Source organism: Lepidochelys olivacea (genome assembly GCF_965140295.1).
Source record: "Lepidochelys olivacea isolate rLepOli2 genome assembly, chromosome: 8".
NCBI classification, from domain to species: Eukaryota; Metazoa; Chordata; order Testudines; family Cheloniidae; genus Lepidochelys; species Lepidochelys olivacea.
Genome location: NC_140418.1, coordinates 23,036,245 through 23,108,333, shown reverse-complemented (window position 1 = coordinate 23,108,333; position 72,089 = coordinate 23,036,245).

The window sequence follows — 72,089 nt, the reverse complement described above, 5'->3', positions numbered from 1 at the left end:
TCATTTTCATGAAGTGTCTGCTTCCAATAGAAAAATTGGACTTTTTGCTGAAAAACAAAAAGCCTAAAAACTTCAGTTTTCAGCCAGAAGCCTTGTGGTTTGCTTTTTTTCCTTGTTTGCTTTTAGTATGTTTGACAAAATCAAAATTTCCCCATGGGAAATTTCTAAAAAACATTTTCCCCATTGTTTTGATCATTTTGCACTGAGTTAAACCTAGTATATTTATAGAATTTATTTTGTTCATTTACTGTAGATCAGAAGAGGAACACATTAATTTAGGAAGTTAACTAACTTTATTGTTCTGATTTCGCCTGGCTTATGACTCTAGGACTGTCTCAGAGACAACTTAGATATAAAGCACCCCATTTTTAGAGCACCAAGCCTAAAATTTGGTTCCTAAACCACACCTGGATAAGGATTTAGGTGCCTAACTTCATGTACTCTTTTTGAAAATGGTGACTTACATGGTATGTAACCATTAAAGTCAATGGATTTTGAATCACTTTGAAGAGTATACTGTACCTTCAGTGTACAGTATTGTTTTTCCTATTATGACAGAAAGATAGATACTGGGCCAAACCCTGTGGCCTCTACTTTGTCCAAGGGCTTTAAAGAGATTTGCCTGTGACTCTGGGGCTGTGGGACTGAGCCCAATATTTATGCATTTAGTAAGAAGAAAGGATACAGTCCCTCTCTCAACCCATCAAATATAAAGCAAAACATCTGACATGGCATGGCACAGCACATGTTTGCAAAGTGGCTCAGCAGTGCCAGGAACAGGCTTTAAATATGCTGACACAGACTGTTGGATTTGTGACTTGCTAAGCAGTTAGTTAACCCTGAGTTGATACAGGGAAGGAGTGCAGCTGAGCAGGAAAGCATGGACAAGGAGTGTTTGCATAGTGCACAGTCAATAATAAGAGCACAATGAGGGGAATCCATCCTGCATCCACTGAGTCAATGGCAAATGGACACAATTCTTTAGCGAGAGCCAATACTTCCTTCTCTTTCCCAGATTCTGAGTCACTGTGGATCTGCCTGGAATTGGGCAGGCACAAGTGAAACAATCTTCTGTAATGTCAAGCTGGTTCAAGCAACAGAAGCGCGGGCTGTCTCCTGCCTCCCCCACCTCCCCTTTTAAAAAAATGTTTGTAATACCACTGGGACACATTCTGCTTTTGATTATGCCCCTATCACACCACTCAATTGTAGGAAAAGACCCTACAAATGTTCAGTGTGCTGCTGTTTTCCTGCATCTTATGCTGCAGTGTACTAGGTTCAGATATTAACGCAGGGTAGATACGCAAGCATTAGTTCCAGAGCTTTGCCATGGCTTGTTTCTGTGTTGCAAACGCAGTAAATGGCTTTGGGTCTGATTCATAAGGGTGGATAAAGCTGTACACAATTTGGCAAATAGTTTTTCAGTTGTAATTATGTAACACAACTAGAGTGTTTTTTGTTGGACAGGACCCTGACGACATGGAGGCAGTGACAGCAGCAGGAGTAGGTGGTAGAATAGCATGGTTCTTGAAGTATTGATTGATGTAAAAAGAAACAGGATTAAAAATCCATAGAAATGGGCATAACACATTCCCTCTAGGGTAACAGACTTTTAGTCTTAAATCATCAGTCTTTCCTTCACAGCTCTCAAAAGTGGGCATAGGTGTGGGGACTGAAATACAAAGATGTTAGATGAATTGTCCATGGTCCAACATGAGTGAGTAAGGATCAAAGCTAAGAATGGGATCTTGGTCTCTTAACTTTCCATCATCAGACACTGTGGCTTCCCCTTCAGTCTTTGGGATGTTTATAACAAGTAGTTGATAAATCTTTCTTTGATCACCCCCATTCTCATTCCTGTTTCCAGTTCCTTGGATGCTTTTGAAAGACAAACTAGTGATGAGTGTAACCCAGAACATCCAGGAGTTCAATTTTAATATGTACCTCAAAACTCAATAACATGCACATTTCATGAACTCCCAAAATCAGGTAGAAATTTTTTCAAAACAAGCTCTACCAATGTATTTTGATATTTCAGGGTTTTGGTCACAAGAAAAAGCAGTTCAATACTTGGTCCTAGTGCCAGTCAACATTTTTCAAAATTTCAATAAAATTGTTGAAATGTTGTCAAAGTGTAATTTATAGAAGTGTTATGACTTTTTACCCAGCTCTACCTGGGTCTTATAAAGAGGCTGTTTTTCAGTGTCAAAGCACTTTACAAGCATTAATTAGTCCTCACATCTTCCTGTGAGATAGAGAGATACCATGTTTCCCATTTCGCAGATGGGGAAACCACGGCACAGAGGTTAAGTAATTTGTCCATAGTAAGGAGCCCAATGTCAAAGCCAGGAGTGGAACTCAAATTTCTGGCTCCTAGTCCTGCACTCAGAGCACTAAACCACATTAAAAAATGAAAAGTGGTGAAAAATATTAACCAAGCTTTATTCAACCTCAACAGTTTCTGTTCAGATTTGGTTTGAGTTTGGGGTCTTCATTTTACGTCCTTTTCTACTTGCACATCCTCTTTCTTTAGATGGAGGTGGGTGTCAGGAAACTACATTCCAACATGCTTTATCCTAAACAAAACATTTAGGAGTGCTGACTTGTAGTGCTCACTTCTAACTCTCAGTCTGACAATATCACTGAACTCTGGCTCACCTCTTGCACCTCAAAATAAAGCCCCCAGTCAACCACATCTCAGCATCGTGTTCTATCTCCTTTTGAAAGCTCATGCTCAGATAAATTGGTTAGTCTCTAAGGTGCCACAAGTACTCCTTTTCTTTTTACTAGGATCAAGAGATAGCTTGGCAGGGCTGACAAGAACTTGCTTTAGGATTTACAACATGATCTAAGGGCTTGATCCAAAACCCACTGAAGTCAGTAGTGTGATTCCTACTAATTCCAATGGGCTTTTGCATCAGGTCCTTATTGGAGAAGAGTATCACAGTTGGATTTCATCATCCCCATGTCTTACTACTATAATGGACCTTTTCCATTCCCAGAAAATGAAGCCATCATTTATATTATCTTGAATAATATAATTGGATAATGTGTTTTGGTCAAGGATCAAGCCATATTTTGATAAAGAATGCCATGTGTTTCCTCTTTCAAACACACTCTAAGGTCAGAGTTTATATTTGAAAACAAGCAAACTGTGTTACCCTGGACTAACACAAAGACATTTTAACTTTATTTTTGGGAGGATCACAAACCCACACTAAATGCTGCACAAAAACAAGGTCAGATTTTCCTAAAAGCTCAGAGAGAGAGAGAGCGAGCGCCTGAGAACTCATTGAACAGAAGTTACATCTGACCACTTTAACAAAGCAGTTCCATGCTGAGAGCCAGATTCACCATTGGCACAGGCCCTAGCAGTGGGCCCCCAGTAGCAGACAGTCTTGCTGGAAGAGGGATTGTGGCAGTTTCACTGCATTGGGGGTGGGGTGGGGTGGGGTGGGGGGGGTCCTAGTGCAGCCCCAACAGTGAGCAGCCTACTGCAGTGCAATTGGAGCAGTGCACTCCACGTGTAGCCTTTCCCAAAAGGGTATTATCCCTTATGGAAAAACCCTATACAATTATTTAACATGATTTAAAAAGCAGGCCCCATACCCCCTTTAAAAAGGAGCTTATTCTCTATTAAATTCTAGGGTATCCTAGAGTAATTTATCAGGAATGCTCTCAAAATTCCATAGAATTATATTCATTTAATCCCTATTAAACCATGTAAGACTTTGATAGGGGATGGCAGTCTCTGATGTAGATTGAGCTGCCCTCTCAGCAGACATTTCTCCCCACCAACTTCTGCACTGGGGGGTGTGGCAATGGACACCTCCTCTGGCGATTCCTCCCTAGGCAGCTGGTGCCGGGAGGTAGAATCTGAACCTCCATGGACTAGCAGGGGTATATAGAGTCCCAAGCCCATGAGAGATGCATACTATTGATTCTCTAGTGCACCATAAAGCAAAAACAGCACCAGAGGGAAGATAGGAATACTCACCATCTGTCTAGAGGGCTGTGCAGAAGGGACAAGCAAATGAGCACGTTTGCCACCTTCAGGTAATGAAAAGAGGGAGAGAAGGAGCCACTGTTCAGCAGCGGAACAGCAGCTAATTTAATCACTTCTGTTTTTGAAAGAAGCTGAGTTTTGCAGTGGATGCAATGATTATACTGGGTGTAAAAGGTTTTGATCATTATTTCTGGGGAGATAAGACAGAACTAATGCTCTTTATGCTGTGAGCACTGAGTAGGCGATCAAATAGAGGATTCAAAGAGGTGAGATCCCAAGGAAGATGGGTGAACATTAGATGCTTATAGATGAAATAGGATTCATTTTAAAGCCAGACAAAGTGACAGCAGAGAGGCAGAGGGGCGGACGTGAATGTTATAGGGGAAGTGGATTAGACACATTACACAGGAAAGCGTATTTAACATAAAAAGATGGTGAGTCAACTTCTGATCTTAGTTAAACTGGTGTAAACTAGGAGCACCTCTGATATCATTGGAGTGACTCCATATTTGCACTAGTGTAACTGAGATCAGAACATGGTCCAAAGAAAAGACTAACATATCAAGGGTGGGATCAAAATAAAGGGACAGATTTTTGACAGGTGTAAATCAACATAGCTCAACTGGTGATTTACACTGGTAAGAATTTGGCTCCAGGAGACTGATTCAGCTCCCACTGAAGTCATTTGGAGTCTTTCCATTGATTTCAGTGAGAGGTGGATTGGGCAAATAGAAACAATCCAGACCCACTAAGGCTTCACTTGAAGCTAAACTGTGATTGAGTTCAAAGGAGGTCTTACTGGGCCCCTAATGTAGTAGCTATCTGATAAGGAGTACACAATATCTAGGTTCATACTTAAACTCTTGTATATGTACAGTACGCACTATTATTTCCTTCAAATACATATGCGGGGAAATGGAAGCTGAATCACCCGTAGTTGTAGGAAGAGATTAGGATATGACAACTGACATTGGGGCTAAGTGAAGACATTATTTACACCTGACCAAAACTTGAATTGAGCTCAAAATAAACCTCAAGGTATCCAAACATTTTGAACCTTCACCGATTTCCCAATTTCACTTGACTCTATTTCCAAAGCAGCCTAAACCAGGCCACAGTCTAATCCTGTGGAGCTGGAGGAGATTATGAATAAAACAGTGGGAGGCCTTCTTTTACACATTCTTACACCTCCTGTTAGCTGCTCCAGGCTACACATCCCTGATTTCTCTGTGTGAATTACACAAATTTAGGTACTCTTAGATTCAGTGTGCCAAGTTCAGAAATAATGCTCAACATGCTGCCAGGGTAGACAGTTTTAATTTCTATCGGATGAAATCCTGACCCCACTGACTTCAGTGGGCTCAGGAATTCACCCATTCTTTATTGCTTACATTACAGCAGCTCTCACCATTTGCAATTTTCAGTCAGGGAAGACAGTCCATGCCCCTGTAGATATTAGGATCTAAAAAGATAAAACAGGCAAAGAAGGACGGGAAAGGGTACAACAAACGGAAAGGGCCTGACCCAAAGCTCGCTGAAGTCAATGGGAATCTTTCAGAGATCAGGGTGAAGATTGGTGCAAGTTGTGTTTGTTTGGAAAAAAACAAACACATGAAACTAACTATCCCCAGCTGCACGAGCTTCAAAGAATCTACCCCCAAATAACAGACTGTTAATTAAGTTATATTCTTTATTCTTCCTAACTGCAGTAAGTACTGAATTCACATGTATTTGGAAGATATTAAATATCCAGATTCCATAACTGACTCAGATACAATGTCCTTTTAGTTTGGAACAAGCTGATTAATTCATATTTGGCTTGAAAAGGAGCTTGGTTATAGAAATAACAGGGGTTAATTAATGTTTTGAGAAGGAGTTAACATATATGGTAAATAGCAAGATTTCATAGAAACAATTGGGCAAATGTTGCTCAGGCCAATTTCCTACTACCAAGAACTTGCTATATGTCAAAAATTGAGGCTGAGGTAACAAAAAAATATCAGGTGACCTAAAATAGGTTAGTGTCATCCAACTAGCTACCCAAAATTACACCTTTGTCTCTTTTCTGGTCTCTGACTTTACCCAGCTCAAGTATTGGGCCTCTTGCTCTTACCTGTCCAGAGTGGAATCATGCAATTCTTTCACTCTTAGACCAGGAGCTGGATACAGTTCCCTGCATCTACCAATGACTCGTCACCCTGCAGGTCTGACTGAATTTTGGGTTCCTGTGTTTCCTCTTTTCAAAAGCTTCTGACCAATGATAGTTTGTTTTAAGAAGGCTGCTTCTATTTTATTTAGCAGCAGTAGCAATGTTTGTTCCATGGAGATTCCCTGCAAACCTCAATTCCAGAGCCCCTACCCGACCTTGTATGTACAGTTTGTGTGAGGTCACATTGTACAGAGGATGCCATTGTGGGCCCTGGGAGGCACTGAAGAGGACAGAGCAGTTGATGCCTGGTGGGCCAAATTTGGCTTTCAGGGACCCCTTGCTGCCATAGGGCCCCTCTGTGATTCCATGGGTTGCAGGTGGCTAATGCCTCTACTGTTTAGCAGTCAGAACACAGAAGAATTTAAAAAACCAAAACAGCCTACATACCTGTCTTTCTTATCTCAAGCCATATCATAATGGCCACCTAGGGAAATCTAGCTTCTTCAGACACCCCCATAAGTTCCTGTATCTGGTTCCTCCAAGAGAGTGCTTTTAAACCCTGCCAGCCTTCTTCATCCCAGAGAAGGCTCATTCAAGTCTTCTTTGTGGGTTTTTCCCTTTCCTGGTTAGACCAGTAGAGTGGCAGAAAACTGAGTCAGAGTGAACAGTGCTGGCATTGTCTCCTAACAACTCCTCAGTAGCAATTGATAGGTGACCTTTCTTCTCATGTCCAGTAAATTCACCTGGTGAGATCAAGAAATAGACTAGGATGCTTCTTACTAGAGAATTCATTTCTGGGAGTATTTTCCCTTTAGTCCTATTATATCAGCAGCAAGCTACAAAGCTTCAGGCAAAGGTCTGTTTGCATAGCCATTATAACCTTATAACATTATAACCTTATGTTACTCAGACTTTGTGCACACAATAAAAAAAGTAGACGACTATATCCTATTAAGTTTTGTGAGCCTATTTGCATAACATTGCACACAGACAATTAGGAATTAGCAAGGAAGCACTTAGCTATCACAGTGCTGGGTGCTTTGAAAAAAACCTTAAGATTGTTGACTCACGTCAGAAATTATGAGTATGTGTTCTTTTTTTATGGAAACTATTAGCGCCAAGGAATCAATTCTTGAATAGCCATTGTACAGAATAGCAGCTCCGTTACATGAATGCACTATGAACAATGAGCTATTGTCACATTTACCATTCTCCTTTTCACATGCCCATCTGGCTCACTGGCAATACACCTGGTTACCAAAAGCCTTGGAAAATGCTTTGAGCAGACCCTGAGCTAAATGGGGTGTTTCATATGTATCCTAGTGTATCAGTTAGACAAGGAAACAGGTTTAGATAAAATAAAACAGGCCTGAACCTTTGTCTCATATTTGGCTCAGAATGGAACTGAATCTTTTCAGAAGCTAGTTTAGCCTTTTAAAAATCAGTCCTGGCCCTACTGAAGTTGAGGGGAGTTTTCCTATTGACTTCAGTGTGTGTGGGGGGGGGGAGGGGAGGGGTGTGTGTGTGTCAGGATTTCACCAATCTAGCTAGAACACAAGGAGATGTGACAGGACATGGAGAAAAACAATTCTTACGGTTGTTCCATCATGAGTGGGAGGAGGAACTACTAGAAGTCTCACCAAAAAGCTGATGTGCATGTAATTTTCAGCCTCAAGATTGGTTCAGGAAAGCACCCAAAACTATTTACCTTCCAAACCTGCAGGGCGAGATGGTGCTTCTTAGGCACAGCCGAGAGTAAGGGTTGGTACAAAGTTGTACCGCCTCATATGGAACACTTGGGAGTGTGCCACCTACTAAATCCTTTTATAGTAGTGGTTCTCCAACTTTGGTACCGGTGACCCCTCTCACACAGCAAGCCTCTGAATGAGACCCCCCCCTTATAAATTAAAAACACTTTTTTACATATTTAACACCACTATAAATGCTGGAGGCAAAGCGGGGTTTGGGGTGGAGGCTGACAGCTTGAGACCCCTCCCCCCCATGTCCTAACCTCGCGACCCCCTGAGGGGTCCTGACCCCCAGTTTGAGAACCTGCTTTATAGTGTGCAACCTGGCCCCCTCTCAGCTCTTCTCTGTTCCCTCTTTGGGGCATGCACCCTTGGGGAAACAAGGATGGAAGAGACCCTGTGCTATAATCCTTCCAGGCCTTTGTGGGCCAGAGCCTCACAGCCTTTACTAAGACACCAATTAACAGGCCAGGCTCAGGTGCTTACTCAGAGACTGCACAGCTCAGCTATGCAGCTCATGTACAGACAACCAACCAACAGATGGACCAAATGCACCACAGCCTACTACCTCCAAGCAAAGTCCATAACTATCCCTTCCTGGTTTCAGTATCCAAGTGCTGGATTTGGATATCTTTTAAGCCACCATCCTTTAAAAATTGGATCTGAACAGACACACTGTCTCCTTAGTAATTCTGTACTGAGCAATTGACAAAATATACAAGGCCCAGTTTACTATTGCTCTGCACCCTGGGTAGCCATTTATACCAGTGCAAAGTGGGTCTAAATTCCTACCAAGTAAGACTGGCAGTATTTTACACTTATTTGTAACTGACTATCAAAAGTACAAGAAATTAGGGAATCAGGCCCAGTGTTCAGAAGCCCTGTGCACTTCTCCTTTCCTCCATGTGTCAGCAAAGAGAACAACCACTTGCTTTACAGGGACATATCAAACACCCCAAACTGAAAAATGTGAATAATTTTCTAAAAAGGAGCAGATTGAAGACTTGTCAGAAATCCCTATTTTGTTGGAAGGTGTTTGTTAGAAAAAGTTGTCTATGGGATTTATCCTTTCCCTTTATACATATATATACACACACATACATATTTACAAAGGCATTTTGTAAATGGACACTGATATAAAATACTTTTAGTTCATCACACGTTCAGCTGTAGTCTCTTGACCAGCAAAGACTTTTTATTCTCCTTGCTGATCATTATTCATGGGCCTGTGCTGGAACCTTGTCTCAAAGCCCATTCAGGATTTCAGGGGATGGGAGAAGGTTGTAGATTCTGCATCTGAGCTGACATTTCCCCTCTCCTTTCTTCTCCCATGATCCAGTTTCTTAGTGGTTTCAAAACTGGAATGGGCCTATCTGCTGGTGTCAGTTCAGATGCAGCCAAAATCTGGCAAGAACATGTCAAGAAATGCAATTCTACTATTCAGCCTCAGTGGATCTAACGAGAAAGCAATGAAATCTCTTACAACTGTTTAAACCTCCTCCTCCCCCCGCCCCGCTCCAAATCTAGCCCTGATTATCCTAATGGTCAGGCTCAAGGCCTAAGCCTAATAGAAATCTAATTCTGGACTCTGTTTGCCTTTCCTTTGGGAAGGCCAGAGCCCCATAGGGTACTAGGAAGAGAGTGCTGGGATTGAAATTTTGACTGAATCCTGCATGTGTGTAAATGGAGGGACGGGAAGGAATGTCCTTTGTACCATTACCTACCCTTCTCGTGCACCTGCGCAGTGGCTGAGCTCTGTCTAGACCCAGTTGCACATACTTTGGTACTCTTAATCGAAAGAGCAAAGTAGTAAAGACAGAGGAAGGATCTCCTATACAGTATTATAGGCACTGAAGCTTTGTCAGTGTAGATGCATTTTATTTGAAGATGGCATCAGAGTGCAAGTTTCGTGTATGATATTCCATGTGTGTCCAGCTAGTAGCAGCCCACTTGTTTCTAAGTAGTTGATTTTTTGCATGTGTCATTTTTCTCTAGGGATAGGGAAAAGTGTCCATTTCCTCCGGCTATTTGTAGTCCAACCCATTCTGTTTTTATGGCCTGTCCTTAATTCCCACTATCACACAATGGTCCACTGTCAATTGTAGGCCAAAGAAGAAGAGATGAACACCAAATGCTACTCCGTTAATGATGAAAACAGGCCAAAGCAATTAGACAAGATAAATTGCACATGAATAAAACTTAATGAGTTGCAGTGAAAGATAAGCTTTTTCTTATCATCCAGTGGTATCACAGAAAATACTGATCCCTCCCCTACCCCCGAGTAATGAAAGATTGATCTGGTAACATTATCCTTAACATGCTACAGCAATACTGAGATTTGTCAGCTATGCATAGTCCTCAATAACTGAAAGAAACATTAACAATAAATTATAAAGATGTTGCAGTGATGTAGTACTGGGCACTCATTAAAATTATAATTGAAAGAGCACTTCATTGAGCAGGATTATGTTTCAAAAAGAGAAAGGGTGAGTGCTATTGCCTGAAGTCTAATCAAATGTGCCTAATTAAGATCCTTCAACTTAATAATGCCATTATGCATTACAAATTTTGATCAAATTGGTTTGATTTGTTCTGAGGACAGATGCTGTTTACAGATGAGGAAGCAGATTGTCGGAGCAGTGCTGTTGGAGCCAGCATGAGCTGTGGATGATCACAGTGCTAAGTTTCTAAATGAGTAAACTTTTGAATATAGGACAGCTGGGGTAGAAAAAGATTTTCCCCCCTAACATCCAGAGAAATTGAAGGATTATTTCTTGAAGCCTTCCCTGTGTTGATAGTCCTGTATATGAAGTGCCTTGGGTTCAGATTCATGGGTGCAGCTATTCTCTGCTTGATACAGCACTTGGATCAAGGAGCAGTAAATATGGCTTTAAGCCACCTTTGCACTCCCTTCATTCTTGGGCTGTCCAGGTGCCAGGGTAGTATAGAGCAACCTCAGGATTGCTCTAAGTTTTGCTCAGCTGAGAACCTCCAACAGGGCTTTCTGGCAACCAAGAATAGCCAGCGTACAGTAGCACTCAGACTCTCTGCAGCCATGTCCCCAGCACATTGAGGCTATAGACCAGTGTAAAACTTCTGTCCCATCCAGGGAAACCCTTATGCTGCTAGCGTTCCCTAGGGGCTGAGGCAAGGCTATGAATCGAGCCCCTTATCTCCAAAACCCGCACTAATCCATTAACATAAGAATACTCTTATATCTATTTCCTAAAAATGAGCCTCATGCTTCCTTCAGCATGTGTGGCATAGAAAGGATTGAAAGAGGGAGGAATGGTATGAAGGGTCAAGAAGAGCCTAGTCCACATGGCATGCTGCCTTCTCCCCTGATCACGAGAACACCCCTTCTACATGAGCACAAGTAGAGACCCTAATCATTTTGCTGCCCATTTCTGCCCCGTCTCCCCACTGAGCAGCCAAGCAAACAAAACAGAATACCCAGTCAGCTAATCAGTAGAGCAAAACCAGACAGCCAATCAGAGGGGAGGGAAAAAGCTGGGTGGCACAGCGGTACCATGTACCCAGGGCGACCACCTTGCTCACCTGCCCCTAGAACCAGCCGTGATGAGCACAGTGCAGATGTATGTGCTATTAGGGCTGCTGCAGCAGGACTTCCATCCACATCTGTCAGGGCAAACTAGACTAGCACCCCCTTTTTACTTTCAGCCTTGTTACAAAGGGAAAGGCTTATCCTAAGAGAAATGTCCTTTTCTGGTTCTTGGCTGCTTGTCCATATAAATGCACAGACTGGAGGGATTGCTGGCAATTTAATTTTCCTTCTTCCTTATTTATTTAAGAGCTTTTTCTCATTGATTTTCCAGACAAACAAAAGGCAAGCGCAGGCCAGCTGTCTTCATGCCATGCTCTGGCAACTTTAAGTTTATGTTTGTCAGCACCATTTTTAAATGACTGTCCACCCAGGTGACTGTTTGGTAGCCCGCAGCCTCCCCATTTAATTCCCCAACACCACAGCAAGCCATTTGTGTGCATGTGATACATACCACACTAAGGCTGTTCTTATGAACAGGCAATTTGGCAGTAAGGATTTAAGTCGTAGGGTAGGGTTTCTGGCTTTAGTTCTCTACAGAGGTTTTTACCTAAAATTCTCAGAGCTAGAAATGAATTTGAATGGCAAATATTAAACCCAGCTTAATTGACTATTATAGAATTTTTAACGATCCAGGCATGTTTTACAACCACAGCAGAAACATTTTGCTGACTAGCTCATCATTTTCGAGCACTTCATCTCAAACTCAGCACAGTTTGTCTCCATTTTGCTCAGACTGTGCTCGCCAGTTCCATCTGTGGGGATAACAAAATTAAAGTCAAATTATAAATATAGTGTTAGAGATGGAGAAACCAATGCAAGTTCATTTTACAAAAGGTGGCAAGCCATTTTGACAAACTATTAGGATTTTATGACAAGAAATATCCATTATCTCTCAGATCTGATTCTCTGATAGCAAGTGGGATTTGGTTATTGATGTGAGTTTTAGAGATACATTGACCTTTCATAAACCTATTCACTTAAGTATCCTGTTTTTTAAAAGCTGAATTCCCATTAGTCCTGTGGTCTTCCACATCATGTCAGATGGAAAAGATGGCTCAGAACATTCTGGGAGTGCTTGCTATACAAGCCTAGTCATTTTTCTTTGAGGGCAAGTGTGTGTTGATCCTCTTCCTATTTGGCCAAGCTTCCCCCTTTATATTTAACTGTGTCTTGGTGTTTGTCTGTTAGACGTATTTGAGCAGAGAAAACTCAGGGCTGATAGTTCCTCAGCTGGACAGCACAGAGGTAATTTCAGCATGAGTCTCCCTCCCCTATTCTGTATGGGGATGGTTCAGCTCCCTATGCAGCACTGTCCCTCTCGCCTACACCCTGCTGAGGTCTCTCCACAAGGCTGGGGGCAGACCAGAGGTATGGCTCCACTACCTGGAACTCCCATCCCAGGAGACATGTGGCAGAAAGATGGTGTGACTTTACACCTTTAGCTTTTCTGAAGCCCCATTCCTTCAGAGCTTGGGAATCCGTTTTGAAGGATGGTTGTCCAGGAGATAGCAGCCATCTCATTACTCCCTGGCAGTGCAGTTCCAATGAAGTCATGCTACAAGGAGAAGGGGGAGGGAAGTGGCCCTAGAACCACCCTGGTGTTACAGGCCTTCTACAAAGACCCTGAGACTGGTGGGTTTTGGGGGCAGAACCACAGCTCATTTCTCAGGGGAGGATGATGTTAAACTCCACCCTCAAAGGAATGAAGAATTTCCCCCAAATCAAGGTAATCCTGGTGGAGTTCTCTTCCACTGGACCTCTCTGCTAATGGGTATTTCTGCAGGGGTTGGAGGTCAGAGGGCACAGTGAGCGCCAATATTAACATTTCTTATTATTTGACTTTTTCCCCATTGTTATCAAGACACACGGGACCAGCTTTTCAGTTCCCCTAAATTCAGGCAAAGGACTTTGTCACTCAGCACTATTACATGGAAAGGGAGGGCTTTGCCTTCCTGATTCAGTAATGCCTTGCTTGCAGTTGTTCATGGAACCATCATTTGATTTGGATATACTAAGCACATTGAGCTATGCTAAAAGAATGCATTTTACCAGACATACTGGGGACATTATTCACCAATGAGAAACTTAAGCTGAGGATCTTGCTTGATTTTGAAGTGTTTCGTAAAGCTCAGAAATAACATTACATAGAGTCATCTAAGTAAACTATCAGGAAAAGTGTTAAGACTATCACTGCCTGATTTTAAAAATTAAAATATTCCAATGAAAATCTTATTGTGCTCTAATTCTGTAGTCATTATTTAGGCAAAGATCCCAGTGCCATCAGTGGGAGCTTTGCCTGAGTAAGGACTTCAAAATAAGCTCCAGTGAGTGGAAACCTGCTGTCTTTTATTTTGACGGCTTGCAGTGAAAAGCTTTTTTTGCAGTCCTTCATACTGAACTGGCAAAACTGCTCACTTGCATGTGAGTGCATTCCTCCTCAATAAAATTTAGGCTGCCAAACAAACAAACACTAGGAAGAACTCACATGATAAAATATGCTTTAAATTCAAATGTCTGTTCAGATTTCTTTGCCGTAACCTTACTTTTCCCTGAAGCTGACTGCAATGATATCTTAGGAACAAGCAGGGTGATGTTAATAGAAATATAATATAGCTCTAATTAGTCAATATGGCTAAGTCATCAGAGGTAGTAAGAATTTCAACATTTAACTGTATAAAGAATTGCAATGAAGTCCACTCACCACTAGGTGTCCCCTTGTGGCCAGGTATGACATCACAGCTGTCACTGGATTAACAGCCCCTGCCCATGGACAGTCCATCACAGTGGCAGTTTCTCTGCCTGGTAACTCAGGCCTCCAGACAGGTCACCATCTTTATTCCATCCCTAAGAGTCCACAACTGTCTTTAACAGAAACAAAAAGCCTTTCTGGGGCTCTTCTGCAGCCAGTCATCAGTTCAGCCTACTGAACCCCTGCTAGGCTCTACTGCCATTGTGAAGGGCTTGTACAAACCTCGTTGGGGCCAGTAGGGGAACCCAGTCGCACCCTGGACGGCTCAACTAGGTCTGCTCCTTTACCCATGTTGAAGTTTTTCCAGGGCTACTTCCTACCACAACTCTTTACTTCCCCTCTGGGTCTCAGAGTCTCCTCCCTGCTGGAGAGCTTGCTTTACTCAGTCTCTTACAGCTTCCTTTTCTGCTTTGAGCTTTTCCCTAGATTCAGGGCCCTGTAAGAACTTTCTTACCCCCAGCCTAACTTTTTCCCCTTCAGCTCTTTCACTAGAGAGTTTCTATCAACAATTAACCCAGGATTCTTTTTTATGGAAGTCACATGACTCCTTACAGGTGGGGCTCATCCTGTAATCAAGGTTGGCTTAGCCCTAAGCTCTCTGCACCAAGGACAGGACACCTTATTAAAGGAATCATAATGTTTACATTTCATCTTAGTTACAGGAAAGAGATTTTTAATGAGACTTCAGGTCCATACTTGCGCACAATACAGTAAGTTCAATATTCTATGCTATGAACTGAACATCCAATTTTCTGTCCATCCATATGAAAGGAATATGTTAGTTCTATCAAACTAAAAGCTTTCTACAAGTAGAGGATCTGATCCAAAGCCTACTGAAGTCAATGGAAAGACTCCCTTTAACTTCAATGGGCTTTGGATTAGACCCAAAGAGAATTACATTCTAACTGTGAAACCATGGTCTCCTTTCTCTCTTTCTATATGTGGAAGACCATCAATGATTAAAGTCGGGGAGGTTCAGAAGATCAGACATCTAAGGGTGGGGCTTTTTGTTTGTTTTTGTTATTTAAGTACTGTATACTTTGTTACTTACTTTGTAATAAATATTTTTGTATTAAGGAATGGGAATTGGCCAAAGCTTCATATCCGACTTCAAAATTCAGTTCCCATGGAATGAACTTCCACTAATGTTACTTTGGGGAAAACCAGCCCTTTCATGCTCTGATGCAATGAGCTCACACTGGCTGCTTTTGGGTGTATTGCCCTTAAACAAGAAATATGAGAAAAGAAAAACATAGAGCTATTGCTTAGGCAGTATGTTGGGAGTGGCTGCTAGTTGACTGGCCAGTAAAACGGAAGGGTTATGTAAATATCCTCCTGAGTGATATCGCATTTCTATAGCACTTTCCATCAGAGGCGCTCCCAGCACTTTAAAAATGTTAATGAATTAAGGCTCACTACGCCCTTATTCGATAACCATTACCAGGCTTGAGCTGGCGAGACATCTCTATACAAAACTTTCCATTGGCTCAATGAGATTTCCTCAGATGGAGCTTACAGCACTGTACCCATAATCTCAGTTTTACAGATGGGGGAACTGAGGCACAAAGGGTCAAATGCAGGTTCCATTTTGAACAACACCAAAATTCACATTGACTCCAGGGAGACCCAAATCCAGCACAGAGAGATGAAGACCAACATTTTCAAATGGCTCAGCTAATTTTGGGGTGGCTCTACTTTTTGGTGCTCAATGTGAAGCACCTACAGCCTGATTCCCAAAGGTGCTGAGCACCCACAACTCCCATTGACTTTATTTGGGGTTGAGGGGACTCAGCACTTCTGAAAATCAGGCCAAGGTATCTCAAGTTGGGCACCCAAATAGCCATTTTTGCCTAAGTGCTTTGCTCACGGCCATGGTCAGCTGAGAAAAGAGTTCAGCTCTCCTGATTCTCAGACCTGTGGTTTAACTGCAGACCATTCTGCTGCCCATTTTTGTAAATAACTACAATGATTGGAGGGATGGGAGAGGAAGGATTTCCATACAAGATAAAATGTAATGGAGTCTAAGTAACTTGTTCAGGGAGCAAAATAACAGCTAGTATAAAGACAGCCAGATGGGCATGACTATTTACACTGTCCCATAACAGAACAGCAAGAGGAATTAATCAATGGAATGACAGGGCATTTAAAATAGAACAAAGGAAATGCCTATTATGCAACATGTAATTAACTTCTGGAACCTACTGCCACAAATATTTAATGGAACACACTTCTAAGGACACTTCTAAAAATAATAGGTACAAACTATCTTAATAAGAGGGATATTCTATCTGTAACAATGACCTCAACAACAGCAACAATGATTTTTAGTAAATTGTTATAATTATTGCTGGAAGAAGTTAAAATCATAGAATATCAGGGTTGGAAGAGACCTCAGGAGGTCATCTAGTTCAACCCCCTGCTCAAAGCAGGACCAATCCCCAATTTTTGCCCCAGATTCCAAATGGCCCCCTCAAAGATTGAACTCACAACCCTGGGTTTAGCAGGCCAATGCTCAAACCACTGAGCTATCTCCCCCCCCCTCCCCTGCAATCAGTGTGGGTGGGGAAAGGACTGTGTGCCCGAGCCTTTGCCAGTTTATATAAGCACACACAAGCACTGTACATCCCTTTTCTGACCCCTGGAACTCAACTAGAATCCTCCTTCACGGTTCTAGTTGCAGAAGGCTTGCAAAGTGATCTCTTCATAGGTACTGGGAGAAGCCAGAACAGGAATGGCCAAATTCCTCCCTTAGCTACTACTGCTGAGCAAGTATTTTTCTGGGGAGCACTTACACGCAGTCCTTCCTTGAATTTGGCCTATTTGCTAAAGCAATGAACAGATTGCTCTGATATTGTTTCTTTCATGGGAAGCAAACCAGAGTCATCTTTGTTGGAACTGGAGCTGCTCTGTAATAATTTATGAATGCTGTGTGTTCATCTGGTTTTGGGGATGTTTACAGTATGAATATTTTGGTTTAGTAGGGACTGTAAGGAAAAACAACCAGAAAGGGAAGAGAAATTACTCAAGATAAGTCACTTTTCTGCAGCCACTTGAATGTTGTTAAAAAAAGACCCAGGAATACTCGAGATCAAAAGAACTCTAGCAGTTTAAAAAGGGATTCTTTCCCCAGAGAGAGGGGAGTTGTATGGGGCAGTTGATCAGAGGAAGCAGACTGAGAGGCGGGCACCTGTTGGGGGTATCTGAAGAAATTAGGCCTACCTAGCTTACTATCAGAGGCTGATATGCTTTTAGATACAATAGACACATGTAGGCTGTTTGAGAGACAAGGTGGGTAACATGTATCTTTTATTGGACCAACTTCAGAAGTTGGTCCAATACAAGATATTACCTCACCCACCTTGTCTCTCTAACATCCTGAAACCAACACAGCTACAACAACACTGCAAACAATGAAGGCTGTTTGTTATTTTAAAATCTTTTTTCCTCTTATGCTTTTCTCCTACTGCAAAATAACAATACTTATGTTTAATAAGACTGTCTGGACACTATATTCACCATTGGTCAGAGATTCCTGAAGGGAAGAACTGCAGGCACCTAACCCAGTCGGACCTGCTGGATAAACACAGTTGGTAAACTGGGTGTTGTAGCCCAGGGCCCAGTCTAAGAATGGGAGAATCATGGTATTCCACCCTAGGAAAGGTAAAGGCATGAGCACTAACATGGGAGGAGGTAGACTCAGAGAGCCCAGGGACAGAGGTGTAGCTAGCCCTGTATTTGTGATGGTTTCATAGCCAAGGACTCACACCTTGTATCATTTCACCAATTCCTCTCTTGCTTCTGTGCAATAATATTATCTGCAGCTGAGGTTCATCTAAAATATCTTGAGAGGAAACAAATGCTTTTCTGTACCTTGCAGAATCAGATGAGCCAGAGGGATGATACTGTCTGGGCCTCTCCTTCTTTGCTGTGTTGGAGTAGGCTCCAATAGCTATCCAAATCCAAATCCTAAAAGCTTGGGAAGAAAGACTGTTGGATAGAAATTCACTCATGACAAGCGTGCATGCGAGTGTAATGATTCTTATGATGTGGTTTGGGAAGGCCAAAGATAACCATTTCTGAATGAATCACCGAAAGATACTAAAAAAAAAAAAAACGCTCACTGAACACTCCAAACCTGGTAAGGATCTGGAAACTAGTGCTTAAGAAGAAGAGAAAATGGTTAGAAAGGATCTTGTCCACACATGATGCTGAACAGTTCAAAGGCCCAACTGCCCCATCTCCATTGCCAGAGCTCCTCCAGCTCTGGTATGCTTCCAAATCAGCTTGACAACTGATTCTCTTGACTACAGAGTTGTAGTTAGAAGCAACATTTTCATGCCAAAACTCATTTTCTTGTGCTAAACTAGATGAAAAAAGAAAGTTGGACCAACAACCCATGTGATGTTGGCCTGATGGATTATCTGCGGTTGTCTGACAGTTGACACACACTTTTTTGGTAATTGGCAGTGTAAAGATGCCCAGAGGGTTTGAACAGGAGAGAAGTTTGGTATTGCCTTTGAAACTATTGAAAAAATCTTCTGTGCTCTATCCTGGAATTTAACTCTGGCTTTGGAAGTGTTTATCATATGGTAAAGCATAGTTTTCAGAGAAACTACAGATTTCTTCAGAAACCTAAAAGGTAGGTGCCTTCTACTGGTTCCTGAGGTTCAGGGGTTGTGGCAGTGGAGTTGGAATAAGGATTCCACCCTCTGCTCCTTGCTTTGCTACTCCTCGCTGTGAATGGCGAGTCTGTTCCCCTGCAAAGTCCTATAGGGGCAAATGAAGCATAGGCACAACTTATGGCAGCCTGGACACTGTGTCAGAGGCTGCAGTTTCCCTATAACCACTGAATAGGAACAGTACAAGGAACACCTCGAATCCCTCCCTTCACTGGAGCCTGCCCAAGCACAGGGATGAATCTGGTTCAGAGAGCTTGATTCTCCACTGCCCTGCACCTTGTGTAGCCGTTTAAACGCGTGGAAAGTGAAATGTTACCATGATGTTTTACCTCCACTTTTCACCTGCTTTCCACAGGGGCAAATGGCTTCACCAGGGCGCCAAACAGTGAGGAACGAGTCCCAAAAGACTAAGATTCATGTCAGGGCAGGATTTGACATTTGGATTTTAGAGGTGCCACTTGCCAACACTGTGACATAATTATTATTTATTTCTTTTTTACAGCTTATACAAAAGATCCTTTTCTTTTCTAAAATATTACTTCAGTGAAAAGTAGAATGAGCCACCAGATTCACTCTGCAGAAGGATCAGGTACACCTCACCAGGCTCAGAACTGTTTATTTGCTTTCATAGCTCAAATTTGCCCTGAAAAAAATCTTCTGGTATAAAAGACAGAAAGAGACATCTGGGATATAAATATGCTTGAAGGGTAGGGGTTTCTTACATTTTATTATTAATTATTATTATTCAAAGTATGTCTTAGGATAAATGTTACAAACTCTGAAGGGAATGAAGAATAAATCAAGAAAGAGAAGAAATGGGAGGAGGTTCACACTGACAGCCATTTATCATCTCTTTTCAGTATGCTAATATGCTATTTTCCTGGTATGTCGCATGTTCTCGGTGCCATTTGGAAAAAGCACCAAATAAGGTAAAGCTTCAAAGACAAAGAACACAAATTCTCAAGGGGAAAATACATAGAGCAACTCTCCTGTAATGTTTCCCAGCAGACATTACAAATGTATTACATTTTGGAAGTGCAATGCCCAGTGTGACAAAGTGTGATGCCCAAATGCTGTGATCAGTCAAGAGAAACTCCCAGATGCTTCATCACTGGAAGAGATCTATGGCTTTTCACATGAAGCAATGATCTCTCTGGCCTTTCATGTACAGAAAATTCAGAAAGAAAGCCAGGCCTCGTATCAGCTCTTCACACAACCAGTCCATTCATCAAGAACTTGACTGAGCTATGACAACCTTTTAATCATAGACACAGGTCAGGCTGCAGAAAGTGGCACAGTAGTGAATGTTTCATGCAAATAAATTTCTCACCATCAGTCACTATACATCTGGCCATCTCTCATCCTGATTCATTATGGCAAAACATGGTTCCCGCTGATGTGAAAATTTAAGAAGCTCCCATGCTGGATTAACTGCTCTAAAAGAAGAGGGCGCATTGGCTGGTTTAGTGGATGACTAACGGCATAGTGAGCGTTTCCTCTGTAAGTACATGGGTTCAACTCCAGCCCAAGTCAGGAGAGTGAAAGATGTTACCATTCTCTGGAAGCAAATGAATCTCTCATTTTGTCAAGGTGACTTAGTGCAGTTCCCATTGAACAAGTGTCCAGATAACAAAAACGACCAGCGTGTTTGGCACGAATTGGCCCTCTTCTTGGCATGCTCAGCTGAGAAAGGGCAAGCAGTGAAATTGAATTACTCCCTTAAGCGACAGTGTCTCACTACCAGGTCTGGGCTGGGTCATATTGGTGGGGAAGTACAACCTGGTGCTTGCCTCTATTTGTTCCATGGATAAACAGAGGAGTTAAATCTCCAGGATTATCAATCTGTCACTTCACATCACCACTTAATTAACCAAATTTGGGGTTAGAGTGGTTCAGAGGCTCAGATCTCCATTCTGGTCCCTCTACTCAGCCAAAATTATACTAATCTCGGTCTGTTTATGGGATGTCTTGCCAGTTGCCACTACACGAGAATCCCTCTCATCCATTCATTCAAACTGCATTTTCCTTTCTTTCAGAAGATAGATGTTCATTCTACTTTTTTAATGCTTAGAAAGCACTTTAAGATCTTCAGATGAAAAATACTATACAAGTGCAAGAAGTATTATTAAACTCAACCTTGAGTTCCTTGGAATTTGATAGACCTGAATCATAACTAGGTTCTGTAGATATGTACTGCCAGCTAAGATGCAAAGCCCTCCCAGCATGCATTTATAAATTTAGGACATAGGCAATGACCACCTGTATGCTGTTGGCTTTATAGGCTGAATCAGATCCTTTTTTAATGTTGGCAAAGACAAAAGGAAGTTGCAAGAAGGGCTGATCTCATGGGATTCACCTCAGGGCTTTTCAGCAACTTTAAACCTGACCCTTAGCTTGGCTTTGACTTCAGATTTGAATTCTGAACCCCAAGCTGCTAACCCCTGCTCCAGATCCAGACCAGATCTGGCTTGATCCGCCCATCTCTATTTAAACTGATATTGTGCCGCAACTACATTCTGAACTGGGCATTAAAAAGGGAGGGAACACATGCTGTAATAGTCTATAATTAAACTAGATGCCATTTAATTTCCAGATAAATGCCTGACTATGGGAAAGAATATTTGCCCCTTAAATGGATGACGTTGGATTCATAACATCAAGCTGTACGTGCTAGCTCAACATGCCTGTGCTCTTTTTTTGGAAATCATCGATACTTTCATATGGCCAGTGTGAGACATAAAAAAATGGGCAGGCCTTGCTCTGACTGCAGAGTCTCTCTGAGTAAGAGAAAGACATCATCATCAAATGTGTGCTAGAACACCAGCACATTTTTCACAAAACAGTCCTATTATTAATTATGACAACTAGCAAACTCTGGGTGGGAACTGGTTTTTGTTGGCAGTGCTCAGTGTAAAAATGAAAATAAAAACCACCCAAAACAAAAAACAAGGTTGGGGGGAGTGATGAAAAATGAAAGAGAGTTGGTCTGGCACACTTTGTAGCCGCGAAAGTGAAAACCCAAATGGTCTGAAGATGGAGGCTTTTCATTCAAGTGAAATATCAGTTACCAGGATTTTCTTCTTATCCTGCTCAAAGTAAAGTTGTCAAATTTCTCATATTCACTGGTTTCAAGGCATGCTGCTATCTTTTCAGATACAGACTGATTGGTATGTGCAGCTAAATCCAAGTACATAGCTGTTGGAACTCCGGCCAAATTCACTTCTAAGAGACTGGCTTTTCAATCTTAAACAAATTATGACTCAGTGAACTTTCATGCTGTAGCAAATCTGTGTTTTCTGGTGAAGGATAGTGGAAGGGTGTTTGCACACAGCTGCAACACCAGCCAATCTTCTCACTCTCCACCCTCCACAACATCCTAACCCTCTTCAGGAAAGTTTTGCTCTGGGTATACATTAAACTATTACATACACTGAGACTGCCTTTCTAGTGGTCCCCTCTAATGCACACAGAGAAGCAGCTGTAGGTGTTAGCTGACCCATTTAGTCCACTTGACTCCCTGGCCTAAATTATGACTATATTGATTGCTTAATTAGTACTAAACTCAGGAAACAGAACAGGAACAAACAAGGAAGAGGATGTAGTTAATGTTTCTTCCAGTCATAAAGAGAAGTAATAAATGGAGATGAAGAAAGAGCTGAGATATGGAGGACACTTGTATATCTGATAGACATAGTCTCTCTTCTATACTTTGTAGACAGCTTTATCACATCGAGATAGACTTAGGCTCTAGCAAGCTTGCTGGATATAAAGATGAACACATCAAGGAAAGGCTTCAGGATGGAGTAGTGGAAGAACAATTTATGGTGTAACTGACAGAAAGTGAAAGTTTGAAACTAAGGCTTGAACATCTTAGCCTAGTTGAAAAGGTATCTGGATAGTCACTGCTGGAGCCTTTCAAAAGTGGTGTACAAAATTGTTCGGGAAAAGGAAAGAAAGAAGCTCTCTTTCTCAAAGAGCAAACAAGGCCCAGAAAATTGCACCCCGTGAAGTAAGGGAACCAGTTCATAGAAGATCAAGGGGTGGTTTGAATAAGGAAGGGAGACTGATTCTTCTTCAAAGATCTTTCTGAGTGTATTGGACAGGGAGTGACATGGGAGATGAGGAGAATGCTGCTACACTGGTACTGAAAATACTGGTATAGTGAACATTTTTTCAAGCCCCAAATGCATATGCATCCCAATCTGTACTTCCACAACCTCTTACTTTGTACTCTTGTCTAACAGCTTTCATTTTATTCTATTTGATTATGTAAGCCTAATTCTATTCTTACCCATCTCTCATTTTCCCTTTTCTTCTCTTATGTTCTTGGATCACTTCTCTTTCATTCCACGTTTTCTCTCATTCTGCTATTCCTTGTGTTCTCCAAGAATCATTTAAGTTCTATGTTTAATTTATCTGTTAATATACAAGAATAAATTAGTCCCTTGAGGCATTTCCTGGATTGAGAAACATCAACGTTCTTTGCACTTATTCTTAAAGCACTTTACAAACATTAATTAATCCTCACAACAATCCTGTGAGCTAATTAAATATCCTTATTTTACAAATGGAGGTAGAGAGGTTAACTGACTTATCCAAAGCCTTGTTTGTTCTTGTTACATTTCCAGAGGGAACTGGATTCTTGGCTCCCAGTCCTGCACTCAACCTTGTTCTCATTTGTAAATTAACAACCCTATCTGCCAAGCCTTAGGTAGGAAAAATACACAAAATGATCTCTGCAGGACACATAAAATGAAATGAGATTAGTTTCTTCAAACACAAATACAATTTCTGTAACTTCTGTTTCTGTATTTTGTATATTGGATGTAAATAATTTGCAACAGATTTAGTAAGATAGCACCAGGTCTTTATGAGCTGGATGTAAATATGGAAGAACTGCCAATCACCGGTATTACCAACAGAGAATAACAGAATTGAGAAAGGGGATTCAACATCCAAATGTAAAAACTGATGTCTTCTATTTATTTATTACCAGAAGAATTCCATGTACTTCATAGGTAAAAGCAAAAATTGTGAAGGGAAACATTTTTGCCATGAGAGCAGCTATACAGGGACATTTCCAGCTCTGATATCTATGATTAAATCTCTGCTCCTTCCTGAATTTCTCTGCTTTATTTTTCTTTATGCAAATAAGTGATAAGAAATCTCTCATTATTTGGCAGCAGAAATGAACAGATTTGAAATAGTGGAAATAATAAAATCAGGGAACAGTAGCCAAAAGCAAATGAGCCATTCAATAAGGGACTGGTTCACAGCATACTGAAGTCAGATCATCCACAGGAATGGGAGAAGTGAGTATAATGAAGTAATATTCTAGAACTTCACTCAAATCTCAGCTCAATATGATTGTTTCTCAGTGTCTGAAAATGCTCAAGAATCCTTTTGTTTTTCTTTATTTTCCATTTATTAAGAAATTTTGTTCTTTTAGGTTTCAGCTGAAACCAGAAACAAAAATGTCAAAATGCCACAAGACAGCTTGTTCCTGAAATGTTTATGACCCAGTAGGAAGCAGAAAATGCCTAAACTTGCTCAAGAGAATCCAGTCTCATGAGATTTCCTTCTCAATTGTGCATACCAACCATATAAGCCTCAGAGCAGCATCCTAACTCTTGGGTACTTCTGCAAATTAACTTTTGATTGTCACCCATTGTTAAACAAGGAGGAAACACAGTCTGGGAAGTGGTCAAGAAAATGTAAGTGGAAATGGAGCAGGGTAGAAGATCTAGGAAGTCATCTGATGTGCCCAAGTGGACTGTCTGCTTCTGTAGCTCTTTTCAGTTGCCTCTGCATCCTACGTTTATTGTGGACTTTAGACTGTACTCTTGAACCGTCTTTGTATCATATTTTTAAAAATCTCTGTCATCAATGTGGTCATAACCATAGGGGTAGCCTAAATTTCCTCCTTACCTGTAAGGGGTTAAGAAGCTCAAGTAACCTGGTTGGTACCTGACCAAAGGAACCAATAGGGACCAAAGATACTTTCAAATCTGATGGGAGGAGAAGCTTTGTGTTGTTTTTTTTTCTTTCTTTCTGTGGGCCATTCACTCTTGGGACTAAGAGGGATGGACATCAATCCATGTTCTCCAAATCTTTTTGAACAAGTCTCTCATATTTCAAACTTGTAAGTAACAGCCAGGTAAAGCATATTAGTTTACCTTTGTTTTCTCAACTTGTGAATTTTCCCTTTGCTAGAGGGAGGTTTATCCCTGTTTTGTTGTAACTTTGAAACTAAGGCTAGAGGGGGTTCCTCTGTGCTCTTTGAATTTTCTGCTATTCTGTAAAGTTAACTACCAGACTAAGTTTACAGAGGTGATTCTTTTACCTTTTTCTCTTTAAATAAAATCCTTCTTTTTAAGAACCTGACTGATTTTTCATTGTTCTAAGACCCAGGGGGTTGGGTCTATAGTTCCTTTGTAACAAATCGGTGAGGATATATGCTCAAGCCTTCCCCAGGAAAGGGGGTGTAGGCTTGGGGGAATATTTTGGGGGAATAGGACTTCAAGTGGTCCTTTCCCTGATTGTTTGTTAAATCACTTGGTGGAGGCAGTGGTCCCAAGGCAAGAAAGGAATATGTGCCTTGGGGAAGTTTTAACCTAAGCTGGTAAGAATAAGCTTAGCGGGTCTTTCATGTGGGTCCCCAAATCTGTACCCCAGAGTTCAGAGTGGGGAAGGAACCCTGACAAATGTTGACAAAAAGCCAGAACTGTGCTCCGCTGTTCAGAAATGGAAATTCTAAGTCATACACCAATAATGTGAAAAAGTCATTTCTGGACAGATTGTTTTTCTGGCTATTCTACTGAAAATATCAGGCTCTATTGCATTATCTAAAATGACAGTGGCTATCCAGTTTAAAAAGAAGTGCGTCCTTCAGGGCTAAGGTCACTTAACATCATATCACCCAGGGTAGCACCTTATATCACTCAGTCCATCTGACTGGTCTGGTGATAAGATGCTCGATTCCATAACTCCAGCTGTCTAGGACAGAGGGCTCCAAGCATTCTTTGGAGGTGACACATAGGCTAACCAAAGGGAGACAGAAGAAATAACAACTGTTTTAATTCACAATTTCTATTCCCATTTGTGGTCATCTCAGTCAGTCAGCCAGCCCTGAGCACGCTATCGCTGCACTTAATCATGTTGGGTTACATGCCATACTATCTATCACACACATTTTAATGAGATCGCATATTTTTGTGACACAATATAATTTAGTAGAGCAGAAATCAGATTTTTAAAGATAACATATTCTTTGACCTTTTTCTTTAGAATACTTAACGTGTAATAGTATCACAATTGCATATAAAATATCAAGTATTTGATATTTGTACAAATATGCTCTCTTTTTCCATAATAAGAAATAATTTCAAATGACAAATATAACTTCTGATATATTGTTTGGGGGAACTTCTTTCACCATGAAAATGTAACTCATTTTTTCCCTCTTTTCTCCTTATCACTTGATGCAATAGTCAAATAAACAATCTGATCAGTTGGTCCACAATCTGCTGAACTATTTCCAAGAAGCACTGAGACATCCACCAAATCAACAAAAGTAATTACACTTTGATCTTGTATTCCAGTTCCTCTGATAAAAATTGAATGACATTAAGAAAGAAGATCCCATCTCACCAATTTTAACATACATAAGGTTTAATATTGGCTATAGGACTGCTTGTTTTTGATTAGCTACATTAAGCCATATTTTACTTAAGCTCCATCTCTTTAGACGTTTTTCTCTAGGGTCATAATTTGGCACTAATGAATTACATCTTATGGATTTTTTTAAAGTTTTCTTAACCCCATTTTCATAAGTACCAAGAAAGATTTTAGCTACTGTTATTATCTTAAATACATATTTTACTTTAGACTCAATCCATTCTACATTATTGTCTCATAAAGTGCAATAAAAATTGTTTTTACATTAAATTGGACCTGAACTATATATTTTATTTGAGCTGGTCAACAGTTTCTGGATTTTGAATTTTTATAGAAAATTTTCATTTTTTTTTGCCCAGCTCTATATTTTATGTTGTCTGATTATTTGGATCCAGTAGAAATCCAGTGTTTGAAATGTCCAAAATATGTTTAACGAGTTTGTTATCTGACCATCTCATCTGTAACAGAGATTTGAACAATTAACCGTCTTCTCTTTTGAATGACAGAGGTAAAGAAAAATAGATCATCATTTTCCATTTAAATATCTCCCCGGAAAAGAGTATGTTAGAATATTGTATTTGTCCCAATCTCACTTTCAATGCTCTCCTCAATTTTTGATTTTTCAATTTCTTTGTAAATAACTTTTTTTTAAAATTTGATTTCTACTGCTGTAACATTCTGCTACTGAAACATTCTACCCACAGGCAGCAGAACCCTGATAAATTATATGAATGACTAGAGAGGCCATTATGAATTAATGAAATTTGCAATTACCAAGGAAGTGAAAGAATACAGTAGAAAACTAAGATAATGCATGACAAAATATATGTGGTTAATTTATTTTGGCAACTGCAGTTTAGTTTCAAGTAGTTATATTAATAATTCACAATGTACTGCAGCCTATTTAATAAAAACTGTATAAGGTCTCACTCTGCTAATAATATTGTGATAGATGAGGGAGAGCACTTTTGGGAGGGGCAAATAAAGTGGGTATCAGTGTTTGTCTCTATTTGTATTTACAATCTGGTTATCAGATGATCCAATGGAGGCATTGAGCTCTTTCCATATCTATTGAAGTCAATGAGAGTTGAGGGCACTCAGCACTTTGCAGGATAGAGCCCTGAACTATTTCAATCACTTGTGTCTGCAAAGTTGTGCTGGAAAAGAATCTCAGAAACCGGCTACCACAGTACAGTAAGTCAGCGTTTCTGCTTCCAGTCCTCCTGGAACTGGGCAGTGCTAAGTGAGGCGAACAGGGAATATAATGGGGATAAAGAGTTATCAAAACTTTGGGTGTTGGATGGAGTTTCAGGTCAACAGTTACTTTCTTCAGAGTGGTTGTTTCATCCCAAAATAAGGGTCTAAGTTCCAGCTGTACCATGAAGGCACAGCCATGGGTATGGGCAACATGGAGAACCTCCTGTCCATCCCAGGGGAGATCTCAGAAGATGTGGAATTCCTTCTGGAACTCTCAGGCATGCTGGGGAAGTGTATAAATCACACCATTCCACAACTGGACCTATTAGGGTGCAGTCTAGCCATGGACCCACCTCCTCCCTGTCCTCTTACAGTGTCTGGCAGCCCAGTGATGCTTTGAGAGATCAGTCCCTAAACTTCCCCAAGCATAGAGAGTGATCGTCCCTGGCCCTTGTGCAGGCTCCTTTGCATACTCCCATTTCATGCACCCATGCAAGGATTAGGCATAATCTGTCACTCAATGTGTATATCCTTATTGATGCATGTTAACAAATGATTACTTTATAACTAGAGAAGCATGGATCCAAATATTCCTTGAAATGTATTATCTCTGATTGCATTCAAAATCCAGACTTTTCAACCAGCCCCTATTTCTGTGATGGACTGAATCTAAACTGTTGATATGGATATCCCTGAACTTTGGGAAAATTCTAATCCAGACCCAGACTTTGCAGCTTGGGGTGTTCTCTGGTTTTCACACACTGATGAGCTGAGAGCAAATAAAACCTTCCATTGTTGATTCTTAGTTAGCTTCTTCCTTATACATTTGTTTCTGATTAAAACTCCTTCAATCCCTGTCCCCTGCAACATTTATTTTCTCTAGTGTGTGAAGCAAACTCAGGAAACAGAAAAGGGAACAAAGTGAAAATTAATATTTGAGATATGCTTGACTAGAATGGAACAGCTTGTGTGAGAATATTTGATTATGTCTTCATAAGGCTGTTTGACATAATTTGTTAGTTCCCCCATCTGCACATGGAGATATAATAGAAACTAAAGCCTTGGAAAAATGAACATTCAATGTATTTTATTCATTTCTTTCATAGTATGTAAGTGTGTGACAAAGTGCCATTAGAATGATACAATACATCTGTTTTAGCACATTAATTTGGCATTCATAGATTGAAATAAATGGCTTAGACCCTTTACTAACCTCCTCTCCGTCAAAACCAGTCACAGACTAAACAAGAGGTAAGATTAGAAAAGTTTGACATGATTTTATTTTTATGATTGGGATTATTCAAGGTAAGTCTTTCCATTAGTTTGTAGACTGTAAATTCTCTGAGGTTAGGACCATTCCTTTTTATTTGCATAGTAAAGACCTAGCACACTTTAGGTTGCTGCAAAAGAAAGAAAAGAAAGAAATGTAAAGTGCACTAAAAATTGAATAATTCAACATATAACTTTTTTTGTGTTAAACAGATAAATTGATAGATAGCTAGTGTTCAGCATGAAAAACCTGTTTGTATGTGTGTGAGCACTCATGTAACAATAATGCTAACTCATGATCACTTATAATGTTAACTCTCATCTTCACATACCCCAGAGTCACCTATTATTTATTGTCAGCCCTTTATGTGTTATTTCTCACATAGGGTTTGATTCTATAAATCATTACTCCTGAGTGTAATCTTTACTAGCCCAGATTCCCCGTACTGCTGATTTGAGGACCCTCAAGAAAAATCGTTTAACATACTAACTCATAAATTGATAAATGTCATTTTACCTGTTACTTATTAGCATTATTTATTATTTTTGCAGCACCCAAAAGTGTGTAGGTGTTTTATAGAAGAAATAAGGAGACATGGTTCTTGCTCTGAAGAATTTACAACTTAAGGACCAGATTCTGCAAATTCATAAGACCTGATCCAAAGCCCGTTGAAATCAGTGACAATCTTTTCACTGACTTCAATGAAATTTGGATCAGGCCCTTACTAATAAAAATGGTGCTTCCTAGGAATAAGTATTTGGGCTCTAGTTTTAGGTATGATTTAAATGTAAAGAGGTAAAAAGCAGTAGAGAAGGGAAGAGATAAAGAAAAACAAAGGTTACAGTGCTATGGTATGTTTCAGAGCAACAGCCGTGTTAGTCTGTATTCGCAAAAAGAAAAGGAGTACTTGTGGCACCTCAGAGACTAACCAATTTATTTGAGCATAAGCTTTCGTGAGCTACAGCTCACTTCATCGGATGCATACTGTGGAAACTGCAGAAGACATTATATACACAGAGACCATGAGCAATATTGTTAACCTATCCAACTATACTCTCAGCCCAGCAGAAGAAAACTAGGCAAGCCATTTACAATGCACACTTTGCTTCTCTACAAAAGAAAAAGGACACTAAACTTTCTAAACTACTACATGCTACAAGGGGCCACAGCAATGGTTCCCTCAACCCACCCAGCAATATTGTTAACCTATCCAACTATACTCTCAGCCCAGCAGAAGCAGCTGTCCTATCTTGGGGCCCTTCTTCTGCCCCTCCACCCCCACAAACATGATACAGTTCTGTGGTGACCTAGAATCCTATTTTCGACGTCTCCGACTCAAGGAATATTTCCAAAATACCTCTGAACAACATACTAATCCACAGAGGCCTCCCTACCAACATTACAAAAAGAAGGATTCTAGGTGGACTCCTCCTGAAGGTCGAGACAGCAGACTGGACTTCTACATAGAGTGCTTCCGCCGACGTGCACGGGCTGAAACTGTGGAAAAGCAGCATCACTTGCCCCCATAACCTCAGCTGTGCAGAACACAAAGCCATCCACAGCCTCAGAAACAATTCTGACATCATAATCAAAAAGGCTGACAAAGGAGGTGCTGTTGTCATCATGAATAGGTCGGAATATGAACAAGAGGCTGCTCGGCAGCTCTCCAACACCACTTTCTACAAGCCATTACCCTATGATCCCACTGAGAGTTACCAAAAGCAACTACAGCATTTGCTCAAGAAACTTCCTGAAAAAGCACAAGATCAAATCCGCACAGACACACCCCTGGAACCCCAACCTGGGATATTCTATCTACTACCCAAGATCCATAAACCTGGAAATCCTGGGCGCCCCATCATCTCAGGCATTGGCACCCTGACAGCAGGATTGTCTGGCTATGTAGACTCCCTCCTCAGGCCCTACGCTACCAGCACTCCCAGCTACCTTCGAGACACCACTGACTTCCTGAGGAAACTACAATCCATCAGTGATCTTCCTGATAACACCATCCTGGCCACTATGGATGTAGAAGCCCTCTACACCAACATTCCACACAAAGATGGACTTCAAGCCGTCAAGAACACTATCCCCGATAATGTCACGGCTAACCTGGTGGCTGAACTTTGTGACTTTGTCCTTACCCATAACTATTTTACATTTGGGGACAATGTATATCTTCAGATCAGCGGCACTGCTATGGGTACCCGCATGGCCCCACAGTATGCCAACATTTTTATGGCTGATTTAGAACAACACTTCCTCAACTCTCGTCCCCTAACGCCCCTACTCTACTTGCGCTATATTGATGACATCTTCATCATCTGGACCCATGGAAAAGAAGCCCTTGAGGAATTCCACCATCATTTCAACAATTTCCATCCCACCATCAACCTCAGCCTGGACCAGTCCACACAAGAGATCCACTTCCTGGACACTACAGTGCTAATAAACAATGGTCACATAAACACCACCCTATACCGGAAACCTACTGACCACTATTCCTACCTACATGCCTCCAGCTTTCACCCTGACCACACCACACGATCCATCGTCTACAGCCAAGCTCTGCGATACAACCGCATTTGCTCCAACCCCTCAGACAGAGACAAACACCTACAAGATCTCTATCAAGCATTCTTACAACTACAATACCCACCTGCGGAAGTGAAGAAACAGATTGATAAAGCCAGAAGAGTTCCCAGAAGTCACCTACTACAGGACAGGCCTAACAAAGAAAATAACAGAACGCCACTAGCTGTCACCTTCAGCCCCCAACTAAAACCCCTCCAACGCATTATTAAGGATCTACAACCTATCCTGAAGGATGACCCAACACTCTCACAAATCTTGGGAGACAGGCCAGTCCTTGCCTATAGACAGCCCCCCAACCTGAAGCAAATACTCACCAACAACCACATACCACACAACAGAACCACTAACCCAGGAACCTATCTTTGCAACAAAACCCGTTGCCAACTGTGCCCACATATCTATTCAGGGGACACCATCACAGGGCCTAATAATATCAGCCACACTATCAGAGGCTCGTTCACCTGCACATCCACCAATGAGATATATGCCATCATGTGCCAGCAATGCCCCTCTGCCACGTACATTGGTCAAACTGGACAGTCTCTACGCAAAAGAATAAATGGACACAAATCAGATGTCAAGAATTATAACATTCATAAACCAGTCGGAGAACACTTCAATCTCTCTGGTCACGCAATTACAGACATGAAAGTCGCTATCTTACAACAAAAAAACTTCAAATCCAGACTCCAGCGAGAAACTGCTGAATTGGAATTCATTTGCAAATTGGATACTATTAATTTAGGCTTAAATAGAGACTGGGAGTGGCTAAGTCATTATGCAAGGTAGCCTATTTCCCCTCGTTTTTTCCTACCCTCCCCCCAGACGTTCTGGTTAAACTTGGATTTATGCTGGAAATGGCCCACCTTGATTATCATACACATTGTAAGGAGAGTGGTCAGTTTGGATGAGCTATTGCCAGCAGGAGAGTGAATTTGTGTGTGTGGGGGGGGGGGGTGAGAAAACCTGGATTTGTGCTGGAAATGGCTCACCTTGATTTTCATACACATTATAAGGAGAGTGGTCACTTTGGATAAGCTATTACCAGCAGGAGAGTGAGTTTGTGTGTGTGGTTTTTGGAGGGGGGGGGTGAGAAAACCTGGATTTGTGCTGGAAATGGCCCAACTTGATTATCATACACATTGTAAGGAGAGTGATCACTTTAGATAAGCTATTACCAGCAGGAGAGTGGGGTGGGAGGAGGTATTGTTTCCTGGTCTCTGTGTATATAATGTCTTCTGCAGTTTCCACAGTATGCATCCGATGAAGTGAGCTGTAGCTCACGAAAGCTTATGCTCAAATAAATTGGTTAGTCTCTGAGGTGCCACAAGTCCTCCTTTTCTTTTAGTGCTATGGTAAAAAAAATCTGAGAATGTTCTCCTTTTGGGAGGAAGTGGGTATATTTTTAAGCAAACAATATGCTTTTATACTATGGGAAGGGATGGGGATGGAATGGATTTTAAATGGACATTTCTTGTCTTTTCTTGGTTCAGAATAACCTCATTCTTGCTTCCAGAATATCCTGGGACTGTTTCTCATTTGCACTAAAGTTCTTATTACTAAATTTCAGAATTTAAACCCACCTTGAGGCCATTTTATGCTGCTACTGTGGTGTAAAGGAGAACCAGAACCAATACGGTTCAGCAGCTGATCTCCCAGTGAATTTCTGTTCATTTTGATGGACGTTTGGAATGTACAGAACCAGGCATGTTGGGCTGTATTAGAGAAAGACATTTTCTGCACTCTGTGCAGGACTGCAGACTTAAAATAATATTTCTAACTAGTATTTATTTATTGTATTTATTTCAATGTATAAACTCTATCATTCTTATTCAACAGGCACCCAATCCTCTGCTGTCCTTTTACACAAGTTAAAACTTACAAACTCAGATCAATAGTCTATAATAAATAATAACCTGCTGGTTGTGCCATAAATACATATCCCAGAGCCCCAGACAACAAAGACAGACTTGTCTTCCTTCAGGAAACCTCAACCCCAAATGCGCAGGAGAAGGAATTGTTTTGCAGATTAGATTTGACAGTTTAATATTACTGACCCTGGAATTTAATATGGGGTCCAATACCCATTGAAATCAAGGGAAGACATGCATTGACTTCAGCAGTGTTATGAGGTGTTGGATGAAGGCCTATATGAATAAAGGATATCTTACATTGTCACATGTTAGAAGGTCCACCTAAAAGATACATCAAGAAAATAAACGTTATTCTAGTACGGCAGTCTGGTGGATTGCTTTTCCTGGTTTGTTTTCTGATATGAACATGATGTGGACCTGTATCTCTCCTAATAATCTTTATCGGCTGGTAAAATATTTAGTTATGCTTGCCCTTAGTGGAAGGAGCTGGGATTCACTCCTCCATCTTACAGGTTTCAGAGCTGGATACTTGGAAACAAAGCCAACTTTTAAAAACAGCAGTATTAAAGCGGATACAGCTGGTTAATGGCTGAAATGTGCAGTGGAAATCATGATGAAATGAACTAGTGAAATGCAGAGCCTGTGACTAATCTGTTGAGATTTTAATATAATGAAAGTGAATATGAGCCAGCCATGTAGCTTGGTGCTTCTGGCCTGTCATTTGGGAAACCCAAATTTGGATTTATTGTCAAGACTACAATTGCTAGTAGCAACGGAGTGCAGGGATAAAATGCTCGATCTCTGGGGAGGGAAGGGAACTAGTATACTGTTGCTGAATAATCTATACCAGCCTACCTCAAAAGTACTGTAGCACTAATGGTATAATCAGACTGCCATGTAGCTGCCCTTTAGAAGAGAAGGTGCTGGTTTGAACCTGACCCTGTGAGGCGCTGAGTACCTCCAACAAGAGGTTGAGCATCCTCAGCTTCCACTGACTCTGCTAAGAATTCAGAGCACTCAGTGCCTTACAGGAGGTGCTCAGCACATTGCAGGATGGAGCCCTGATGTCCAGGAATTAGGGACAAATCAGTCAATCAAAGTGAATAAATGAGAGTGGGTCGATTTACAGTGCAAATTACAGAGATGAAAGGGGTGCATGAAAAATGAGCTCCATTGCCTGACCGAATTGGGCTGCCAGGCACATGCACTGTAGCTAGTGCAGCTGTGTGTATGTTCCCCTGAGCTGTCCCAAAAAACAGAAAGTGGAGATAAACACAGCCGGCAGCGTATGAGATTGTCTGAGGTGACCTTGCTGTCAGGTTTTAGGAGAAAGCTCTTTGGGCCTGGTGGCAGAGGTAACACCTTTGGACATTCTGCCTTAAGGCCAGGCTTGGGTGAGTTCAGGAAGTGATGTAAGGTTTACCCACTGGCTTTTGATAACTGTAACTATCAACGTGAAGGCAATTTGACTACAGAGAGTTGTGGGTTTTGACCAGGTAACAGCATGGTATATGTTGTGTGGTATCTTTTGTTTTCCATGTACTGCACCTTTGACTTTCCAAGCACTCTTGCTAACCGAACTGCCATTTTCATCTGAGATTTCAGTACAGACCATAAGAGGAGAGACACACACACACACACACACACACACACTGCTTTCTCACAAAGACTTTACTTTTTTTCTCTTTCTTTTCTGGTGTTCCCTCAATATAAAACAAAGGCCATTTTCACTGAAAATATCAGAGGTGGGTGTGGGGAAACTACATGGAGAAACTGATGCTTAGAGGGGGATTTTAAAGAGACAAGTTGAAAACTTCTTAAATATAATACTTCTTATATCTAAGAATATAACTTATAAATATTATAAGTTATAAAGATATAACTTTTATATATAATTAATTTATCCATGAACGCCCTCATTTTCATTCACCATACATATTTCTCAATTCATTATTCACATCTGATCAGTGCCTTATAGCTTTCTGTTCTGTCTTTGTAATTTAGCAAAGCTGATCAGCTAAAGAAAAGAGGGTACTAATTATGTAAAAAAAAAAAAAAAACCTTCACAGAAGCTTTAAAAAATAAACCGCATTTCAATCAGGTGGTCATTCTAAAGCATTGATATGATGTTGACTAGTGTCTCTCTGGAGGCCAACATATTCACAACTGAGCAGCACACGCAACAGGTGACAGCTTGTGACATTCACACTGAATTATATATCTATCTTAGGTCTCGATATGGCAATCTTTAATATATTGTAATTCTTAAATGTAATCTTAAATGTATTCGTCTTCACAACACCCTGTGAGGTAGGCAGTGCAATTATCCCTATTTAACAGATGGGGAACTGAGGCACAGAGAGACTAAGGCCTAAATACCTTTGAGACTCAGGGCATAAGTGACTTGCCAAGGAGCATACAAAGCCTGGGGCAGAGCCGAGAAACAAGCACAGCTCTCTAGAGTCCCAGGCTAAGAGTTTAATCACTAGACCATGCTTTCCTATGGACTGAGAGAGCAGGGGCACAATTGTACTGGGCCATCAGGGCCCTCCTAAAAATCTGTAACATCTGTGTAAATAAAGTGAAATAGGAGGAGATGGGGGCCCCAACAAACATGTTGTCTTGGGGCCCCACACTTTTCTCGATGGGCTACGCTGCTATTGTGCAGCATGTTTATAAACCCAACGTTGAATATGACAAATTTCTGTTCCCAGGCATATTTATGATTTGTTTAAAGGGATCCCATCAAAATGACACCAACAAACGCTGCTTTTCCCACCCCCCTCAGAACAAAGGAACATGAACTGAGAGAGAACTTCGAAAGTTCTTCTTTGATTGTTCCATCCATGTGCGTGAAAGGTGCAGACTACAGACAATCTTACCTTATCCATTACTGTGGCATTTAGCAGGCTTCTGCTCAAATTCTTCCATGAGTTGGAGATTAGAAAGGGAAAAAATTATGACTGACTCACTTCTTAGTCATTACTTAGTCATTTCTGTAGTGGGGTATTATTTATAAGGTGTTCTTGGAGTACCCTTTCCTCATTCTCCTTAATTGGCACAGGCTGCTCTTGCTTAAAAGGGGGGAGTTAATTATTTTTTCCAATATCTCCAACACTTCAGCTTTGAATATCGCAAACATCTCCTTCACTTTGACATACATTTGTTCTATATCTCCTCTGTGTCTTATGAAATCCTTTTATATATCCAGAGCAGCCCAGCAATGATGCAGTCTCCCTCCTTTAGCCAAGTACAATGTGCAAATAAGCCTTCATTGCTGGGTTATCACAGAGTTTACAACAACAAACCATCCCTTTTGATTAAGAAATCATGTCTGTATTCTGTCTGGAATGTGTATATGTGCAGTGATGGACTTTAGTTGTCTAGTGCCAGGGGCTGACAGAAGGAAACATGTCTTCTCAGTAAGCTGAAGGGAAAACGCTTGTTTTACTTAGGAAAGCAACATTAGAAAATAGGTTTTGTTCAATAAATATTTAAAATATAACTTACTGTTTGCCAACATTTAATTTATAATTTGTTTACTACTCAAACTCCCTCTTGTCTTTTAACTTCTTCCAGCCTCTCCTGCCTGCTATCTTGAATGCTGAAACTACTGAAGCCTAAATGAGCCTTGGCTCATAGGTGCTGACTTTTGGTTTTGCCAGTGGGTGCCCCCCCAAAACCCCACCCCCATCCAAGGCCCCACCCCCGCTCTGCCCCTTCCCCGGCCTGTCCACTGTTCGCTCCCCTCCGCCCCTTCCTCCGAGCACCTCTGCCAGTTTTGGGGGGTGGGGGGGATGGGGGAGAAGAGGGAAACTCAAGCTACCAGGGGAAACCCATGCCCATCCTGGTCCAGCTGCCCGGCGGGGGCTGGTACTCTCAGTCTCTCTGTGCTGCAGGGGATGTTTTTGGAGATGCCTCTGACACAGCAGGATAGTAGTGTCAGTTTAGCTCTCAGATTAGTGGGGACTGAGTCCAAGGGTTCATCTAAACACAAGGGCAGCTGCAAATAGCTGTACTAACAGCAGGACTGACACTGGCCTAATAGGAGGAGGTGCACGTCAGGGCACTAATTCCCAATCCCAGTGCAAGGCAATATGGGATCCAGGCACCAGGTTGTTAGTACCAGAATTTGTACTCCCAGGAGAGTGGGATGGAACTATAGAAGTTACAGGGGAAAAAGCTCAGTAATTATCCTGGTTCAGTCCATCTCCCTGCCAATGCAGGGCTGATCCTTACTGCATGTTTTGTCCAGTCTCCTTTTAAAAGTCCCAAGCCTTGGGGTTTCTAGCTGTGACACTCTATACTTCAGGGGAGTGGCATGCTGTGCTCTGTAAGCCCCATATTAATCATCAGTATATATTCTTTATATTTCATATAAAGCATGCCATGTAAGGTATCATGGGGAAGGTTATGATTTGCTGAAACCCACTGTTCTGTCGAAATATGTATATCATTAAAGTGTATGAAGTTATGAGATTGTGCTATATGGTGTTATTGAAATATGCTGCAAATTTGGGAGAACCCCAGAAGGCAACTCCCCAGAAACAACAAGGCACTTGACCAAATGGCTGGGTGGATGTTACACAACCATCACCAGTCATTGTGCAGCAAGTGAATGACAATTAGCAATTCAATGACAATCACCAGAGAATTACTCAACCCTGGGACTCAGAAATCCTGCCACCCCCGCCTGCCACTCCCGCATGATGCTTGGACTTGTGTTTTCCAGAGCACATGGACTAAACATATAAAAAACAGGAGATAGTTCCAGCCCAGGCTGTACCCCAGGGGGTCACACTAGCCCTTCCCTTTGGAGACTATTCCATCCACCCCCCAAGGCAGAGACTGCACTGCTTAGAAGGTTTCTCTAATATAGCTTGAGTTTCCTCTGCCCCCCGACAGTCCTATCCCTTTCCCCTTCCCCACTGCCTCTTTCCTTCCACCCCTCACCCCTGTAAGAGGCAATCACCCAGATGCCAGGGAGGGGGACCAAGCGCACTGCATGGACATGGCCACCGTCCCCGAGAGGCAGGCGTCTCTGCCTGGGCAAGGAAGGCAAGCAGGAGGGCACTGCAGCCCGCAGGAGCCCAGGAGATGTCCCCCGGCCCCATGTCCATCCAGTCCAGCTGCCTGGCAGGGGTTGCTACTCTCAGTCTCTCTGTGCTGCGGGGGTCCGCGGGATGTTTTTGGAGATGCCTCTGACTGAGCCCCCTGCCAGATGCAGACAGCTAGGCAGCTGGTGCCCCCATGGAGACGGTCACCCCACCAGCAGCCAGGTGTCAGCTTGCAGCACAAGCAAATGGGAAGGGGGTTCAGTCCCCATCCAGCCACTCTCACCCCACCCCCAGAGTAGACACCCTTTGAAATACAATTTCCAGCTGCTGCTGCTACTGCCTTTAGTTGGGGGAGTGGTTGAAGCGAGGCTGGGAGCTGCTCAGCTGCAGAGCCATAGAAAGCAGGCCTGCTACCCTCAAGAAGCAGGCAGGAGAAGGAGGCGGGGAGGCAGCAGTGGTGGTGGTGGGGTCACTCAGCCCCTGCCCCAGGAGCAGAGTCCCTGTGACTGGTTGGCTGGTGGCCAAAAAACAGCTAAACAGCACTGCCAGAAACAGCTGTTTTGGCCAGGCTGATCAGCACAACAGCTCAGAGCTGGAAACTGTTGATCACCCCCCCAACAACCCTGCCGAAACAGCTGATGTGGCCTGCGGACGCCCGTGGGCCCTGTAAATAGTTGACTGGTGCCAGTGGATGCAGAGCACCCACTAATTTTTCCCCGTGGGTGCTCCAGCCCCGGAGCACCCACAGAGTCGGTGCCTATGCCTTGGCTGACTGAGTGGGTAGCTGACCAGAGATCTTGGCTTCCTTTATTTAGCTGTCCTGTAGACTATTTGTGTCAAAACAGTGTGTGACATTACTCTCTTCTGATCATAAGAATCAGCTGCCATAGGCTGGAGGCCAAAAATTTTAAGGGATATATGATGGGTTTGGTCACAGAGACCCCCTTGGGACTGTCACCTGATGTGCTGAAACTATCTCTGAGCCCATTTTCTTTGATGGCTTGGGACTCCAGAACCCTGTCTTGTTGAGACAGGCACACTAGCCTGCTGCAATACAGACCCAGGGTCTGAACCACGCTCCCAAAGCTGCAGACTTAACTAAAAACAGCTCAGCAAGTACTCCTGTCTCCAGCACCCAGACACCCAGCTCCCAATGGGATCCAAACCGCAAATAAATCTGTTTTACTCTGTATAAAGTTTATACAGGGTAAACTCAAATTATCTGCCCTCTATAACACTGATAGAGAGATATGCACATCTGTTTGCTCCCCCAGGTATTAATCACTTACTCTGGATTAATAAAATCACTTTTGTTTATTAATTAAGTATAAAGAGTAGGATTTAAGTGGTTTCAAGTAATAACAGACAGAACAAAGTAAGTTACCAAGCACAATAAAACAAAACACACAAGTCTAAGCCTAATACATTAAGAAACTGAATACAGGTAAAACTCACCGTCAGATGTTCCAATAAGCTTCTTTCACAGACTAGACTCCTTCCTAGTCTGGGCCCAATCCTTTCCCATGGTACCTTGTTAGTTCCAGCTCAGATGGTAACTAGGGGATTTCTCATGACTGCCTCCCCTTTGTTCTGTTCCACCCCCATATATAGCTTTGGCCCAAGGCGGAAATCTTTTGTCTCTCTGGGTCCCCACTCCTCCTTCTAAATGGAGGAGCACCAGGTTTAAGATGGATCCCAGTATCATGTGACATTGTCACATGTCACTGTAAGACCTCATTCTTCATTACCCACCTCACTTACACAGGAAGGCTTGCAGGTAAATAGACCCATTCACAACGAATTATCCTAGTCAATGGGAGCCATCAAGATTCCAAGCCACCATTAATGGCCCACACTTTGCATAATTACAATAAGACTTCAGAGTAATACTTCATATTTCTAGCTTCAGATACAAGAATAATACATTCATATACATAGGTTGAACACACTCAGTGGATTATAAGCTTTGTAATGATACCTTACAAAAGACTTTTTGCATGAAGCATATTCCAGATACATTAGCATATTTCCATAAAACATATGGAGTGTAACATCACAGGATAACAAAAGCCGGTAAAGCAAACTAAAATGGAGAAGCCAACTTGGAAATAAAGGGCTGCATTAAGGCTGCTCTCCTGTCATATTAGAAAAATGGCTGTCAACCAGGGATACACACATCCCTACGGTATGTAGAAGTCTTCCAAGGGGTACATCAACTTATCCAGATATTTGCCTAGTTTTACAACGGCCTACATAAAAAGCAATAATGAAGTCAGTATAAACTAAAATTCCATACAGACAATGACTTTTTATACTGCTCTATATACTGAAATGTAAATCCGACATTTATTTATTTTATAATTATATGGTAAAAATGAGAAAGTCAGCACTTTTTCAGTAATAGTGTGCTGTGACATTTTTATATTTTTATGTCTGATTTTGTAAGCAAATCACTTGTAAGTGAGGTGAAACTTGGGGTACACAAAACAAATCAGACTCGTGAAAGAGGTACAGTAGTCTGGAAAGGTTGAGAGCCACTGCTATAGAAGACTATAAAAAAGGTTTTGTTTCATCTCCAAGACTTAAGCTGTCATTGATCCTGGAACAAACTGTGAGCAATGGGAGCTACTGGGCTCGTATTCACCGGGATTTAAAGGCTTACCATAATTGGTGTCTGATAACTACTGGGTGGGAGAGATGCACAGGGTAGGAAACACAAATCCCTGCTGATTGTGTGGTGTGCATGTGTATGATGGGTGTGTACAGTTGTATTATTTTTGTTGTTGGCCTGCAAATGTTTCCCCCTTCCTTTTACTGAGATGTGGGGTATTCCTGACTCATGAAGGTGACACCTTTAGACGGGAAAAGAGGGGTGACTGTGTAAGTCACTCCCAGGACACAAATCTCAGCACCTTCAGAACAAAATGTATCTGATATAGCTTTCCTATGATAAATAAATAAATGACATATGGGATGGTAGGGGGAAGGGAAGGAAGGTGAGAAACTTCAAATAAAAAAAGCTGTAAAAATAGTTTCTAAACATGTTCTCAGATGTCATTGTGATGGGCACAATATATAAAATATATAGATAAGTCAGATGAAAGAATAGTGGAGTGCTTGTGAAAACTGCCAACATAACAACAGACTGAAATCCACGATGACTAAACCAGAGAATACAGCAAAGGCAGTAAGTGCAGTGTACATTTGCCCACATTGCCTTGCTAATGCACCTTAATCTGCTTTGGGGTGACTTCTAGGGGGAAAGAGTAGATCAATCTTTGCTGAGATTGCAAGAGAGCTAATATGGTGTGTGCATATGTGGGGGGTAAATTGGGTAAATTCAGTTCACCAGCAACTGAATTGAGCTCACCATGTCATATAATCAGAGAATCCTAGGACTGGAAGGGACTTCAAGAGGTCATCTAGTCCAGTCCCCTGCACTCAAGGCGGGACTAATATTATCTACACCATCCCTGACAGTCCAGTTCTGCCTCCTTAGAAAACTCTCAGAGAGAAAGAGCTAGTTCTTCCATGACTAAAGGCAGGTCTACACTACAAACTTACATTATTCCACATCGCTAGGTGGGAAAAATCTATACCCCTGAGTGGCATAGTTATACCGAGCTAACCCCTAATATAGACAATGCTATGTCAATGGGAGGGCTTCTCCCGTTGGCACAGTAGCGTCTTCACTAAAGTGTTACACCAGTGCAGCTTTTTAAGTGTAGACCTGTCCTAAGTCTGTTGAGGAAAGTAATGGATGCGGCCACACTAAATGTGGGTGTAGGGTGTATATATGTGCATGCACATATGAAACAGCTGGGACTAAGCAATGAACTCTACACAGCCAACTGCATTAATTATTCCTGTTCTGAGCACTAATAGAATGCATGGGGAAACTATTAACTCCCTATTAACTATTACCTATTAACTCCCTTTAATAGCAAGTATAAGCTAAGACTGCAACAGGAGAGGTGCAAAGAGGGAAAGCAGGGGTGAAAGCCCTATTTCCACAGGAAATAGAGAGGCATAAGAAAAGAGAATAGCATGTACATGTGCCTGAGCTGTTTGAGCACATGTATTGTATTTTCTCTGCACAATCCAGAATTTGACCATATACATATAAGAAAACTTGTAATTTATTGGGGGTAATTTTCAACGCTCCGGGACTTGTGCTCCTATACAATTTAGCTGTGGTTGGAAATCTCCCCCGTGATTAGTATATTACAATGCTGATCAATTTTCAGATTTAAAATATATGGAATTTAACTCACTGGGTCTGCTTTTGATGTCATTTACACCAGAATAAATGAAGAGGAACTCTACTGAAATCAATGAAGTAAAAGAGATAGAAAATGAGTAAAAGGGAGATCAGAATCAGGCCCAGTATAGCTAAATGTATTACACTATATTGAAAGTGATGCAATAGATCATTGCATTGCAAAATATGTAATGAAAAATTTAACATTCTGGATATTTTATATAAAATTATATATAGTTAATTACATGGAACATCATTCACCATTTTTAGTAACCTATTAAATACCAAACTAGTCTATTATCAGAGAGGTAGTCATGTTAGTCTGGATCTGTAAAAGCGGAAAAGAGTCCTGTGGCACCTTATAGACTAACAGACATATTGGAGCATAAGCTTTTGTGGGTGAATACCCACTTCATCAGATGCATGTAGTAGAAATTTCCAGAGGTGTTCACACCTCAACTGCTAGAAGAGGGCCTCATCTTCCCTGATTGAACTAATCTCATTATCCCTTGCCCGATTCTTGCTTGCATATTTATACCTGCCTCTGGAAATTTCCACTGCACGCATCCGACGAAGTGGGTATTCACCCACGAAAGCTTATACTCCAATACGTCTGTTAGTCTATAAGGTGCCACAGGACTCTTTGCCAAACTAGTCTATGTTAGCAATGTGCAACCATTTCTGTAAAAAACAAAATTAGCTGCGGCGACAATTTAAAGAGACTGGGCCAATCACTGGGAGTTTGGACTGAGCAAGGACCGCAGGATTGAAGCCAAAGAAAGTAAGGGCCAGACTGTGGCTGACCCGTATAGGAGCTGTCCCTGACTTGCACACCTGGTGTAAACTGCAGTCTCACTCTGAGTCTTAGTGCATACACATTAGGTGGGAGGGCACAACACTTCCAGCCTCCCCAAAGGCAAGAGCGTGAGGCCATGACACCTTATCCCTTCTGCACAAGCTGTCAGCCTGAAGCCAGCATGGGAGGAAAGTACACACTGTGCCCCTTCAAGGGGTGTAGCATTTACTATCCGGGCATTGCTTCCCTAGGATTCTTGCGACCATTCTGGATGCCCTAATGCTGAGGCAAGCAGGAGGCCTCAGTGACTTGCTGCTGGTCCAGAATCCCTTCTCGTACCCACCTATGTAGCAGCCTGTGGGTAAGTGGAAAATCCCAGGAGAAAGTGTTCACTGAGAGGGCGATGAGCATGTAGATTTATCTGCTAAGTAATGCCACTGAAATGAACACATAAATGAAGTCAGTGACTACAGCAGAGAGCAAGCCATTTTAATGAGGAGAGTGAGTACTGGAAGATACAATGACAAAGCAGGAGGGAAGGTGAGATAAACCTAAAGGGATCAGTCTTGTCAGAGAAAGTGCCGCTATTACTGTCTTACTAGTTCCATTCCCCTAAATAAAAATTATGTCGGCATGGCTGTAGTGCTGCATTAAATTCGTGCCCACATTCATGTGCTCTTAGGAGCCAGAATATTCAGTTTCATTTGGGTATCATCCATGGGATTCCTCTTGTAGCATTTGCCTCTCCCACTGCAAGATCTCCTGCCTTCGCTAAGCATTGCTATTTTCTAAGAAAGCCTGTTCTGATGTTAGTGACGGGGAAACTCTAATGGTTCCAGTTAGAGATGCATCTAAAAATTCACATGTATGGATGACTTCAAAGCAAATTGTCACTTGGGCCCTGCAGTCCATGTTATCCCTGCAATTCATGAGCAGCTCTTGTCTCTCTTTCTCTAATAGCCAAACTGAAGGGTGACAAAACAACTCAATGCAAGAGTCCCTTTCTGTCTCCAACAACGGGACCAAAATCCAAGGCAGCTAATAACCTGATTTCCTCCCTTCCTTGATTTCCAGCAGCTTGGGGCTGTATAGATTGGAAAGCCAGCCTTGTGGAGATGCCAGTGGGGCTTCAACACCAGTCTTCTTATGGGATTCTTAATACTGTCTGTTTTGGAATGGATCAAAAACATCATGAAAACTCTTTTCACAGGTTTCTGCAAGTTCCCCTTTCAGTCCCAGATGAAACAGGAAATGTAGCAACAAGGGAACATTAAAAAACAAACAAAAAAACACAACCCTAAACTTTAGCCAAGTCTTACAAAAGGTTTGAACTTTAGGTAGAGGTTTGAGCTCAGCCGTTCACTGCTTCTGGCAGACAGTGTCCAGGGCCAGAAAAGGCAACTAGCTGCCAATTCTACAGCAGCAGGGAACCCCTAGGACAGGTGAAACAGCAAGGCCAGCGTTTACTGCTTATGTTCCTGGGACATAAGATGTGAGCGGTTATCTGTGTGGCTGACTTAGAGTGCTGTGGGGATAAGAATTCAAGCCAACTGTGGAATCAAGATTTCTCTCCCTGTATCAGTGCTCAGGATAGGGCACAATGCAGGTCCCCTCTTCCCTCCCCGTTTAACAGGAAACCTCCATCATCTTCCCCCTTAACACTCAACAAAGCAGTTCCAGGGTCATTACCTATTCACTGACCTCCCCCTATAGGATTAAGCCCCCCTCCTCTTCTGGTCTGGCAGAGCAGATTGTAGTAGGTGTGGAGACAGGGGAAGGTTGTACACTGAGTCTTGAGCCTTGCAGCTGAGGGGAGTGGGGCAAAGAAAACAGCTTCAGAAAGAGACCCAGATTTGGTTGACTCTCAGATGCATGCATGTTTTATTTACTGGAATTGGACAGCCTTAACTTTTTGCCATCATTAGCTCTCCAGTCTCTCGCCAGCCCTGGCAAACCTTCTCCTATGCTGTCAAAAGTCTGCGCCTCTATTATTTATCTGGCCCCATCTATGTCCCTGCAAAGTTAGGAGGTCACTTCAACCTATCTGGGAAGCCAAATGGCAGTGGGTTTATATTTTATTTACACCATTATCCTGTTACTCTACTTCAGGCTGTTCTATGATTAAACACAGAGGCAATGGGCTTGTTCTCTTTATTATCCCATTACTCTATAACAGGATGTTGCAGGCATTTCTGTGTAATTTTAAAATGACACAGTCAACATTTTAAAACAAATTCCCCCCCCCCCCCCCGTTGTTTATATGAACCACTTGAAAGACAGAAGCCAACATTTTCTTCCTTACCGAGGGCTTTATGGCTGTTCCTGGCATGGAGGGAAGCAAAACTACACCAGTCACATGAAAACAGGCCTCAGGATGTGGCAGGGGAAAGGGCAGTAAAGAGCATGTTCCTCTCACCTCCTGTGCTACAGGAACTCCCTCTATTATTGATGCTCAATGGGATCTGGGTGGAGTGCCAAGCATTAAGAAGGTCTCAGCTGAGAAGCAGCCTGTTTTTATGGAACAATGCTTTCCTATCAAATCTACACAAATTCCACTTACTTTCCTCTTGGAAGTTAATGCAGCTGTGACTGAATGCACCCCTGTATTCACACCCTACGCACCACTGTAATAATCTTTGTACAAAATATGCCTTGTGAGGTATAATTTGAAACTATTAACTCACTGGTCAATTATATCACAATGAAAGTATGTAGCAACACTATATGCAAAGTTATGCACATATATCCGTCATAAGCTGAAGTTGTGTTTGCCAGACAAGTCTGGGGAGTGGGTAAATCAGTTTCTCAAAAACAAAGGAAAACTGACACCTAGAATATCAGGGTTGGAAGGGACCTCAGGAGGTCATCTAGTCCAACCCCCTGCTCAAAGCAGGACCAATCCCCAATTTTTGCCCCAGATCCCTAAATAGCCCCCTCAAGGATTGAGCTCACAACCCTGGGTTTAGCCACTGAGCTATCCCTCCCCTCTAGCTATGTATCAAAGATGACTGGCAATCACCAAGCAAGTAGCCATTCTTTGGCAGCAAATGGGGGCAGGAAGAGATCAATTTCCATTTTAACAAACAACATGAAACCTCTTTCAGCACAAGATCCCATGTCTCCATCCTCAGAGCTAGAAGGAAATTAGTCTATTGGGAATCTGTGACTGAACTATAAAAGTGAGGGGCAAAAATGCTCTGGGTATTCTCTCTCTCATCCTTCTTGCTCTTTCACCTGAGAAGACAAAGGAACCAGCCTTTGGACTTTGAGAGGGGATCTGACCTGAGAATTTGGTCAGCCCTGTTGCTGGGAACATGTGGTAAGAATTTTACATCTGATGAAATGAGCTGTAGCTCACGAAAGCCTATGCTCAAATAAACTGGTTAGTCGCTAAGGTGCTACAAGTACTCCTTTTCACTTTGAACCAAGTCTAACTTATTAAGTTTTAGTTACTAGAAAGCACTTTGATCTTTATTTCTCTTGAAACCATTTCTGACTTCAATTCCTTATACTTGTACCCACTTAAAACCTCTGTAGTTAAAGCAACTTGTTTTATTCTTTAACCAAAATGAATCCAGTGCTGTCTTTAAACTGAACTGTGTGAGTAACCCTCATTAAAGTAGCAAACGGTTGTACATTGAACCCTTTCGGGGGGCAATGGACCTCTAATATCTGGACTGTCCAGGAGAGGGCTGGACAGTGCCACACTTTTTTTGTGGGAAAAATCCAGGACTGGGAGTATGCAAATAGCAACCAAGGCTGGTGGAAGCCAGAGTGTGACTGATGTGTGGCTGCTAGGGTGAAGCTATATATAGACACTCAGGGTGTGGCTTGCATGGTGGAAGGCTGCTTGTGAGCAGTCCAGAAGGGAGCTACCACAGCAAAGCATGGTGAGGCACCTAAAGTTGCCGGGCAGGTGGTGATGCAATCCAAACCAGTGCGGGGGTTGTACCTTGCAATGTGATAGCCGCTTCTTTAATTTTGATTCTTCACTCTTGCCTAGAGGGCATCAGGTTAAATGTGCAGATGCAAATGAGGCTCAATGAGGGTACAGATCTAGCTCTGCTGTCGGGTGAGTGGGAAAGCCTCCTACTTTGCATAGAAGGATATGCATACTGAGCAGATGTCCTGAGAGCCTGGCAGTTGGGATCAGGACTCCCCATCAGGACTTCCGGCAACTCGCAGAAGCTACTAGATTGCACATCCTGGTTCTCATGGGCGACTTTAATCATCCTGATATCTGCTGGGAGAGCACTACAGCGGTGCACAGACAATCCAGGAAGTTTTTGTAAAATGTAGGGGACAATTTCCTGGTGCAAGTGCTGGAGGAGCCAACTAGGGGGAGAGCTTTTCTTGACCAGCTGCTCACAAACCGGGAAGAATTAGTAGGGGAAGCAAAAGTGGATGGGAATCTGGGAGGCAGTGACCATGAGTTGGTCAAGTTCAGGATCCTGACACAGGGAAGAAAGGTAAGCAGCAGAATATGGACCCTGAACTTCAGGAAAGCAGACTTCGACTCCCTCAGGGAACTGATGGATAGGATCCCCTGGGGGAATAACATGAGGGGGAAAGGAGTCCAGGAGAGCTGGCTGTATTTCAAAGAATCCCTATTGAGTTTACAGGGACAAACCATCCCGATGTGTCGAAGGAATAGTAAATATGGCAGGCGACCAGCTTGGCTTAACAGTGAAATCCTAGCGGATCTTAAACATAAAAAAGAAGCTTACAAGAAGTGGAAGATTGGACAAATGACCAGGGAAGAGTATAAAAATGTTGCTCCGGCATGTAGGAATGAAATCAGGAGGGCCAAATCACACCTGGAGTTGCAGCTAGCAAGAGATGTTAAGAGTAACAAGAAGGGTTTCTTCAGGTATGTTGGCAACAAGAAGAAAGCCAAGGAAAGTATGGGCCCCTTACTGAATGAGGGAGGCAACCTAGTGACAGAGGATGTGGAAAAAGCTAATGTACTCAATGCTTTTTTTGCCTCTGTCTTCACGAACAAGGTCAGCTCCCAGACTGTTGCACTGGGCAACACAGCATGGGGAGTAGGTGGCCAGCCCTCTGTGGAGAAAGAAGTGGTTAGGGACTATTTAGAAAAGCTGGACGTGCACAAGTCCATGGGGCCGGATGCGTTGCATCCGAGAGTGCTAAAGGAGTTGGCGGCTGTGATTGCAGAGCCATTGGCCATTATCTTTGAAAACTCATGGCGATCGGGGGAAGTCCCGGACGACTGGAAAAAGGCTAATGTAGTGCTCATCTTTAAAAAAGGGAAGAAGGAGGATCCTGGGAACTACAGGCCGGTCAGCCTCACCTCAGTCCCCGGAAAAATCATGGAGCAGGTCCTCAAGGAATCAATCCTGAAGCACTTACACGAGAGGAAGGTGATCAGGAACAGTCAGCATGGATTCACCAACGGAAGGTCATGTCTGACTAATCTAATCGCCTTTTATGATGAGATTACTGGTTCTATGGATGAAGGGAAAGCAGTGGATGTATTGTTTCTTAACTTTAGCAAAGCTTTTGACACGGTCTCCCACAGTATTCTTGTCAGCAAGTTAGAGAAGTATGGGCTGGATGAATGCACTATAAGATGGGTAGAAAGTTGGCTAGATTGTCGGGCTCAACAGGTAGTGATCAATGGCTCCATGTCTAGATGGCAGCCGGTATCAAGTGGAGTGCCCCAAGGGTCGGTCCTGGGGCCGGTTTTGTTCAATATCTTCATAAATGATGTGGAGGATGGTGTGGATTGCACTCTCAGCAAATTTGCGGATGATACTAAACTAGGAGGAGTGGTAGATACGGTGGCAGGTAGGGATAAGATACAGAGGGACCTAGACAAATTGGAGGATTGGGCCAAAAGAAATCTGATGAGGTTCAACAAGGATAAGTGCAGGGTCCTGCACTTAGGACGGAAGAATCCAATGCACTGCTACAGACTAGGGGCCGAATGGCTAGGCAGCAGTTCTGCGGAAAAGGGAGGTGGTAGAATCTCCTTCCTTAGAGGTTTTTAAGGTCAGGCTTGACAAAGCCCTGGCTGGGATGATTTAACTGGGAATTGGTCCTGCTTCGAGCAGGGGGTTGGACTAGATGACCTTCTGGGGTCCCTTCCAAACCTGATATTCTACGATTCTGTGATTCTATGATCAAAGATATTTTAAAGCTCAGTTGGCCAAACTATGGTTATAAAACAAACTCCTACATGATGATGCAGTTTCCATATAATATACCTGCATTAGGTTTGACACAGAAAGATAATTATGTTTTTCTAGCAGGAAATGTTGCCATTAGCCTCAGCTGCAAACAGGGAGCCAGGCTCCAACTAGTGTAAATCAGTGTAGTTTCATTGAAGTCAATAACGTTACACCAATTTACACCAGTTGAGGATCTGACCATCAGCTTTTAAAGGTAAAACTTGTACTATAGTTACCTGGTACACTAACACTGAGGCAACTTTCTATAGTGCGGGAGAAACAGTTCCATTATTTAGAAGGAAATCCAAGTTCTTTAGAGTAAAGTAAGCCCATGGTCTTTGCTGATTAATCTGACCAGACGAGAGCATTTCAGATAACTCTATGCATAACTCATCTGGAGTACTGTGTCCAGTTTTGGGCCCCACACTACAAGAAGGATGTGGATAAATTGGAAAGAGTCCAGCAAAGGGCAACAAAAATTATTAGGGGTCTGGAACACATGACTTATGGAGGAGAGGCTGAGGGAACTGGGATTGTTTAGTCTGCAGAAGAGAAGAATGAGGGGGGATTTGATAGCTGCTTTCAACTACCTGAGAGGTGGTTCCAAAGAGGATGGTTCTAGACTATTCTCAGTGCAGAAGATGACAGGACAAGGAGTAATGGTCTCAAGTTGCAGTGGGGGAGGTTTAGGTTGGATAGTAGGAAAAACTTTTTCACTAGGAGGGTGGTGAAACACTGGAATGCGTTACCTAGGGAGGTGGTAGAATCTCCTTCCTTAGAAGTTTTTAAGGTCAGGCTTGACAAAGCCCTGGCTGGGATGATTTAGTTGTGGATTGGTCCTGCTTTGAGTAGGGGGTTGGACTAGATGATCTCCTGAGGTCCCTTCCAACCCTGATATTCTATGATTCTATGATTAATCTAATGCACTCCAGGCAGCTGGATGGTCACGTCCCCTCTGTGCTGGCACCAATCCCTTCCTACTGAAGAGGAAATCTACTTCTCCATTCATTGCAATGAGATTTGCTATTTTACCTGAAAGTAGATGACATAAGCCGTACATTTTCCCTTTTCAATCACTTGCCCACCCCATACACAAACACCCATTTGAGGTGTAGGATTATCCTTTCCTAGGAGACCAGCTTTTGATTTTATTTATTTATTTTTTTGGTGAGAAGAGATTAAAACATTTGAAAAATACCACTCCCAGAGGTAATTGCATTGATTTTGCAGACCCTTTGCTAAAAATCAGGTTGCTTAAAATACAGTCTAGTTTAATTAAACCTGTGGAGACCAGAGTCCATAAATATACAAAAGGTTGTGGACCATATTTTGGCATTAATCCTTTCACGACTCCTACCTAATTCTATTGTCTGCCCTCTCCATTTTACTGGGATGACTGGCAATTTACTATAGGCAAATGTGAGGATGAAATATTCATTGCTGGTTCAATATTGTCTAATTTATATGGCTGTGTTGTCATACGAGAATACTTTGCAGCAGTCTGAATGGTCAGTAATTGTGAATTAATGTGCAGAACCAGCTCTTTAATTCAAAGCTGAGAACAAGTCGATAAAATATACAAGCTGGCAGAATCACCATAAATTGCTCTAAGATTGTGATTACCATTTGAAAAAAAATTGTAGGGCAAATGTATCTACATGCACAAAAACTCCAGTATGCATATGTAAATCCTGATTTGCAGGTGTATATAGATTTTTCATAGCAACACAGCCCTTCCTCTTACAAGATGTATAGAGCAGGAGCAATCAGGTCTTTTGTGGTCCTGTATCATAAGTGGTTCTAACTCCACCAGAGTCCGAAATCATTACTTTCAGTAAGAACTCTGCTATCATGATCTTTTATTATGCTTGGTAGTGGGGGAAAACTTTTTGATAAGTCTTACCACTGTGAACAAATCTTTTGAATTACTCAAGTTCATTGCAGTTTGCCCTGATGCATTCACTCGTATCTCATCTGGTCTGCCTTTGAATATACCAGTTCAATTCCTTGTATTTCCTGCCACATTCTTCAGTCTAAACCACTCTTTCTGTCCATGTTAGTTATTTTTTCACCAGCACAAACATGTTCCCCATTATCCAGGTGTGGGCCAATGGTGACTTTTAGGAACACATCCTTTGAGCATGATCATTTTCATTTTATTCCAAAGTTTGTTCAGGTTCTTCTTCTCTTTCACCTGTGGAAATGTGTCAGACTCATTCTTCACAGAAGTCATGTAGTCATGCACCGGGGTAGATAAATTATCAGCAGAATTGCTAATGACGTTTGGTGACCACGGTATTGATCTCACATGGAAGATTTGCAATGATGTATGGATGACTAGCAATTGTCCAGACAACTAGATGAAAGGAATCTTTCCACCCTTATCAAAGAAAAGGGATATAACAGAATGCAGTAATTATTGTACCATCTCCCTGATATTGCACATGAATCAAGTGCTGCTCTGCATAATTCAGGATCTCAGGAAGTGAATGATAAAAGCAAAATGACCACCACAACAAGCTGGTCTCAGAAAGGGTGAGGCATGTGTGATCAAATCACAAATATCCGCCATATAACTGAAAGATGTAAGGAGTATAATCATCCATTGAATATGTGTTTCATTGACTACTCCATAGCATTTGTTACCTGGAGGATGCTGGCAAGGATGAGGATTCCAAAGTGTCTCACTGAACTCATCATAAGTGTCTACTGTGGTCTGTTGATGACAGTGTGAACAGCTGTTTGTGACAGTGAGTGGTTTTCCATTGGGCAGAATGTGAAACAAGAGTCCATACTGTCCACAAGTCTTTTCAACATGTATGCAGAATTTATTATGAGACAAGCCCTGAAAGGCTTTGATAAAGTAGAAGGAACTAGGATTTCCATTGGTGGACACTTCTTAACCAACCTCAGAGATGCTGATGACATGGCACTCTTTGCTGCAACCACTGGTGCAATGCAACAAGTGTTGGAGCCTGTAAAAACAGTTAGTGAGGTTTATAGACTGTTCCTGAATGTGGTATAAATGCACTACATGTGCACTGATACAAACAACCAACAAGATACAAGCAGAAATCATGATTAAAGGTCAAGCTGTACACGCAGGAAAAAATAATGAATTATCTGGGATTATGTCTATCCAACCAAGGAGGCTGCTCCAAAGAAATTGGAGGAAGAGTAGGGAAGGCTTACTCAAACCTGACCTTCCTTATGAAAAATGTGGAAAAACTGTAGCGTCTCAAAATGTACAAAGGTTCAACAGGAGAAAAGCTTTTTTTTCTCCTCCATAGCAATTATGGATATGAATCCTGGGAAACTAATGCTGCTGACAAGAAGAAACCTGTAGCCTTTGAGGTGTGATGCTGGCAAAGTCTCCTGTGTATCTCCTGGATGGAAAACAAGATGAATGCTTGTTAGAAATACAATTGGAGAGGAGCGGACTCTAAAAGGTGCAAAAGTACGTACTTTGGTCACATCAAGTGTACAGATTGAAATAACCTTGAGAAAGTTATTGTGGAAGGAATGGTGGTGGGTCATCGTAATATGGGATGACCAGCGAGGATTGATGGTGTGCAGCAGATCATTGGGAGATCAGCTGCTGAGTGTGCAAAGTTGCAATGGCTTAAGAAAGCTTCTGAAAATTCTGCTGTGATGTCACCAGTATTCAGAAATCAATACATGAACTTTACTATAGGCTTCAGCACAAGAAAAGATATTGTTGTGATGTAAAGCACTAGATTGGAACTCAATATATTTGGGTTCCTGACTCCACTTCAGACTTCCTCTATAACCCTGGACAAGTTACTTAAACTCTTCGTGCCTCAGTTTCCTATCTGTAAAATTGAGCTAATAATACTTTGTTTCTTCCACTGTCTGACAGTTTTGCCTATTTATACTAATTTGTTCAGGGCAAGGACAGTCTGATATGATGGGTGTCCACAGTGCTCCACACAATGGGTCCCCAATATTGGTGGGTTGTCTCTATGCACTACTGAAATTCAAATTAATAATAATGAAAATCAGGATTTGCACAGTCACTGAAGTTCACTGATTACTGAAACCAGTTGGGATGATCTGCACTATTGGAATGTTAACATCTAGGTTATAACCTATTCAGGAAGGATCAAGTAGGTAACGGGGGCGGGGGGGAATGGCACACAATGTTGAAAATGGCATTACCTGTTTCTGAGTCTCTGATAACTCGGAAGAAAATTATCTTCAATGCATATGGATCAATGTCCTAACAGATAAATGCAAGATGCAGTATTAGTTGGCATCTGCTACAGAGTGCCTCCTTCCACACCTATCTGTAATGTATAGGAAAAAAGCCATGTGATCATGGGGACCTTTAATTTGAGTGATATATGATGGAGGTCTCATGCTGCCAATACTAAAACATCCCTAGAATTTATCAACATTATGGATGACGATTTCCTCACACAAAAAGTGTTCCAGCCAGCACAGGGGGATTCTTTATTAGACCTTGTCTTAAGAGATAAGGAAGAACTGATCACAGAACTAATAACGGTAGCTTAGGTACAAGCGATCATGACATGATCACATTTATAATGTGCAAGCAGAATAAAGTCCAGACAAGTAATATATACTTGGTGCTTTAATAGGATCAATTTTACAAAGCTGAAATCAGTTATAAGCCAAATCAGCTGGGAGGAAGAATTTAGTCAGAAAAATGTACATGATAATTGGGAATCATTTAAGAACAATTTACTAGATGCTCAAAAACCGCAATCGAGGAAGAAGGCCATACTCATTAAAAACTAACCTGGTTTAGAAAGGAAGTGGAGACAGCTATAAAAAAAATAAAATAAAAATATATAGGAAATGGAAGAAATAAATATATATCAATTTATAGGAATGAATATGTCAGAAGTTAGGTATTGTAGAAAATAAGGGAAGGCACGGGACAAGGAGAAATCTATGGCTAGTAGAGGACAAGAAGTAGTTTTAAAATACATTAGGAACAAAAAGAATCCTGACAATGGTATTTGCCCATTAGTAGATAGAAATGGTAGGATTATCAATAGTAATATAGAAAAGGCAGAAGTGTTCAATAAATATTTCTGTTCTGTATTTGGGGGAAAAAATAGATGGTGTATTCTCATTATAGGGTGATGAGAACAGTCTTTCCATTCCAGTAGTATCTCTGAAGGGTTTTAAATGGAAGCTACTAAAGTTAGACTTTTTAAAATCAGCAGGTCCAGATAACTTGCACCTAAGCATTTTAAAAGAGCTAGTTGAGGAGCCTGCTGGAACATTATTATTGGTTTTTTTCAGTAAGTCTTGGAGCATGGGGGATGTTAAAAAGACTGTAAGAAAGCTATTGTACCAATTTTTAAAAAGGGTAAATGGGATGACCTGGGTAATTATATGTCTGTCAGTGTGACATCAATCCCTGGAAAGACAATGGAGAGGCTGATAGGGGAGTCAATTAGTAAAGAATTAAAGGAGGCTAATGTAATGTAATGTAACCTTCTGCTGGTGGCATCTGACTCAGATGATGAAAATGAACATGCGATGATCTGCTCTGCTTTGGATTGTTATTAAGCAGAACCCAGCAACAGAATGGACGCATGCCCTCTGGAATGGTGTTGAAGCATAAAGATACATAGGAATCTAGCTCATCTGGCATATACATATCTTGCCATGCTAGCTACAACAGTGCCATGTGAATGCCTGTTCTCACTTTCAGGTGACATTGCAAACAAGAAGTGGGCAGCATTATCTCCTGCAAATTGTAACCAAACTTACTGTCTGAGGGATTGGCTGAAGTAGGACTTTTAGGCTCTAAAGTTTCACATTGTTTTATTTTTTAATGCAGTTATTTTTTGTATATAATTCTACATTTGTACATTCAACTTTCATGATAAAGAGATTGCACTACAGTACTTGTAATGGGGGAATTGAAAAATACTATTTCTTTTGTTTTTTTACAGTGCAAATATTTGTAATCAAAAATATGAAGTGAGCACTGTACACTTTGTATGCTGTGTTGTAATTGAAATCAATATATTTGAAAAATGTAGAAAACATTCAAAAATATTTTTTGAAATGGTATTCTATTATTGTTTAACAGCATGATTAATCGCCATTAATTTTTTAAGTCTCTCGACCACCCTACTTGGTATCACACAACTGATTAAAAAACTAGAAAGATATAAAATTAACATGGCACTCATTAAACAAATTAAAACTGGCTAACTGATAGGTCTTGAAATGTAATTCCCAACCAGGAATCTTCATCAAGCAGGTATGCTTCCCCAAGGATGGGTTCTTGGCCCTATGCTATTTAACATTTTTATCCATGACCTGGAAGAAAGCATAAATCACTGATGAAGTTGGTAGACAACGCAAAAATTGGACAAGTGGTAAATATTGAATAGGACAGGTCACTGATTCAGAGCCATCTGGGTTGCTTGGTAAATAGTCATAAGCAAACAATGTGTGTTTTAATATGAATAAATGTATACATCTAGAAACAAAGAATGTAGGCCATACTTGTAGGATGGGGTACTCTATCCTGGGAAGCAGTAATTCTGAAAAAGATTTGGGGGTCATGGTGGATAAGCAGCTGAACATAAGCTCCCAGTGTGACACTGGCAAAAAGAATTAATATGATCCTGGGATGCATAAACATGGGAATCTTGAGTATGTTATTTTACCTCCATAGCTGGCACTGGGGCAACTGCTACTGGAATATTGTGTTTAGTTCTGGTGTCTACAATTCAAGAAGGACGTTGATGAATTGGAGAGGGTTCAGAGAAGAGCCCCAAGAATGATTAAAGGATAAGAAAACATGATTTATAGTGATTGACTATTTGATTATCTATTTAGCTGAACAAAGAGAAGGTTAAGGGGTGACTCGATTCCATAAGTATCTGCAAGAGGAACAAATATTTAATAATGGGCTCTTCCATCTAGCAGAGAAAGGTATAACACAATCCAATGGCTTGAAGTTAAAGCTAAACTAATTCAGACTGGAAATAAGGCATACATTTTTAACAATGAGCGTAATTAAAAATTGGAACAGTTTACCAAGGGTCGTGATGGATTCTCCATGACGGACCATTTTTAAAATCAAGATTGGATGTTTTTCTAAACCATATGCTCTAGGAATTATTTTGGGGAAGTTCTATGTCCTGTGTTATACAGGAGATCTGACTAGATGATCACAATGGTCCCTGCTCGCCTTAATACTATGAATCTATGCATGCAAGTCTGGTGCATTTACTTTTGAAAATTTTTTCCCCCGCATCACACAGCTCTGTGAAAACAGTCACAAAGGAAGTCTTATCTTCGCTTCGATGTTTTGGTTGCTCACATGTCAGTGAACAGTAGGGAAGTTTAATGAAAGGCTTGAAACATCCATTGACCGGGCAAACCTCCTCAGAATTAAAACTGTTCTTGGTATTTAAAGCATTTTAAACAGCAGCTGGCTTCAACTTCTTCAGTAGCCCAGGCATCTCACAGATGATAATGGCTAAAAGATAATATTAATCCCAGTTAGTCTGGAATTAGGGCTGTAAAGAGAGCCTGCAGTCCTGATAAGAAATGCCACTCCTTCAAGACTGATAAACTTAAAGATGTTGTTTTCTCCTGGAGTTTTGCAGGCTTAGCAGCACTATAATCTCCACCGTTTCTGTACTTAACTCCTTATATCAGCCTCTCTTCATGCTGCATTTTCTATAGCCCAATATTCGAGGGATGCTTTTATATCCTCCTTCTGCTGGTTCCATGGAGATTTATGATCCTGGTCCCCAAAGTTTGGAACTGGATCTGAACATCCTGGATGTTTGGAAGTGACCAGATTTGGAATGTTGGGTTATGCCTATCTTGACCTTACATGTTTTCATTCAGCTGTTTTTCTTTTTTTAGACATGTCTTTGTCTAATTTATCTAGGCTACTGTCTATCATCATTTTAAAGAATAATTTATACCACTGCCCGACACACTGTAAGATGTCTTTTTCTTCTTCCTGTGACTCCTGTTTTCCATGCATAATTTCTGTTTGCTGTGATCCTGGGGTTTTTTGTTCTAAGTTTGTACAAAATTATTATTTTCATCCATTTATCTTCTGTTACCTTTTCTCCTAAGCCATCTTCCTTCCTCCAGCTTCTTTCTTTTCAGGTCAAGGAGTAGGACAATTGTTATGAATAGTCAACACGAAAGCATGCAAAACTCAGCACCCTCGGAGACGCTCTTATAATGAAGGCAGAATGAAACTAGGTTAATGGAAAATGTCATGGAGCTGCTTATAATAAAGCAGATGTACAGGAAGAAGGCTAATTTGTTTAAGGGACAGGTTTAAGAATGAGGTATGAGTTATGTTGTAAATAACTGGGCTACAAATTTACCCTAATTATGAGCTCATATGTAAATAGTAAGTATAAGTTCACAATAACCTATAACAGCAAATGTTTATGGAAAAAGGCACAGAAGCAAGACAAGCTAAATTAGTCCAAACAAAAATGTGTTAACAAGTACTGTGTTAAAATTATGACTGGTAAACAAGAGGAACGAGGATAGGAAATCAATGAACCAATATTGGTGTTTCAGAAATTAGGCCTATTGGCAGGCAAAACAATGAGGATGGAGTATTCCACCCAACATGCCCTTTTGGGGTTCTTAAAAAGAAGATTTTTGGGGAAAAATTAGAAGAAGCAGTTTTCTGCCAACACCTGCTGCAGGAAGCTTTATCATCATGGCTGCCACCCTGACCATCCCCAGGGATCCTGGACCTTCTTCATGCTAATTCTGAGAGATATCCTACCCGGACTAGGCCAGAGAGAGGGACCCAAGTGACATTGCAACTTCCACTGGTTTGGCTAAATCCTGAACACCATCTGGGATGTGAGCCTTCATCTCCTCCTCCTTCCCCCCCCCCCCCATGTCTTTTTCCTTCCCCAACTTATTTCTTTTCTTTCCTATATCTCTAATTTTGCCTTCTGTTTAATAAGAGTCCGGCTTAGCCATTCCAGAACACATGTTTTGCAATGCTGGTGTGAGCCTGTGACCAAAGAGGCAACTAAAAGCAATGCCCCAAACAGTCCAATGGTGGTATGAGTTTGCCAGGTCTCGGAGTGGCCAATAAGACCATGTGATTGGCCTGTGTTTCTCCAGCAGAGAGGTTGCAAGTGGAAGTGAGCACCAGAGACAGAGGCTGCATTTTTGGTCTTTGCTGTTCTTGTCTCTCCCTGTTTGTGAATTTGTCTTCTTAGGAAATGGGATTGGACTTTAATATTAAACAACAACAACAACAACTCCTCCAGCCTGTCTCAACTAACTTCTTCTCTTTGCCCCAAAAAGGACAGTTATTACCATCTATGTGTCTGTCAAACAAGGCGGGTTTTCCTGGTTAAAACTCTTGTCCAGCTAAAGGGAAAGGGAACAAGGTATGTTGTTAAAAAGAGAGGCTTATTTAATATTTCACATCTCAAGTGCTTTAACTATTTTTCCTCCTTTTCTATATCTTTAATAAAAGGTTACAAGGGTTTTTAATGGTGTGTTCTCCAGGGTGCTCTGCAGACTGAGTTCTCTTTATATCAAACCCAAAACTTGTTCACATCTGTTTAGTGTTGGACAGTGACTGGATTATATTAACACCTTTGTCTCTTTTGGGCCCAAATATTCCATATAAATACATACAACAGTTTTATTCCACAGGCTTCCTAGGTGACCTTGAGCAAGTCACTTAGGTACTCAAGGGTATTTAGGCACTTTAACTCCCATTGGTTTCAATGGGAGTTAGGCTCTTAAATCCCTTTTTGGGTCTGGCCCTTAACCTCTCTATACCACCGAGTTCTGATTTGTTAAATAGAGATATTAATCCTTTCCAAGATGGGGTTTGAAGTATTTTGGGGCTGGGCCTTTCTTTGTTCTGTGTTTGCACAGCACCTAGCACAACAAGATCCTGGTCTGTGGTGGGGCTCCTAGGAATAACTACAATACTAAGAATAATAAATATACAAATGAGTTGTAAAGCACTTTGAGATCCATTATAAGAGCAAATATTACTTGTAGTTATTTTTTAAAGAGGAGTGTAGCAAAGTGAGACTCACTGCCACAGCACCTCCTGCTGCTCATCTTGGGAATTAGCTCTCCAGCAGACAGAGCGCCTCCTCCCGGCCAGTGTCTTGTCTGCTGCTGGCCCCATGTCTCTCCTAAACTCCAGTGCCCCTTTATCTCAGGCTTCTGCCCCCAGCAGTAACCCACAGTCTGGGTCTCCCCTCCCAGGGGAACCCCCAACCCTCTGTCCCCACCTTGCCTCAGTGGCTACTGCAGTCATCATCTAGCCCCCGCTCACTGGAGCAGACTGCAGTCTGTAAACAGTTATCATTGGCAAGGGGGGTTTTGGACCTGTTGGCTTTCCCTGCAACCCAGTATCTCTCTAAGCCTTCCTGTCAGGCTGCAGCCTGGGAGGTCTCTAGGTCTGAATTCCCCAGTGCTGCTCTGTCCACAGTACCCTATGCTTCTTCAGACAGCTAAGTCCATCTCTCTCCACAACTAGAGAGTGACTCAGCTCCTAGCTCACAGCCCTTTTATAGGGCCAGCTGTGGCCTGATTGGGGCATGGCCCCAGCTGTGGCTGCTTCCCCAATCAGCCTAGCCTTTTCTCTCAGGAGCGGGGTAACTGCCTGGCTACAAGGAGATATTTAGCAGCACCAAGTTTGACTCTTTGCAGCAACAGTATAATTTTTATGTACCATCTGCCTTTTTCCAGATTAGTGTAACTGAAGAAATGGTTTCCTCTAGCCACTTGTGGCAGGTGAACCTCAAGATGAGTTTAGGTTTGGCTCAGATGAGGATCCTAAAGCTTATCTGAACAATCAGAAACTCTAGGTTTTCCAAAGCTGGGGTGCAAATCTCATCAGAATAGGCTCTCTCTGGTCAGTCTGGAGATTCTGCAAGAATAGACTATCTTGGATGATTTTTGGCTCTTCCATTAACAATCTCAGGAAGACCTTTGAAACAAAGATGTTAATTAAGAGGAAGATTGTTAAAAGCATCTATAGGTTTTAAGGACAAAAGTCAGTGGGACTTGCATGCCTAAATCCTTTCAGAAAAAATGTTCAAAAAATATTAACCAAAAATGTCCAGACCTCCAAAAACTTTGTTTGTTTGGGGAGAATGTCTAACTAAGGTTTGCCTGTTCCTAGTTATAATCAACCCATAAATATAACAGAGCAATCAAGCCTTTAACCAAATAATGGACATTATTCTATATAAAGCATTTTTTAGGTTTCATGGGGTGCTGATGAGAAAAGACTGGCTGTCCAGAATGGACAAGTTCCAACAGCAGCATAATGTATGAAGCTTTCTCTAGCAAACTACAGCTAGACATCAGTATCAGCACTGACATGTAAAGTTCATGGCAAGTGATTGAAGCTTTTCATTTTGGAATTGCCTAAGGGACAAAAATCTCTATTCAGTATTCATTAACCACTATTAGCTCTGTGTGGACTTCCTATCCTGTCAAGATATCAGTCTACCAAAGCAGATATTTGCTGTACCTTGTTTCTGGAAATAGCTTCTCTTTTATCTGTACTCAATTGTCAGATCCTGCTCAGCGTTTTAAATGATTTTCATTTGAAAGCAGCCTTCCTGACACTAATAACTATAAATGAAGCCATTATCCTACTTGGGAGAAGAGAACTTGAGAGTCAGATGTAAACCTCTTTCTCAAAGATTTTTCAACACAGACACACAAACTTTTGCCAAAAATATTACTTGGCTTTCCTTTAGCAAAGATAAACCAGCACAATACATAGTTCTAGGCATACCTTGCACTGAATAGTGTCCTTTTGTTTTTTAATCTACTAGGGTAAAATGTTTGCCTGCTAATTGGAGTAACTGGATTGATCCTTTGTGCAATATCCAGTTACAGCATTTTTGGCCAACACCAACATGGTCGAGGGACATCTACACAGAACACATCACTGGACATCAGCAATACTAGGAGGGATGAGCTGGAGTTCTGATAAGAAACACAGTGCGGAAAGTAACAAATACTTTCCTCATGGATTGTATTTTCCAAATGGACAATCTACCCTAAATGCTCAATTACTGAGGGACAATCTACATTCATTCCTTTATTTGCTTTCTACTACCAACTCTGTATAACTTTTCATGAGTGATGTACCCTAGTATTCAGATTCTAATATCTAAAGTTTATTATTAAATTTATTCACCTTTGTTTGGGTTATTGCTGGTTATGCACTATATGTATATTATGACTTTAAAAACAAACTTTGTATTTGTGGATAATCTAAGCACTATACCCAGATGTACAGACACTTTTCTTAACCTGTGTACTATATAATTTTTTTAACATTAGCTTTAATAAAATTTTTAAATTTCTTCATTGCCAAAACTGTAAGGTATTTACAATTAATTTTTTTTACAGCTTCTAAAACACTCCAGAATTCAGCAGGAAAATTGGAAACCTCATTGTTGAACACACATGTTCCAACAGGATCTGCATCGTATGTGAGCCATTCACCTCGGCTGAGGCTGGTACAGCTCCTTAAGTGTTCTGGCTCTTTAAAGTTTCATGCTCAAATACCATGCAAGGTGTTTTATATTTTTATATTTTAAACCTCCATGGTGTTGAGCTACAGTCTAAAGAGTGAAATTAATCTAAGTTACAAATCAGCATTTATTTCTATCTTAGCCCATCTCTATTCTGCAGGACCAGTTGATATATAAGGAAACTGTTTGAAAAAGTGGTGCACATACAAAATCTGTGATCAGAGAGTCTGTCAGCCCCCTCCTGGGGAGAGAGCAAAGGTGACCTTGTGGTTAGGGTACTAGCCTGAGACATGAGAGACTACTCTGCTCCAGATTTCTTGGGCAAATCACTTAGGGACAATTTTTAAAGGTATTTAGGCACCTAAAGATGCAAATAGGCACCTAGTGGGATTTTCAAAAGTGCCTAAATGCCTATCTCAGTTAACGGAACTAACAGAATTATGTACGTGGGCACTTTTGACACTCCCTCTAGGTGTCTATCTGCCTCTTTAGGCACCTAAATGCCTTTAAAAGGCTAATCTTTTCTCAGTAACTCATGTCCCATTTCACTTTGATTTTGGGGTTCAAAAATCAACAACACCCTGAGATTGTCTTGGTTTGGTATCCAAGTGGAGAGGTTTGACATGAAACCATAAATTGGCTCATGTTTGCAAATCTGTCAGTGAACCTGAGCTGAGTTTAATATTTTTAAATAGAGCCAGTAGAAACATTTGAAATTTCAACATAATTTTGGTGTAAAACATGGAGAAAAAGTCATATTTTCCCGTTTTTTGACCAGCTCTCTTTGTAATGAAACCTAAACGATGAAGTTTCATGTGATTTCACAGTGACTATATCACTCATCAGCTTACAGTGAGCATGCTTTAACATTAGGATCTCCCTTGGTCTGTCCAAAAATGATTTATTACAAATAAAACATGTATCACTTTCTTATGCTGAAAGTAACAAAAAGAACATGTCCCTAAACATCTTTCCTTAAGAGTTACAAAGTACCTTTTAGATATTGTACAGTAAACAACATTGGGCATCAGTATTTTCTCCTTTCAACACCCAGGACACAATCAGAAGCCACTAAAATGCACTGTGCTCTATAAATATGCAGGTTTTTTTTCCCAAGGGCTTATGGCCAAATTCTGCCTATTGTTACATCCATGTAACCACATTGAAGTCAGTAGGGTTGCACATGTGTGACTGTGGGCAAAACTTGGACAGCTGCATTGATACAGCTTGCCTGCCATCTGGAACCAGGCCTCCTCCTGCTTTTTTATCAGACTCAGGCCCAGAACCACAGGGACAGGTTCAGACCTGACGATTTGTAGTTACACTTTCTGATATTTGGCTGAGTAGACTTTGGATCTGAAGTTCTAGTTTAGGCCCATTTCTAACGAGAATTACATCATTGTTGCAGATACTGGACCAGATTCTCCAGTCTGCTAAGGCCACTTAGCAACAGAAAGTGGCTTTATACCAGACAGAGCGTCTGAGTGGACATTTCCTCTGATGTTTGGGGAATCTGCACTGCCACTGAGCTGGTGGATGCAGCATGGCTGCTTCCTATGTTAGCTGTCCCCTCACTCCCTGCACTAGGAGCATGTCTGGAGTAGCCTGGGAGCATGTTGGAGGTGGGAGGAGTCCACCATGCCTGATCCTTCAATGCAGCAGCACCAGCCTCATAAGTTAGAGCTGGCTTCCCGAGGCTACCACTCTCCAATACATCTGAGCACAGCTTGGACATAGTGGAGAATTGGTGCCATTATTAACAATTATATCAACAGCACTAATAGCAAAAAACATATCCACTAGTTTCAGAAATAATAATAAAAAAAAGACAGAAAATAAAAAACATACATTGCTATTTTGCTTTGTTAACTATTTGTTCCACACCACATCATTCTTCTAAAATAACTACAATCAGACCCTTCATTTCTGAAGTCTCATCTGAATTTCAATAGGTTTTCTTTGCCTGATGAAGAGCAATAATTGTGTCCCTTTTGAAAATATGATGGAGAACACTCTTAAGGAGTCAAAACAGCTGTTTGCCATCATACACTCTTTGAAGCCACCTTCAACAACGTCTTAAATGCTAGATCCACTTTCAAAATAAAGTTCTTTCTAGGGCTGAGCCTTAAAAATATGTAGGCAATTGTACTATGTAGAGATTGCAATTAAATTAGATGGCTCTTTAGATTAGATTTTCCAAAAAAACAAAGATCAAAGACTTGTCTATGTAAAGGAAGAAGGAATTAAGATGTAGCATCCAAGTCAGGTTTTACTGTTGAAGACACATACCAGGCCCCTCCTGCAAGCTCCTTTCCACAGATTCTTATACCCTCAGAATTCTACTACCAACCCAAAAGAGCTTCTGCTCACGGAGTGTACCAAATGCAAGTGTAACAATCATGTGAAAACTCATGAAGTTTAATTATTTTCAATGATTTAAGGACACATTTAAAACTCAGGCAAGGGAAACTCATTGTTTCCATTCCCCAGTGATTCCAGTGTCAACATTTTCTTCATTTTCCATCCACTTGAGGTCCCCCACAAATCACCTGAACCACTGAGTTTCTCTTGGTTTGGCATCAAAGCTTTGAGTTTAACTTGGTTCAAGGAGCTATGTGCAGGGGCAGAGTCCCTCTGTATGGAGTAACTTGCAGGGTAGGGGGCTAATATAGCACATTCAGGACTGTAATATCCCAGCCCGATGTAGGACATTTGGGGCCAGATTCTCATCTGTGTGGAATTCATGCTCAGTTGAGCTGAGGAGGCGGAAAGCATCTCTAAGCCACCTGTAACAAAGTTATTCTGCTGACTGGAGAATGGGGGTTTCTTGGCTCACCCACTGACAGGCCCAAGAGAGCACATTTCCTCCCAGATGACCAGGCCCCCTGTCTGAGAATGTAATTTTGAGAGGAGGCTACTGGGTGTGTCTGGTCTTCCTGTCTCTGGAAGAGAAGGATATTGTTTGGCTACAGCAATAGCAGGAGAGGGAGCTGCCTCTGTACCCTCTATCAGTAATAAACAGGCATAGCTCTTGGGCTACTGACTCATGCCTCTCTATCATTATCCTGAGGCTTGTGTCTGTTTGTACTAATTTGACAATAAGTATCGATTGTAAATTTGCATTCCTTTCCAACTTCTGCCCATCCTGGGGCCCTGGGTCACTTCACTTGTTTGCTGTGAATTACTGAACAAGAGCTCATTGTATTGTAACATGGCCTTGTCATAAATATAAAGGGAAGGGTAAACCCCTTTAAAATCCCTCCTGGCCAAAGGAAAACTCCTCTCACCTGTAAAGGGTTAAGAAGCTAAAGGTAACCTCGCTGGCACCTGACCAAAATGACCAATGAGGAGACAAGATACTTTCAAAAGCTGGGAGGAGGGAGAGAAACAAAGGGTCTGTCTTTATGCTGCCTTTGCCGGGGATAGACCAGGAATGGAGTCTTAGAACTTTTAGTAAGTAATCTAGCTAGGTACAGGTTAGATTATGATTTCTTTAAATGGCTGAGAAAAGAATTGTGCTGAATAGAATGACTATTTCTGTCTGTGTATCTTTTTTGTAACTTAAGTTTATGCCTAGAGGGATTCTCTATGTTTTGACAGGTTTCAGACTAACAGCTGTGTTAGTCTGTATTTGCAAAAAGAAAAGGAGTACTTGTGGCACCTTAGAGACTAACCAATTTATTTGAGCATAAGCTTTTGTGAGCTACAGCTCACTTCATGAAGTGAGTCTCTAAGGTGCCACAAATACTCCTTTTCTTTCTATGTTTTGAATCTAATTACCCTGTAAGGTATCTACTAGACTAGAGGGGATTTCTTTACTTCTATTTACTCCTATTTCTATTAAAAGTCTTGTAAGAAAACTGAATGCTTTTTCATTGCTCTCAGATCCAAGGGTTTGAGTCTGTGGTCACCTATGCAAATTGGTGAGGCTTTTTATCCAACATTTCCCAGGAAAGGGCGGGGGGGTGCAAGTGTTGGGAGGATTGTTCATTGTTCTTATGATCCAAGGGTCTGGGTCTGTAGTCACCTAGGCAAACTGGTGAGGCTTTTTACCAAACCTTGTCCAGGAAGTGGGGTGCAAGGTTTTGGGAAGTATTTGGCGGGGAAAGATGTTTCCAAACAGCTCTTCCCTAGTAACCAGTATTTGTTTGGTGGTGGTAGCGGACAATCCAAGGGCAAAGGGTGGAATATTTTGTACCTTGGGGAAGTTTTGACCTAAGCTGGTAAAAATAAGCTTAGGAGGTTTTCATGCAGGTCCCCACATCTATACCCTAGCATCCAGAGTAGGGGAGGAACCTTGACAGGCCTGAAGCTCTAAAACATTTCAATCAAAATGTCCTGACAATACATTGGTGTTTTATCCTTATGTTTGTAGTGTGGGTTTTTCCATAAGGGCGTATATGGGGAGGTGGAAAGATCAGGGCTGGTAAGGCTCTCGATATGCCGAAGGACACCTCAAGTAGAGACGAAAACTAGGTTCCTTCTTATAGGAGCAGGCAGACATGGTAGCAAGAGACAGCATGGATGGAATGTGCTGAAAGGAAGCTGTGAGCTTTGTTTCAGTTTTAAGACAAGCTAGTGCATAGGTAGGGAGATAAAGGGTGAAACAGCTTACAATAGGACAAATCTGAAAGACCAGAAAGCAGGGCAGAGGTCTGTCAGTCCTATATAATCAGTACTGTAATGGGGGCTATGGGTGCCGAGGTGGGCCACCCCCTTAGCCCAGTGTGGGATTGTTACACCCTGTCACAAGGTTGTCGGCTTTTCCTGCTAATACAGAGTTGCAGAAAGCTGGGCTCCAGTCCCTGGCGAGGCCACGTAAACAAATAGTCCATGGTCCCTGCGTCTCCGGGTTAAGTCTGACAACCACAACTGGAGTCCTGGCCCCCTTGGATGGGGTAGAACAATGATCAGTCCATAGCCCCTGGGAGGGGCAAAACAAACAAGCAGTCTATGGCCCCTAAGCCTCCTGGGTGGGGCAGGCAGTAGCAACTGTGGAATTGGCCACCTGGGCAGGGCAAAATAGCAGTAAATCCATGGCCCCTGGGCAGGGCAAAACAATCAGGCAATCTATGGCCCTAAGCCTTCTAGTGGGGCAGGTAATAGCAATTGGGGGAATCAGCCATTTTGGGAAGAGCAGAACAGTAATCCAACTGTAGCCCCAGGCAGGGCAGAGCAAACAAGCAGTCTATAGCCCCTAAGCCTCCTGGCTGGGGCAGGTGGTAGCAATAAGGGAATTGGCCCCCTGTGCTGAGCAAAACAACAGTCTGTGGCCCTTGGGCAGGGCAAAACAAACAGTCTATAGCCCCTAAGCCCTTAGGCTGGGACTAGAGCAGACAGCAGCCATGCCTTGTGGCCCGTGCGGGTGGTAGGGTAACCCAGCCCCACCCTCTCCACCAGGTTCCAACCCAGGGCCCTACGAAGCCGGGGAACTCCCCATTAGGGGTTCAGGCATCGTCTTCTACCACCTTCCCTGGGTCACTTCCTACCATAAGTTGTGTCATGGGATCTCCTCAGCTGGTGGCAACTTGGCTTCCCCATCAGTCTCCACAGTCAGTGAGTCATCTGCAGGGTAATCCAGATCCTCGGGCTCCACCACCTAGAGCGTCACAGGCACCTCTACAGGAGCCTGCAGTACACATCCTTCCTCCTCTGCTGCCAGCCCTGACCAAGTTGGGCTGCTTCCTTTTATCTGGCCCTGTCATAAATATAAAGGGAAGGGTAAACCCCTTTGAAATCCCTCCTGGCCAGGGGAAAGCTCCTCTCACCTGTAAAGGGTTAAGAAGCTAAAGGTAACCTCGCTGGCACCTGACCAAAATGACCAATGAGGAGACAAGATACTTTCAAAAGCTGGGAGGAGGGAGAGAAACAAAGGGTTTGTGTGTCTGTCTGTAGTCGTCTTGGCCGGGGACAGAACAGGAATGGAGTCTTAGAACTTTTAGTAAGTAATCTAGCTAGGTATGTGTTAGATTATGATTTCTTTAAATGGCTGAGAAAAGAATTGTGCTGAATAGAATAACTATTTCTGTCTGTGTATCTTTTTTGTAACTTAAGGTTTTGCCTAGAGGGGTTCTCTATGTTTTTGAATCTAATTACCCTGTAAGATATATACCATCCTGATTTTACAGGGGGGATTTCTTTATTTCTATTTACTTCTATTTTTTATTAAAAGTCTTCTTGTAAAACACTGAATGCTTTTTTTCATTGTTCTCAGATCCAAGGGTTTGGGTTTGTGGTCACCTAGGCAAATTGGTGAGGCTTTTTACCAAACCTTGTCCAGGAAGTGGGGTGCAAGGTTTTGGGAAGTATTTTGGGGGGAAGGACGCGTCCAAACAGCTCTTCCCCAGTAACCAGTATTAGTTTGGTGGTGGTAGCGGCCATTCCAAGGATAACGGGGGTAATATTTTGTACCTTGGGGAAGTTTTGACCTAAGCTGGTAAAGATAAGCTTAGGAGGTTTTTCATGCAGGTCCCCACATCTGTACCCTAGAGTTCAGAGTGGGGGAGGAACCTAGACATGGTGGCACAGTGGTGGGATTAACCTGAAATCATTTTGAGATCCAGTTGAGATTTTTTGAACTAGAAATACAGATTTTAAAAAGGAATTTTTAGGAAGTCCAGAAGGCAGCTTTGAAACTGAAAGCAGCTTGGTTTCTCTCTGCTTTGTGGCCAAGCAGAGACAAAAGGGGATTATCTTGTGAATTGCAGGTTTTCTTGCCTGGAGGCAGGGTACTTAACTCCTGCAGGGAAATTCACAGTCTTCCAACCCAGAGGTTTTTTTTTTCTTTTCTTCCTAAAAGTAAATAGGGGGTGTGTGCTCTACCCATTTGCCTGGAGACAAAAGTGGCAGGGTTTTTTTTAGGATTTTGATTTTTTTTTGTTTTACAAGGAGCACAGGTTTGAAAAGAAATTTTTTTCTTTGGGCTGGGTAAGCAGTTTTCCGAGTAGTTGGAGGTTTTTTGCTTTAATTTGGGCCCAGAGCAGAGACAAGGGAATTGTCTTTTTCTGTAGGCTGACAATCACTATCAGAGAATAGGTATTCTATTCCAGCACAGCAAAATTTTACAGCCAAGTTTTGTTTGTTTATTTCTAAACCTCGGGTGTAAAGTTAGTTAAAAACAGAGAGGTTAGAATGGCCAAATCCTCAGCTCGACTACAGCTGGAATTAGCCAAATTTCAGGCTGAGGAAAAACAAAGGGAACATGAAAGACAGATAGAACTCATGCGGCTGAAGGAGGAGGAGAAGGAAAAAGAGAGGAAGCATGTGGAGGAGATGGAGAGGATAAAGGCCCAGCAGAATATACCAACAAACCCTAGCAATCCTTCTCCAGGTACCACTTCCCATCCCAGAAAGTTCCCCACCTACAAGGCAGGTGATGATACTGAGGCCTTCTTAGAAAACTTCGAAAGGGCCTGCCTTGGGTACAACATCTCTACTGACCAATACATGGTAGAGCTGAGGCCGCAGCTCAGTGGACCCTTAGCTGAGGTGGCAGCTGAAATGCCTAAAGAACACATGAACAAGTATGAACTGTTTAAATCCAAGGCGAGAGTCAGAATGGGGATAACACCCGAGCAGTCTCGTCGGAGGTTCAGAGCCCTAAGGTGGAAACCAGACATGTCATTTACCCGACATGCCTACCACATTGTAAAACATTGGGATGCCTGGATATCAGGAGCAAGTGTTGAATCTCTAGTAAATTTGCCCTTCCTAATGCAAATGGAACAATTCTTAGAGGGTGTTCCTGAGGAAATAGAAAGATACATCCTAGATGGGAAACCCAAAACTGTAATTGAGGCAGGAGAGATTGGAGCCAGATGGGTGGAGGTGGCAGAGAAGAAGAAAACTGGTCGCAGTTGGAGCGGAGACCAGAAGGGACCACCCCAGACCACACCCTATTACCGGGGGCCGCCCAAAGCCCCACCTACCTCCCAAAGAACCCTCCAGACCCCTTATCGTCCCACCACCCCGTTCTCCAGCAACCCTTCTCGCCCCAGTGACCCGTCAGCTGGACGATGTTTTAAGTGTAACGAGCTGGGGCATGTAAAGGCCAACTGCCCCAAGAACCCCAACAGATTACAGTTCATTGCACCGGAATCACACCAGAGGTCCACAGGCCCAGATACCTCCCAGATACCCTTGGAGCGGAGGGAAACTGTGAGTGTGGGTGGGAAGAAGGTCACCGCGTGGAGGGACACCGGAGCTCAAGTGTCAGCTATCCATGTGTCATAAATATAAAGGGAAGGGTAAACCCCTTTGAAATCCCTCCTGGCCAGGGGAAAGCTCCTCTCACCTGTAAAGGGTTAAGAAGCTAAAGGTAACCTCGCTGGCACCTGACCAAAATGACCAATGAGGAGACAAGATACTTTCAAAAGCTGGGAGGAGGGAGAGGAACAAAGGGTCTGTCTGTAGTCGTCTTGGCCAGGGACAGAACAGGAATGGAGTCTTAGAACTTTTAGTAAGTAATCTAGCTAGGTATGTGTTAGATTATGATTTCTTTAAATGGCTGAGAAAAGAATTGTGCTGAATAGAATAACTATTTCTGTCTGTGTATCTTTTTTGTAACTTAAGGTTTTGCCTAGAGGGGTTCTCTATGTTTTTGAATCTAATTACCCTGTAAGATATCTACCATCCTGATTTTACAGGGGGGATTTCTTTATTTCTATTTACTTCTATTTTTTATTAAAAGTCTTCTTGTAAAACACTGAATGCTTTTTCATTGTTCTCAGATCCAAGGGTTTGGGTTTGTGGTCACCTATGCAAATTGGTGAGGCTTTTTATCCAACATTTCCCAGGAAAGGGGGGGTGCAAGTGTTGGGAGGATTGTTCATTGTTCTTAAGATCCAAGGGTCTGGGTCTGTGGTCACCTATGCAAATTGGTGAGGCTTTTTACCAAACCTTGTCCAGGAAGTGGGGTGCAAGGTTTTGTGAAGTATTTTGGGGGGAAGGACGCGTCCAAACAGCTCTTCCCCAGTAACCAGTATTAGTTTGGTGGTGGTAGCGGCCATTCCAAGGATAACGGGGGTAATATTTGTTACCTTGGGGAAGTTTTGACCTAAGCTGGTAAAGATAAGCTTAGGAGGTTTTTCATGCAGGTCCCCACATCTGTACCCTAGAGTTCAGAGTGGGGGAGGAACCTTGACATGGTGGCACAGTGGTGGGATTAACCTGAAATCATTTTGAGATCCAGTTGAGATTTTTTGAACTAGAAATACAGATTTTAAAAAGGAATTTTTAGGAAGTCCAGAAGGCAGCTTTGAAACTGAAAGCAGCTTGGTTTCTCTCTGCTTTGTGGCCAAGCAGAGACAAAAGGGGATTATCTTGTGAATTGCAGGTTTTCTTGCCTGGAGGCAGGGTACTTAACTCCTGCAGGGAAATTCACAGTCTTCCAACCCAGAGGTTTTTTTTTTTCTTTTCTTCCTAAAAGTAAATAGGGGGTGTGTGCTCTACCCATTTGCCTGGAGACAAAAGTGGCAGGGTTTTTTTTTTAGGATTTTGATTTTTTTTTTTTTGTTTTACAAGGAGCACAGGTTTGAAAAGAAATTTTTTTTTTTCTTTGGGCTGGGTAAGCAGTTTTCCAAGTAGTTGGAGGTTTTTTGCTTTAATTTGGGCCCAGAGCAGAGACAAGGGAATTGTCTTTTTCTGTAGGCTGACAATCACTATCAGAGAATAGGTACTCTATTCCAGCACAGCAAAAGTTTACAGCCAAGTTTTGTTTGTTTATTTCTAA